The sequence below is a fragment of the Hakea prostrata genome, chromosome 4 (assembly GCF_041222555.1).
Source record: "Hakea prostrata isolate BN-2017 chromosome 4, UWA_Hpros_2, whole genome shotgun sequence".
Taxonomy (NCBI): Eukaryota; Viridiplantae; Streptophyta; class Magnoliopsida; order Proteales; family Proteaceae; genus Hakea; species Hakea prostrata.
The window spans coordinates 16,395,874-16,466,597 of NC_142603.1; the positions used below are offsets into that span (position 1 = coordinate 16,395,874).

Genomic DNA, 70,724 nt, shown 5'->3' on the forward strand with positions numbered 1-70,724 from the left:
ATTAATCTACTGGAGATTCATCCACATTTTGATATTTTTCATCTTCTATCTTCTAGTGGTGGATCTCTGTTAAATAATAATCTGCTCAAGTATTTATGGCTGAACCTAAGTGACCTGCTAGTTCTGATTCAGAAATTTGGATTGCAGGAGTAGATATAGAAGAGGTGAATGGAGAAGCAGGGCCATTTTGGGTTGTTAAAGATGCTCAATGCTTAGCAGGCAGATGAAAGCAGTCACTTTGGGTTTACATGAAGCAATTAAACAGGATTCTAGAAAACCGAGTCATGTTTGGACCAATTGCTGGATGATTGGAAAATTCTTACCAGAACCAGGTAGCCCATGGCCCTACAGTATAATCTCTGTGTTGTTGAATATTTCGAACTCCTTTCCTAGTGCTGTTTATCTTTTTTTACTGCTATTCTGAAGCTATTATGTATGTGTATTACAATGTGCTCTCTTAGCCCACAGCAGAGTTCTTCTCCCAGTTGCTACCCAAGAGACTGTGATGTGGAATTTATTTTCTGATCATGAATTTTCACTTTCATCAGGGAAAGAAGAAGGGGGGAAAAAACACTATAGCTGACTCCCTTATCACAATCACAACTCTTTAATTTGTTAAAATAGATTCCAATCAAAACATGATGAAAAAAATAGGGTTTCTTTTTCAATTTTGTTTCGTGGGCATAGGAAACACAGATGTAGAAAGATAAAGCCCTATGAACAAATCATTCCACGATTGGAACTTATGTAGTGCCTGAAAATCCAAAGTAACACATAAACCCTATATCAACCCAATTTTTCCGAGGCATCAAATTGCACACAAGACTGTAGTGTACTAGATGTAGCCTAAATAGTGTAATTTACTTGATAGCGCTTTTGTGGGCGAATCTCTTGAGTTTCTGAGAATAGGTCTAAGTTGCCCACATCTGTAACAATGGCCTTCTTTGGTTATAGATACAGGTTTGCATTAAGCAAAGAAAGAATTTCTCAGAGGTTGGAATCAACATTATACACTTCAAAAGGCTACTGACACAGGGAAGCAAAGAATGAAAGCATAAAATGAAACAAATCTTAACATATAAAGTACAAAAATGTTTGTGATATGGAAACAAAATGGATGAACAGCTGTGATGCTGGGTAGGGGGGAAAAAGTAATGTATTAACTACAAAGTACCACAAAGAACACAAAAATATATGAACAAGAAGAAAGGGGGGCAAAAAGGTGGAGCCAAAGGAAAAAGGAGGAAAAAAGATGAAAATCTCCTGCTGCTATGTAAAGAGGGTTACAACATCTCTACGGTATCCCCTGACCATCAACAGCCGGGGCACATTCTGTACCAACAGATCCATATATTCCATGTAAAAGTAAGCTGGGTGGTTCAATGGTGGTGGGGGAAGGCTCACAAGAACCACTGCTGCCATCCTTGAGTATCTTAGTATAGTTGAATTCAATTTCAAAGTAGTGTAAAGGAATTTCTCTACCTGCTGCTCATTAACATCTACAGGCTTACCATCAGCCATCAAGGGAGTCTGATCACTCTCAGCATTTCTATGCATCTCCCCTAAGTAGTTTGTTATTCGTTTCTGGGCAGCACTGAATGCCTCCATGGAGTCATCTTGCTGTGTACCATCCTCCATATGGGCCTCCCATGATTTCATTGTAATGACTATCACCTCAGCCAGCATCCGGAGATCATATAGGAACTTCTTCACATCAGCCTTGAGCTCCTCTGCATCCGCATCCTCCTCGGCAATGCAGAAGACCTGAATCTTGCAACTCTCAAAGCTTTCCTTCGTAAGAAGAAGTTGAGAGAGAAGCAACATGAGACCACCATCTCTCACAATCCAATACAAGTCAATCGTACCATACTGTCTCTGGTACACATTGGGCCACTCATCAAGCCCCTTGACAATAACAACTGCCTTATTAGCAACAATGCAGTCATTGATAATACTGACAAAACTAGCTGGGATCTCGGTTAAATTCTCCCGACGCCATATCTCTGGATATCTCATCACCACAATGTTAGGCTTGAGATTGCCTAGGCCCATGGTCTGTACAATCCCACGGAAACCATCAGACATGCTGCGGGCAACCACAATCTCAGCCACACCCTCACAGCGCTTGTACTCAATATAGGTTTGGAGCTGCCGGCAAGCAACCTTTGCATCCTCAGCACACTCATGGTAATCTCCATCAAGAATAGAGACAAAGATGGACATGCCTCGCCCCTTCTTCTTCATGAAGTTAGCAAAGTCAGCAAGTTTCGGATGGCAGGGGACATTCTCAGGAAGCTTACCCCATGGCCTACAGAATATAAGGGGGATTGGGTACCAGTTCTTAGGGTGAACTTGGTCCGCTGCAAAGTATTATCTGTGAGGTTAGCTACCAGAGTTCAACAAATCAACAAATAAGCAATGCATGATAAAATGTTGCAAGAAGTAACTAGAAAAATCTTACATATTAAATATAATACATGCATATAGGCCTCTTCACAGGCCCAGGTCAACTGATAATTTGTTACCCAGTTGGATCATTATATTGAAAAAAACTAGAAAAGGAAAGAGGCCAAAGATTTAGAGCTAGGTTTCAATATCACTGGGTAGCAATTATTACCACTAGAGCAAAATTACTGCTTTCTAACTAACAGTTGTTGATCAATTCACCCGATAATATGTAAAATGGGTTTAACAGTTAGGCTTCATCAGTAATTGAACATTTGAACTGTTGACTTCCCAGATTATTAAATTATCCAACACAGGATGCCCATATCCCAAGGAAGGACAGCAAAGTATGATTCACCTACAACCTACACAGGATGATGATACAAGGTAGAATCACAGGCTCTTCATCTGCAGGACCAGAAATTCAATGGATACCTCCTCAAGGCATAAGAACCTTTTCAGTGGACATCAATTAACTTTTTTTTACTGAACTACCTCAAGCTAATCTTTCTTACAGTCCAGCACCCAATTGCAAATCCAACACATTAACTGCCTTGAGAAGGAAACACCACTAGAACAATCTCAAGTCAAAAAACTGTGAAATATTTTACTTAGATTTGAAAGGGGGAAAAGGAATTCCTTCCCTGAGTCACAATCCAAGCTATGCTACTATAACTTCCAATTTAGTTGGAAAAGGCAAAGTGAATTTGAGTAGGTTATTGTACAATACCTCCCAATGACCGAAGACTGCGAAGAGCCAGTTGGAAATATGCACTCTTGAAACCATCACCCCAGTCCCCTGCCTTGCCTTTTAAGCACACATAATAATATATGAGGGTGGCAAGGGCAAAAGAGACCACTGTGAATGCCCATGAGATCAAGAACATAATCACTGCACCAACCACAAAAGCAAGAGTTACAATTGACTTAAATAAACAATTCATACACAAAAATTTACAGTGCAGAATGATTACCACTCTAATGAGCTCTTTCACTGCTTATTTGGGATTAAAGAAAATGACCAAATAATTAAACCACCATGATGTTGACACCAAAAATTAGACGGGGAAGAACAAATTGGAACAAGAAGTGCTATTATTACTATTACCCAAACAGTCCATGTACCTTCAAGATAACTGTCTTGCATGACAAGACATGTATGTGTGCAATATAGCACCCAACATGTACCAAAAGTCTGCCCTTCGACACAGCAGTAGAGAGTTACCTCACCCTAATGTAGTCTTAGATAGGAAGGGGTCCAACTAGAAGCCAGTAACCAGAATCTGCTGTGAACTGTTAAAATCAATAAAGTCAAAATTGGGTTTTTCATCAACACTAGGGTTAGGGTTTGATGGTAGAGTTATTATCAAAAGAAAATTTGAGGCTTAATGATTGACTGATCAGTTAGATTAGTCAAGCCTTTTATTTGTAAAGAAGACTACAGTCGTCCCCTCCCTACTCGACTCTACTAACTAGAGTCATTGGGAGGGCAAAGTACCCACTATACCCCCCCCCCCACATGGGCATATCATACAATTTAACACTCCCTCTCAAGTCGGAGCATATATGTCATACATCTCAAGTTGGATTAACAAGGATAGAAAAGCTTTCTTCCCAATCCTTGGGGTGAATATAACAGCCAACTGATCACCACACTTCGTAGATGTTACAACACAGTTTTCAAGGTGGCGCCTACACAGCACCTTAGCCAACCTAGGCGCCTTGATTGCCTAGGCATGTCCTTTGGACAGCTTGCTCGCCTAATTGGTTTCACCTTGTATTTTATCCCTCTCCAACGTTTTTGGTTTGCCTACGCAGTAGGACAACTATGGTATACAAACAAATTCACTTTCAAGCTTTTCTTTGGTAATGTGTCAATTGATTTCCACATGCTGGGTATAATCATGCTGCATTGAATTATGCACAATCCTGGTAGTGGCTTTATCACTGCAGTATAACGTCTCTGTAGAGTAGTAGGTCCTCCAATATACTGGAGTAAACTGTACTCCAATATCTTGCAGTAAACAGTACTCCAGTATCTTTGAGTAAACTTCTGAGCCATCATAATTCATAGATTTCTTGGACCATCACAGAATTCTGACTCAGCACTTGACCTAGCCACCATGTTTTGCTCTTTCTTATGCCATGTGATGGGATTTCTACCTACAAAAGTGAAGTATCATGTAATAAACCTACGATCCACCACTGGTAAGAACTTCAACTGAAAAATTATCTTAAGAAGTAAGGGGTATTCGCTCTTCAGGTGCTGACTTTAACTCATGACAACTAAGAAGGACAGTACCATCATTGGGTGGATTAGGGATCATGAATAAATTGACTGACCAAGTTCACAACAAAGCAAATGTTGGGTTTACTTCTAAGCTCAAAGGGTGTCTCAGGGAGATGACAGCCTTACATTCCTGTATCGTAAAGAAGATAAAGGATGTATTTCCTCTGGGAAAGAATTATACCTTCTGATGGCATGCAACTTCTATTCTGGGAAGATGCCTTCATTTTCCTAGATTCTTTACTTCACAAACTCTTCCCAAAAAACTCATAAGGAATGAGAATAAAATGCAAGTAATAGTGTAATACCACTGATTACCATGTGGTCAACATATAAAATGAGAATGGTACCTATCATCAATTCTTTTTGAAATAAGACGTAATCAGTATTACATTGTTTAAATCTGAAGAGGTTGCCTTGTGAAACCTACCAAATCAGGCTCAAGGAGACTGTTCAAGTCCATGTATCCCATGCTTCATCTTGCACATCAGATGCAAAAGCCAGGAGGAACTTCCATGTATACCTCCTCCTCAAGCTCCCCATGAAGGAAAACTTCCTCACATTAAGTAGTTGTAAATCTCATCCTAAATTACAGCAGAAGATGACAAGATTCACCCGGCATTTAGCTTTGCTACTAGGGCAAAGATCTCTTGGAAATCAACCCATTTGCGTTCAACTGATTTCTTTACTGAGAAAGAATTAGAAGATCCATGCATAGTTTTTTCTCAAAGCCTTCATTTCTTCTACCACTTTGCGTATGCAATAGCCTCCGGTCAATCTTCAGGAATGCAGAGGAAAGAGAAGAACCAAAGGAACGATAGGAAGCAGACAACAGATAATAAGAAACATCATAATATAGGATGTTTTATACAAGTCCTAGTACCTTTACAAATAGCAACGAGTAAAAGACTAAGGAGAAGAAAATTTACTTGACGAATTTGACCCAGGCGCTTGGGACTCCAAATGAATGGGTATAGGAGCTATAGTGGTGGTGGTCTTAATTTGATTGGTTTCAGCACAGCTAGTGGAATAAAGGGCTGGGATCAGCAATTTGCTTCTAAATCATGGTTTTAAAAGATCACCCAATCAGGACTAGCAGTTTCCTTCTTCACCATCAGTACTACCCTTTCAGCGGGCAAAATCTCTAGATAGCAGCACTATACGACCCTTTTGCAGGTAAAATGGGAGTCAAGAAAACATCAAGTACCAGCTATTTTTCATTAATGCAATTCCCCGGAAGAGGTGGCGATGAATAATAGGCAAGTCTCATGAAAAACATCCAAACTCAAAATCATCCATGATAGTGGATGATAGTACCTTTAGTCTTTCTGGGTAGGAGAATAGCCTAAAACATGTATGTCCATGACCATCCAAATGGCAAGTGGAAATACAATTAATAAGATAAGTAGCAGCACAGATAGTATCACTAACACTGTAAAGGAACATTGTGCGCGAACACGAGGGCACAAGAAACCTCCAATGGGTGGCTTCCTTTCAGTCACCCCATCTGAGCAAAGGTATCAATAACTTGTTCGGCCAAAAACACATGCCTCAAGTACAAGTTTGACCCCTCTACAATAATTGAGTTGGGGGGGGGGGGGGGGGGGTTGTGTTGAGATGGGGAGTCATCTTAAAAGCAAAGCTCTTCACCCGTTTTCCCATTTTTTCACTTTTCCTGGTACCTTTCCTAACCAATCGTGTCAGACTCAAGTAAAGCTAAACCAACCAAAGTAGCCTAATTGAGCCCCTTTTTTTAAGCAGTCATACTAAATGATGCATCTGACACCTATGAGTATGGACCACATTTTCCATTGCAGATAAGGTGACCATTTATTTGGTCTGAAATCCCAATGGGGGACATTAGATTTTCCTATACTGAAACCTGAACGGACAAAATGCTACCACATGTCTACGTCAACTTGGATTATTTGAATGTCTAAACAGTTATGGGTTGGGATATCACATTGGCAAATTGTAAAGTTTGACATAAATGGTAAAAAACAGAAGAAAAAAAATGAACTTTCATATAAAAATTAATCAAGAATGTTTTCAGTGGGAGGCGGTCACTTCAAAAGCAAATCAGTTCACCCATTTTCCAATTTTAATATTTAATCCCCCCCTCCCTGTGGCCCCAAAAAAACAAATCCTTCACATAAAAGCGAAAAAAGTAGTACAAAAAACTTAATGGATAAAATGATGAACAAGTAAAGGTAACATACCTATACAAAGTGATGCTCCAAGAAGAGAGAGGCTCCAATGATGAAATTTCCACCGAGGACGCCAACTTGGAGCATCTAGAAGATCAAGAAGGAAGCACGATATGTTGACACCACTATAACAAAGAAGGAAAAACATTGTTACAGTAGGTGTGATAAGATCCAGATTCCCAATCACAACACACCCGCAACAGAGGAATGTTGTAAAGAGGGTAGCAGCATGTGGCTCAACCCCCTCTGCCACCTTGAAGTAGTTAAGAACTGGGAGAATGTCATCGTTGGCAATCGCTGCAAGTAATCGTGGAGCCCCAGTCAAGCTCTGAAGGGCTGCACCTAGAGTGGAGAGGATAATTCCAACGTAAATGAATGCAGGAAAAGGCCAAGCCACTGTAGCTGTAAGTAGCCTGCAAATGTTCAGTAACACAAAAACTCAAATGCTGAACTTCTGTCTTCCATTTAATTTCAGCAAATTGACATAGAGAAATGCCAAAAACTATCCAAATACACCAAACTAATGCACCATAACAATTTTCACATATTTGTTTTCTCACTACATTCTTTATAGGATCCCACAAAGGAAAAAATGAAAAGAGATCTAATAGAGCCCAAAACTTGAGGATCAATTTCAGAACCAAAACCCATGGATGGGGGAAAAATCACAAAATCTACACAATCAATAGGACTAGCTTTTATCACATTGTTTTATGTTTTTATTAGTGGAACAAGGCAATGTATTCATTTTGTTGACATGAAAAGTGCCATGCAATTTTAGGATTTGAAAACATAAAACAGACATGCAGAAGTTTAAACTTCACAAACTATAATGTTAAACATAGTCATATCATCCCTTGCTTGTACTATGCAAGTGGTAAGATGTCGATAGTAACCATGTCATAAGTAATCACATGTCTTTGTTATGTCCATTGCAACTAAGTAGTGAGTCTTATATGGGAGTGTGTTAAAGAATTTACGGAAAATAGCAATCAAGGTCCTCTCCCAAACATGTTCAGCATCAAGTTGTGATGCAGGACAGTCCTAGGAACTAGGGTATTCCAGAAGGAAACAGGACCACAGATAACAAGACACTAGGAGGGGTTAGTGAGGGGGTTGCACAGCTCTTACACTCTACTAGCAAAGATGCCTATGACATGATATTAACCTCCAATAACAAATATAAGAAAGTGCAAATATCACAAAGACTGAAGGAACAAATCAGATTTCATGTACGATTAATCCACGCAGCTGGGCAAAGAGATTAGAGGCATTAAATTCAAGGTAACAAAAATTACAGAAGGTCATAATGAGCAATTTTTAATTCAATAGAGAATAAAAATATTAATCCAATGTAAACACCTAATTCCTAACCCAAGCCAATCACCATGGGGCATCCAATAACTATTTTGATGCAAGAACAAGAAGGCAGTAATCTCACACAACAATAGAAAATGCGCAGCAAGGGATGCTACCAAGGAAAAAAAAGCAGATAGATAATTGAAGGAAATCAAGGTAGAAAAAGCAGCAAGTGCTAATGACAGAAACTGCAGCAATATGATACCCAGAAAATAAAGAGAAAGAAGAGGCGGCAAGGCCTACCGTAGGGTACTAAGATAGTTGTCCCTGCAGAAAGACGTGGTTAGAAACTGAGAACAGTAGGAGAAGCACTGGCAGAATGGGGCTGCCGCAAGGTTTGTAGAGAAAGGGAAGATAAGAAAGAGAGAAAACAAGAAGAGACAGCACGGTTTCTTTTTCTTTTTTTCTGGGGGGCGGGGACCACCATGAGGAGGGCATGGCTGTCAATAAGTATAAGAAAAAGAAAAAGAAAATAAAGGAACTAATGGAAGCAGGACTGCCATGAGGAGGGCAAGACAGGGGAAGAAGACAGCAGGACCAAAGGAGAAGACGAAGGGGGAAAAATGTAGGAATGAGGAGAAGGGGTGGGGACCAGAAATGACCAAGAGAGGAGAGAAATAGGACTTACTGGAGGAAGAAGATGACCCCACGAGAGAGAGAGAGGAATGAAGGCTGTCGCTGGCTTCTTGAGAAGTTTGCAGCTGCTTTAAGTTCCTTCCCCCCCCCCTCAATTGTTCTCTGATTAACGATGCCTTCATGTGGCTTAAATAATAAATAAAACCCGAGTAAACTACCCTTAGTTAAAAAATATAAAAAAATAAAAAAAGATATTCCAAGAGTACCCTTGCAATGAAATAAATCCAAAATATGACACTCTACTAGTAGATCTCCTCGTACGCCTCGCCAAACCAAGTCGAAAGGTTCCAAGGTGGTCGACTATGTCTTTATTAGTAACAAATGATGGGTGGACGTGTGATGTTCCCATCAAATTGTGAATGGAAATGGAGTACTTCATCTCATCCACTCTAAGCAGTGAAACAGATTAATCAAATGAACCCTGGGATTTTGTTTTCTAAATTTGAAAAAAATTAGGTGGGGTTTGATAAAATTAAAAAAACTTGATTTACACTTAAGCCCTCATTTTTTTCTTTCACAACAATTGGATTTTATTGTGTACATGTGGCATAATCGTAATGGTTCGTAGCTAACAGCAGCCGTTGTAGCAAATAAAAATCTGTTACATCTTACATGGTACCATTTTCAAATATCCAAGACCCAAATTATAAGTCGATCAAATACATTGGAGAAACATAGTATACACAAGCCACACAAGAGAAACCAAAAGAGCATACTCATCCACCAAGAGTGGGAACTCAAGAGGGCCCCTTGGCCAATTACATTTAGCAGACAAAGTTTATGGACATTGATATATTACTCTTTACTGGTGGGTTGAGCATTGGTGAGACAGAAAACAAATTGAGTGGGAGTTAGGAAGCCCCACCCTTCATGGAGTCAGCAATCCATCTCCAACACCCTCAGAGCACAGTGCATCATATTACCATCCAAGGTCAATTCACTGTAGTGGGGGAGCATATGTATTCATCCAATCCTAGTTTGGAGTAAATCCACTAGCAAATATAGGGAGGTAACAAGATAATCCTTGGTAGACAACATCCTCTCCTACACAACCCACCAGCCATACATGATCATGCCAGCATCGTATAATGCATATGATAACTGAGTAGTACATAACAGTTTGGTGACCTATACCCTAAGATAATTGACCTTCAAGTATCTTATGATGTAACATCCATTCAGCTGTGGTGAAATATCCTTGTTTCTTCTCACAGATTGTGACTATGTCTTACAATTAGAACACAATACACATCAACTTTGACAAACTTATAGTGAGATTGAACCAGGCCACCTGTTGCAGGACCAGCAGCCCACGCCACTGCCTAAACACCAAAGCATATTTTTGGCTCTAGAGGTATTCTGGTAATTTTGTGGTAGACCTACTCAAGCCAGGAAGACCTAATTATAATCAGTAATTTTATAGGAGTCCAGATCTACATTTCTTTTCTTATTTGAGTCAATCAACGTTAGGTTAAGCATCAGTCCTATTTTAAATAGAAGTTCTATTTAAAATAAAAGCCCTTTTTGGATTTTGTTTTGAAGTTAAGTCCTAGTATGTAAAGGCTACAAATACATAGCCTAATGCTTGTAAGAAATGAGTTTTGATGAATACAATTATTGAAGGAGAGTTGCAGCAAAGATTGAGGATTGAATTGGGGTTCTAGCCTTCTAGGGTTCTCAAGTGCAGGAATTTCCTGTGGCAGCCAAGTCATTGGCATTCTTGAATTCAATCTTCTTCCCCAAGCCCTCAAACTGGTAAGCCAACATTCCTCAACCTTCTCTTCTTGCCCTCCAATGCACCTAGCCAAATGCCCCTCCAATACCATTCAGGCCCTCTTCTTCCTCCACAAATCCCTAGATCCCATAACTCCCAATCCCCACCATAGGATCCCCTCACCCTTTGGAATCAGCACCACCTCACTTCCCTAGCACTTGACCCCAAGTTACAATCTTAATTACCCTCTAAAACCTCAAGAATCTGGACTTTTATTTGGAAACCCTAAAACCCTTGAGATTTGGATCTGAAATTGAAAATAACAAAATTCAGATATATGTCTCAACAACCCTAGGCCTATAAACCGTAACTGAACCTAGACACTTCCCTACAAACCCTAAAAAGCTAAAACCCCTAAATAGCCCCTAAATCCCTAGCTGCAGGGTTTGACAAACCCTAATTTGGACCGTTTTTTCCCTATTTGATCTTGGTTTTGGCCCCCACCCAGTGAGGCTAGATCACTGCAATGGTGGCTTCTATTCACATGTCTGTTATAGTGATTTTGTATTACCTAACGAAGTCATGTAATGATGTAATGAAGTATTCATGTGATGATTTAGTGACAAATGAGTAATGATAAGGTCCTATTCCCACACCAATGTTGTATTTGAGATTTAAAACATTGAAGTTTTGTACTTTTAGCTATGTGCTCTGCATCTTTTAATCCAAGGTTCAATGATTTACTACATTAATACTTTAAATTGCTTATCATGTACATGCATTTAAAAGTACATTCAGATTTGATCGTGTAGTAGAAAGCGTTGGTGTGAATCCAAAATACCATGGGTCATTTTCACAAATCCACCATGTAAATGTGTTTATATGCCTTAAACTAGGGTGCCATGAAATAGCACACATAAAAATGCTTAAAAGTCAAAGAAATCTTGGAGTGTTCTGTACTAAATCTCGGACAGCTTTTGGTATTTCAGTCATCTCTAAGTGACTGAGATATCAAAACGAAACAAAATTTAAAACCTTGGTTATCAACAGAACCTTAACTCCACAAATATTCTTCCAGCATATATTAAATTATAATGGGAGCTTCGGCACTGGGTTACGCCCTTTAATAGCGAACAAAAAGCACCTAGAGTTTCTTCTCTTTTTCCCTTAACTTTCTTTTTCCTTTTGTTTTTCCTTTGGCTGACCAGACAAAGAAGCAATTGCATTGTAAAGAAAGAGTTAAATAGGAAAATGACCAGCCAGATCAAGGAGGAGCCTACTGAGAATTGGAACTCAAGTAACCTCACACTATAACCTGGAAGCCATAAGAAAATGGTTGACTTTGTGATGTTGTACACAAAAAAAATCATCAAAATTTCCAACTGTTTCTTTCCATAAAGTCAGCTTGTTATGCATTATTTGCCTTGAGCAGTATGTTGTCCAGATTCATGCAGGGGTGCTGATTACTAGACAGTAGAGCAGAATGGATAATTCACTAAAATCAAGTAGGGGGGAGAAGAAAAGAGGGGGAAGGAGGAAAAAACCAACTGCCAATGGAGTCCAGTAAAACAGTGATTCAGACAGCAGGAAACAAACACAATGGTCTTATCAGTTGATAAGTAGGAAAGAAAAAAGAAAAAAAAAAGGGCTGAGAAAAATGACTTCTCTTGCAATGGTACCAACTTTAATGCAAAATACTCTACCTGTCTGTCAACAGCTTCTTTCTGGTTGCAACAGCTCCAAAAAGTAACACAGATACTAGATACAGAGAAGCAGTTGTAAGGGTTGCAGCCAATGTTCCAATAGGTATTGAACGCTGTGTATCCCTGAGTGAGGCAGAACGATTCGAACCTGCCATAATTCCCGTTACAGCAGGAAAAAAGAGACCGACTAAAGCACTGAAAACAGTAAACATCTGATTGTTAGAAGATGAAAATTTAAGCAGTACTCAAAACTCATGAATGCGTAAAGCGTGGCCAACTTTTCAAAGTGACATTCATGTCACTATCTTCACAGAGCAGGGTGAAATGAACAAAAACACTATATTAACAGTTTCCTCCAATTCATTTAAAGATATTCAAAATAAAGAATAACAAATTGAAAATGATGACTAACAAGGGGGTGGGAAAACTAATGACATACAACATCCTAAGATTTTTGGCTTCAGCCACCTATTGTATTCTTCTTTTTTTTATTCCCCTCCCCTTGTCCACACCCCCCCCCCCCCCCCCCCAAAAAAAAAAAAAAAAAAAAGAAAGGAGGTAACTCTGCCACGCCAAAGAGACAGAAAAAGGAAGAAAAAGATGATCTCCACACCCCCCCCCCTCCCTTTCCACAAAAGGAAAAAGAAAGGAAAAAGGTCAGCAGTATCAAGATCAAACATATTGAGTTCATTTTGTCTTCAAGGTTAAGGCTTTGCCCTTAGTCTATGCAAATGGGGTTGCCTATAGTAATCTTTGTTCTCTAATCAGCTCATTTTTTTCTTGGGGGGGGGGAATCTAATCTGCTCAATTCAAACTATAAAAACGTCTTTCCTCACAGTTGTTTCAAGCTAACCTGGACTTTTTAACTTTTCAAAAGTATCCAAATAAATTCTTACTCAGTAAAATACAGAGTCTTAATATGCTACTACTTACTTGAAGTTCCAGTAAATTTTTCCTTTAGGATCAGGTACCCCAGCAGTGTCAGTCAGTTGATAATCAGAGCTCCAATTATCTTTGAATGTTGTCAGGCTCAAACCAGTGATTCCAGCTGTTTCAAGGATTGACACAAGTAAATATATCAACTCTACAGCTTAGCTGAGAAGAATAATGTGAATACCGAGAAAATAAAAATGAAAACCACTAGATCATTATACAGACTGCCCAAAAGGTATGACAGAAAGAAGATGTCAAGACAAGATTGCTGCTAAGCATTTAATTTGACCAAATCATGCAAAAGACGGTCAAACCAGTTGTATGAATATTTGTGATTAATGAAAATACCTTATACAAAAGAAGAGGTACCACAATACACTAATCTGAACCTATAGCTGTTTGGAACTAAATTCCCATCATCTCTCTCTCTCTCTCTCTCTTCTTCATTCCCACATCTTCAAGCATCAACCAGTTGACTGCTTATTGGCTGTTATTTGTCTCATGATGCCGGTGCATCAATAACCAGTCTCCACTTCAATTCTGATTTTGACAGTCTGTGAGGTTTGTTTGTATAGTTGTAGGCTTACAGCAACCTATGCTGCCTAATATCTAAGGCCCTCGTTGATGGTAAGGCAATTATAAACTCAGGTCTGTACCATAGTTGACAAGGCAACAAGGCAAGCAGGTGGGAATCACCTAGGAAACACCTTGACAACAGGGGTCTGTACAACCTATATATTGCTTCCAATGGACTGATCAATCTATCGGAAGCAACTTTTTTGCACAAACAAGTATTTGGTTGTTGAATGGAAGAACAGATATTTATTCGAGATTGCTAGGTATCCCATGATTCATAAGCATGTTTCCGATAATTTTAAATGTGATGATGTACGTGCGTTATTTGTCTAACCAAATGCCTTTTCTTTTTAAGTTAGCCATTCAACATTTTTTTGTTCAGTTTCCAAAATCACCGTTGTTTAATTGTTTTCTTTTTTTGGGGGGGGCCTCGAGCTTTTGGATGTCTGTGTTGATAATAATTTGCATTTTGCAGCCCTACCTATCTCCTGGAGCTGTCAAATGAGCTTCCCTTGGCTATTCACGAACTCAAAAGGGGTAAAAATGGTTATGATCCTCTTACTCTTCAGCAGTTTGTTAGCATTGGTGTGACATGTTTTTGAAATACTCCATGGTTGATTTCTCCTATAACTAGTTCTTTCTTTAATACAAATGTTGCTTGCACAAACCTCATTGGTTTCCGTCCAAGCCTTCCGGTCATTTGTTCATCTAGACTGTCGGATGGGCGACACATACATGGAGAGAATGTAGACTGTTAGATGGAACCCATGAGTTTTATTGCGAACACAGGTTAATTATTAAAATAAATATCACCGCAGGGTTGCTTGGTTGTAAGACCAACACCTCTTAGTGAAAAGGTATGGGTTCGATTTGCCTAATGCTATATAATGTAATACCCCCATCAAATCACCTGTTCCCGGGGGGGAGTATTAACTTAATTATTATACCATGTCTGGACCGGCTTATCGTTGAACAATGATGCTCATGAACCGCAAACCACTCTTTGGTACACAAATCCTAGTTGAAATCAAAATAGAATCCAGAACAAATCTACGTAGGATTACTAAAACAATTAAAAGACTAAAATTAAAACTGAAATAAAATACTTATTTGAATCCAAGTCTTGTTGGACCAATGGACCAGTTCTTCTGGGTTGGACCTGAACCGATTAAACCAGTCTGATACAGCAACAACAGTCTACTTCAGTTCCATCAGCTTCAAAGCCAACACATCTGTAGGTAACTGAAGCTCTGCCTTTGTCCCCAACTTTACCAACTGCTCTTTCTTAAGGAGGTCATTTTTACAACCGAACTTGTATGGCTACTTATCCTATTGAACATTTTTATTTCTATGTGTCATCTTCAATCTCCATTACATAACTTTGTCTTCTCCTTATCTACCAGATCTATTTCTAAAGGCAGAAGTGACTGTGGGAACAGCAATGTATGCCTAATTTCTCAAAAGACATGGACCCTAGTGGGTTTTCCTCCAAGTAAGTACTTTGCACAACGGTGCTGGGTGTACACAATTATGTACAACCTTGACAACTGATTTGAATGGCTTAATGGCATTTGGTTGTGAAGGGTTGTAATCAGAACAACAGTATGCATTATTTTGATCACTTGTAGTTACTGCTCATCTAATTATGTTCATCTGACTATTTCCTTTGCTGTGAATTTAGTTTGCCCCCATACCAGCTGGATATCAAGAGCATGTACTTATATGGCAACTACATGAAGCGCATATGGAGAAATCCCTTGGAAATGTTGCTTATGGAAAGATAAGCAATTTTGATTTGGGTAATCCTAGCAAGGCAGCAATAAAGCAGGATCCTCTTAAAACCAAGGTGTTAAGGCGTCGCCTAGGAGTCCTGGCCCTTCTTTGGATCAAGGCGTGCTGGTGTCGCCTGGTCACCTTGCTTGGTGCCACCGTGGTTTTCATTGCCCTCTATCGTCTCCCCTATCCATCACCTTGTCCGCTTTGCTTAAAACTGAACCACATCTGATTTTTGAGCAGCACTGTATGCCTTATTTGGAGGGATTAGGAGCCTCTATCTCAAATATGGTTTTACAATTAGGATTGACATGGATAGGACTGATTGAATTTCTGCCTCAATAGAAGACTCCTAAAACTAGGGAATCGTTGGGCTCGTTGAAGGAGGTGGTGGTAAAGGGAAGAGCGAGAATGTTGTCCAAGTTGTAAGGAACAACGGAAGCAACGTCAAGCAGGTCCATGAGAAGTTGAAGCTGAAGAACATTTCAGGCATTAAATTTATGTCACGACACAACCCCACTATACTTACAATTAGTGATGGATGGTACACCATATAAGCAAACTTTTAGAAAACAAGCATTAAATAATCAAAACAGCAGCTGAACTTGAACAGAGAAAAGAGAGAAAAAGAAGAAGAAGAGAAGAGAGATGAAGAACTAGCAGAACAGGCCTGTGATTCTTGCTTAAGAGTATAGAATCACAAAGCCCTTTTATTTATAGCTTCTAATGAATATAATACAACTTGATAGACAAGTAATTGTCCTCTAGAAAAAGGAAACAAAAAATTACAGCTTTAGTAACTTCCTAGCTTCTAAAATAAAAAGTTCTGAAAATAGAAACTACCACCAAAATAGAAACTATACTTTCTAAAAACTCACAAAACTTATGTAGCAAGACTCCTACATTAAAAATAGAAAGTAGAATAACATCAATATCATAATATTGTTCACGTGAACGGTAACACAATTTTTACTGTTCACGTGAACAGTAACGCGGCTTTTACCGTTCACGTGAACAGTAAAATAGTCCAAACTTGCATATACTTCAACACTCCCCCTCAAGCTAGAGTGTACACAAAGAAAACTTCAGCTTGCACAAAAAGAATAAACTTGAAAGGTAGCACCAATCTTGAATCATGTAGCAACATCAGACATCAATAAACATTGAGAAAACTTGACCCAGGAGATAATCAACACCAACTTAAAAAAAAACTTTAATTCTTCATGTCAAAAGAACCATCCAATAATGAGAACAGTCAACGATGTTGAAGACGAACAAAGTCCATAAGTATAGCAAGATCAAAGACACTATCCACATAATGCCGGTAGTAGGGAGAAATATCCACACTAAATCTTCAAAATTGTAACTCCAAAGTCCATATAAATGCTTCGCAAGAAGGCAAGTAGTTGGTAGGCAAAAGACACTATCCATGTAACGCCGGTAGTAGGGAACTATATCCACGCTAAATCTTCAAAATTGCAACTCCAATGTCCATATAAATGCTTCACAAGAAGGCAAGTAATAGGCAAAGTATGGGTAGGTAAAAGGCAATATTGATTACTGTGGACCAAGTAGGTAGGTAAAAGACATTATAGGTTACTGTGGACCAAGTAGGTAAGGTAGTATGGGTTACTACGGACCAAAAAGGTAGATAAAAGGCAGTATGAGTTACTGTGGACCAAGTAGGAAAGCTAAAAGACAGTATGGGTTCACATGAACAATAAAATTGTCCAAACTTGCATATACTTCAACACAAACCCTTAGGGCAACATAAATAAAACCCTACAGACAATTGTACCCTCCTAATGCTACTGGGCAGTAGCCTCTAGGGTTCTATGCGGGCTTCCTTTCTAAGGACCTACCTGAAGATGCTGCACATACACATGGGGTAGGAAGGTAACAAGGGCATTATCGATATTGCCAACATTTTCCAGGTGGACTCAAAACAAAGAAGTCCTATTGTGGATTAGATGAGGGGTAGATGTAAGTGGTGTTTAGATAAAGATGGAGTTCATGCTTGAAGCAAGGTTAAATCTCAGTTTCAGCACTGGTTTTGAGCAGCCAGAAATTGAGATTCTCAGTTTCAATGATACCTCAATCAAAACCTTAGATTTTCTCTAAGCTAACTCAAACATTGGCTCGAGGCTGATATGTTCTTTCTCTTTGTGGGAGGGGGGGTGGGGGGCTGGGTTTGGGTTTGGGGATGATGTGAACCCTAAGGCCCCACCCAGGTGGCACACCTAGGGCTGGCCGAACCCTAAAAGGGGCAATTTGGTCGTTTTCAGCCCTAAATTAGCTGCTAAATTTATTTTCAGAATTTTGGTTTTTAATTTTCTGAGTCCAATTATGTCTTGAAGTCTTAGATTGAGTTAGTAGTTGAGTTCTTGTGTCATAGGGAGTCTTCCTTTTAAGTAGGACTCTTTATGCATAATTAGGCTTTTTTTCATTTTAAAACAAGCTCTTTTATTTTGCGTGGTTGTTATTTATTTGTAAAGGGTATCCTAACTTATGAAGGAAACCCTAGTTGAGTTAGTTTCTAAGTCCTAGTTGAGTCTAAGTTAGTTTTCCAGTTAGATTCTTTCTTTCTTAATGTAAGGCTATAAGCCTATAAATAAGCCGTTCTTTTCATTGTAAGGACAGTCTAAGTTGAATAAAGAATTGAAAGCTCTTGTTGGGAATCAGGTTGTGGTCTTCTTGGGAGGGCCACGGTGGATATTTAAAGTTTTTTGCATTCAATTGCAGCAATCAAATTCAAGAACCAGCAGACTACATCTTCAACAGCAATTCACCAAGTATGTCAAAACAACCCCAGCCAGCCCTCCCCCCCCCTTTTCTCTCTTGCACTACCTAGGACTAGGAAAGCCCACCCCGCTCTATTGCAGCCCCCTAATTCCCTCTACCCAACCCTGCCAGCCCCTTAGATCTCCTTTCCTACCCCCTGCGACCCTAGACCCATCACCCAACCCTTCCACACCCTGCAGCAACCCCCCCCCCCCCCCCCCCCAAAAAACCCCTCTCTCCCCTTTCTAACTTGCAGCAAAACAGAAAACAAAAGAAGAAAGAAAAGAAAAGAAAGGAAGAGTTCCAAGAAAGAATTGTCCAAGATCCATTCCCAAAACCCTAATTTTATCCTTCCCAATTAATCCCAACCCATTTAGACTTCGTAAATTGAGCTTTCCCCTTATTAATTAAGGGCATCTCAAATCATCCCATGCAGCTTTCAAAACCCTAACCTTTAAAATCGATCCCATTAATTTTAGGATAAGTTTTAGTTTTCCCTATTCAACCTACCTGAATTTAGTAAAACCCTAACATCTTTCCAATCTTCCCATAACCCTTCCATTAGGTTTCCAAGTTACCTTAAAATCACCTATTAGCTTTTTGAGACTTATCTGCTGGTTTGGCTGAAAGATTCTGGGCTAACCGAAGATTTAGGGAATTCTTCCAAAAAAAACCTAACCTTAAAATTGGGTTTACATCAGGGAGGGTTGTTCTTGACTCATAGAAGAAAATTCGACCAAAATTGTCGAAATTTCGGTCAAAATGTCTGCATTTTTCAAAAATGAAACGAAATTCCAATTATTTTGGAAAAGTGTCAAATTTTGACCAAAATTTCGGAGATTTCGACCATTTCAACATTCCAACGACTCTTTTGCCTTCAAACACCTCTTTTGCTCATTTTTTGCCTCCAAACACCTCCTAAACCACAACACCTACAAAGGAAACTCCGGCAACAATAGAATGTGAAGCATGAGCCATACCCAACAGTTCCAAACTTCCCTTTTTTATTTTTGTTTGTTTATGCCTTAAATGATCTTGTATTGTCTTGAAATTAATATATGTTTAGCCTAGGACTATGATCTATGATTGTGTTTTGTTAAACTTATCTTTTTATTATTTGCTATCATTTTTTCATTTTCTGATTTTAATAATTATTTTCTAAAATTATGTATATATGATATATACACTTTAACTTAATATATGTGAGACACCATCACTTTATCTAGTCGGTTATTTTATTTTGTTGACTTGTTGTATATGTAACCATTCTATGAAACAATTCATGTATGCTAATGATTCTATGCCAGTATACAATAAAGTTTGCACTTGTCAAAACCAATCATTTGTTAGTATACTTGAATGATAAATTTTCAATGGGTTTTTTTTTTTTTTTTTTTTTTTGCAAAATACTAGTTCCATTGTATTTATTATGCTTGAAATATGTAGTATGCAAGAATCCAAATCATTTTGAGTCCATATGAGGCCCGAAATTGAAGTTCCAATTTCCAGAAAAAAGTGTCCAGCTTCGACCGAAATTTCGGCCTTTTGCAAGGTTGATATTCCTGTTTCGGTCGAATTTTCTTCCTTGGTTCTTGTTGTGCTCCCTGATTTAGACATTTTGAAACAAGTACACGAATTAATTTTACACTGAGAACACTCGAAATAATACTGGTAGTTTCCACCTAAGTTTGATACTATGTTGTTTATGGATTTGCTATCAACTAAGATGTAACTGGAACTCAACTACATAATATAAACCAGATTAAGGAAATCTTGAATTTTTTTGGGAGCTTCTGGTTTATATTGAAGGGTTTATGAGCGGCTAAAAATAGTTTGGTGTGCGTGAACAACTTTAAAGGAAAATATCTTTGATATCAGAAAGAGTGAATATTTTACTGCAGTTTTAGTAGTTTAGCAATGATTTACCATATTAAGATTTATGGTATTTTTAGTTGATACAAACCCTGGCATTAGAAAGTTGAAAACTGCACCTATCATAAAAAATCTGGGTTTTTTTTCCCCCCTTGAATTGGGGAGTCGGATTTTGAGAGGCCCCTCCCTAGTATTGCGGGTGCACGCTTGCAAGTATAAGAGGGGAAGCAGGGGATTGCACATGAGCATTCTAGGCAATAACCTAAGAAAACAGGTGGCATTTGATGATAGAGAGCAGCCACAGCCATGCAAAGGAGAGCAGATAAGAGTTGAGGCACAGAATGTTGGGACCGTTGGACCACTAGGATCGCAGAGAAGAGAGAGTTTGTTAGGAAAAGGAACTGTTATATTGGGGAGATAAGGAAGCAAAGGAAGAGAAGGAGGCTGAATATTGTAAGGATTTATACTAGGTAAATTTGCAGGGGAGAGCTGATGCTCTCGGGTAGGTTGTAAGAGTCCGGTATTCCCTGTAAAAGCTCCAGTAAGGTTATAACAGCAAGGATATCATTGGAACAAATAGAGACTTCAATGTTACTTACTCTCAGATCGATTGTTGCTTGCTGTGTTCATATAGCTATTGTAATGAGGGACGGAATAGAGGAGGAAGGATAAATAAGACAGGGGAAAGAAAAGAAAATCTAAGAAGAATTAGGCTTGAAGAAAGGAAGAAGGAGAAGAACACTCATAAGAAGAAGAAGAGAAGAGGAAGGGGGTGGGGAGGGCACAAACACCCAATGCTAAAGCTTCAAGTCATCTTTTCTATTCTCCAAAAGTCTTCCTCTTCTTATTGCAATGCAAGGGCCTATTTTTTGCTTAGCTAAAGTTTTACAGGAAATAGAAACTAAGATCCTATTACTAGTGACAATAGAATCTTTAGGAAATAGAAAATAATTAAAATTAGAAACTACTAGTCTTCATATTTAAGCCACATGCATAAATAATTAAAATAAAAACTAGACTAAGGTCCTAAATCTCCCAAAAATAAAATCTTCACGCAATCTGATTTTATGCCCCCACAAATCCTCTATAAAATATTCTCAATATGCCAAATATTGGGTTATGATACTGTTCACATGAACAGTAGTTTGGCCTCCATTTTTCATGTTTTGAGGTGGCCCCTAATGCTAGTTCGAATTGGTTCCTGGCTGGTTGTCCTGCTTCATATTATGTTGCTGTTCTTGTTGGTCCAGTGCAGGCTGTAAGTGTGCAAGTATTGGTTCAGCTAGGCGAGCTGCTGTTCTGGTTGTTAAACTGATTGGGTGCTGAACAGATTTTTTTTTCTTTTTCCCTTCTAAAAGTTTTATATTTTAACTATTTTATCAGAAATATTTTACGCAAATGAAACACAAACAAAAAACCATTTACTTAAAATGTTAGGCATAGCCACAAAAGTGTCTATTCTAGCCAGGTTAACACAAGTTTAAATGAAAGTCAGTGAAATTTATAAGGGTTTTTTGGGTTGAAACCTGCTAAGTATGGTCAAAAACATCAAAACTACGTCAAAATATTGGATTTTTGAAAGTGCATGCATATCATCTTTAGTCCAAACCACTAGTATTGAACAAGATGCACTTTAAAGGGTTAAAAGAGTTGGTAAGCGCATGGGAAACGTCATACATATGATTCCAGGCTCTGGCGCACAAGTGGCAATGCTGATGAGGAGAAAGATGATTGGTCCATTTCCTCAGGTGGCAGGAGAAACTTAGACAAAACTTGTCGATCTCCACAAACTACTCATACTGGTGGTGGTTGTGGAAGTGCATAACTAGAGATGATAGAATTTGAGAGCAGTAAGTGATAGATGAGCAAGAGGTCAAATCACTGAAGACTTGACCATCCCACACAAGATATAGGCCACGATGCATGTGCCCCTATAGACCTCGTAGCTAGTCCCCTCCAGGTGGACAAGCTGATTTTATGGACATTGATACCTAGTCCAGCTCAGTTAGTGGATTAAGTACAGGGAACAACAGATAAAATGGGCCTTGGGAGTAACATCTTACTCCATCTCAAGCACTATCAGGGTTCTATGCATCTCATTCACATCCATACGGTGGGGGAGAATATATGTACTTCATCCAATCCCAATTTTTGAGTATGAATCCCACTCAATTGTATGTACTGGATCTTTATTTGTAGATAACATCTTCTCCCACCCTACCCACCAGCCATACATGGTACCAATGGCATTACATCACAAGGATCAATGGGTAGTTCTTCACATTTGACTGTCTCATATCCCAGGATATGTTACATTCAGTATGGTGATATTGCAATTTACATGGCAACTGCAGAAAGATTATACTAGTTTCTTCTCCAAGACTATGAAGATACATTCAGTTTTCTTGAGGTCAGAGGATAATGCACGTCCGCTCCATCGGACCATGAGTGGATCAATCCTGGACAATGCAGTAGCTATTATCAGTGGATAGTTGATGTGAATCCCAAATTAGGGTTAGGCTTTTCTTAAGAATTTCCCTAAAATTAAGGGTTGCCCAGAATCTTCCAGCAAATAAGTCAAAAAATATGGAATGTTAGGATGGTTCTAGGGTTCACAAGGGTCAGATAAAGGCCTAGAAGAATTCGACCAGGCTTAGGGCTAAGGGGCTGAGGGTTTTAAACTTGAAACCTTGCTCTAATGATAGTTCCAATCTGGATTTAAAAGTTAGGGGGAAAAAGTAGATAGGGTTTCGGTTAGGTCAGGAATGGGGCTGTTGTTGTTATTTTGTAATTTCAAATAATCTTAATGGGCTTAGGTTTAGTTTGACGATCCCTACTTGGAGTGGGATTTTTAGGGAAGTCAACTAGGGATAGGACTTGGAAGGAGAAGTAAAGTAGGTGTGGGAGATGCTAAGCCTAAATGATTTTGGTGTGTGGTTGAGGGTTTATGTTGAACTAGGATTTAGCTCTAGATGTTGAAGATGAATTGCAGAATTTTAATGAAGAAGATGAAGGGTACAAATCTTAGAAGTATTAGGGTTTTGGATTCTAGATGGAATTAAGGGTAGGGATGGGATGAGGGGTGATATGCGATCCAACTAGGAGGGAAGGAGAGGCAAGGGGGTGGGGAATAGGGGCCTAATGAGGGAGGGTGCTGCTGCGACCGCACGGAAGAAGAGAGAGAGAGAGGCCAAGAGGGTTGGACGGGGGGTGTCGTAGGATAGCGGAGGGTCTAAGGAAGATTGTAGGGATCAGGAAGAGGTTGGGGTGTCATGGGTCTTGGGGAATGATGCTACCAGAGTAAAACAGCAAGGGGAAGGAGGAATTACGGTTGCACAAGTAGGGGAGGGGCTAGGGGAGGGGTGCGATGGGTGCAAGTTCAGCCCTGGTGGCCCTAACCTGCTTGTCTCGCCTTAAGTCAAAACAAGGCCTGGGCTAGAGATTTTGGCTCTGAGGGCAGGCCAGGGCCCAAATATTCAAGCCTAGGGCAGGCCTGAGATTACTATTTGTCTCGCCCAACCCAACCTGACCTGTCTTGTCCCTGGTTTTTTGCCCTAATTTAGGCCCTGATTTCATCCCTGATTTTGGCCCTCATTGTGTTCCTGACCCTAACCGTGAATTAGGCCCTGATCCCAACCTTGACTTTAACTATGGATTTAATTATTATATTGACCCTCATATTAACCTTGATTCAAGTCTTCATTTTGACCAACGAGCACTTCGTTTTAGATTATATTTTATTTCTTTTGTTGTTGTCATTTGATAAAAATAAATGATTTTTTTTTCATTTTTAATATGTTACCATAAAAACAACTAAGTCAGTTGTCGACTGTTAAATCCTACATTTTTATTAAAAATAATTACGTAAATAAAGTTGAAATAATTAGAATCAAAATTATAATCCAAGTTAATTAGGGTGTTTTAGAAACAAAATTCTAATTAAATTGGGTTACATTTTAAAGGCCATAAGTGATGTAAACCCAAAATTAGGGCTAGGAGTAATCTAGGAATTTCCCTATATTTTAGGTTGCCCAGGAATTCCACCAAAAGGGATAGGTGTTTTAGGGGTCTTAGGATTTTCTAGAGCTTCAAATAACACCCTGCTATAACTGTAAATCAGTTCTGAACTTCACTGTGATTTGAACTCCATATCTGAAATTTGAACTAAAAGTCAAAATTAGGTTAGGGTAGGTCCAGCCAGGGTGGGTTTGGATCTGTCTTTGCTGGTTCCGCAAATTCAGACTGGGTTTCAAGGATTTAGAAGGTTTAAGAAGGCCTGGTATGTCTCATTAGGGTTTTTAGAAGTTTTGAAATTCTGTAGAATTCCTCCAAGGTTTCAGGTGAGAAGTGCAGAAATTTTCTGGGTTAAGGAAATTGGGCTGATTGGGGAAACTAACTGTAGGGGATCAGTCTAGGGTTTGGTGTGATCCTAGGGGAAGTGAAAAGGTACCTAGAGGGGATGGGGAAGATGCTTTTTACCACGGGGTGGGCGCTGCTGCCATCGCAGGGAACAAGGGAAAAAAGAAGGGGGGGTGAGGGCAACGGTTGCTGGGAAGGGGTAGCATTTGCTGAACCAGGAGGGGGGGGGTAAGTGCAATGGGGTTGAGGTGGTTTTCAGATCTAAGCAAGAGAGGGAGGGACTGTACTTACTTGGGGAGGCTAGAAGTAGGTTGCTGCTGAGGCCTGAAGAAGAAGAACTTTCAAAGTTGCAGAAAACACTGGCACAATCCAGCCACAGGCCTCCACCTTTGGAAACCCACAACTTCTCTCAAGTCTTTTTTCAACTCAAATCTATTCATCAAAAACTGAAAATTACATTGGACTAATGAGCTATTATAGCCTTCAAAAACACTCTGACTGCTTGGGATTCCCTAATAGATAAGGATCCCAACTCTTGACCAAAACACTCAAAATGGAATCTAATTGTTTAAAGACCTCAACCCTAGATTTGGAATCTACTAAGCACACATGCTTAATTGAACGTAAAGTTAACTTAAAAAGCACATGCTAGAACAAACAACTCCCAATCAAACTAAAACTCTTAGATAAATCACAAACTAGGACTCTAACCAAAGAAAAGTAGAGGACTCCATAAAATTAGCTGGACTTATTCCAGCAAAATAGGACTCAAACCAGGGGGTGGATGATGACCAAAATACCCGTCTTGGTTCAGCCTCCCTGGGCTTGCCATAAACTGCTGGGGGCCTAGGCCCTCTTCCAGCCCCTCTTGGGCTGTCCTTGGCGGGTTAATCAATAAATATAAGTCACAAATAGTCACTTCTAAGCTAGGGCATTCTAAGGTCAAAATTCCAATTAACTATATTAGGTGCTTTTTCATAATCAAAGCATAAAACAAGTTCAACTTAGAACATATTAGCAGTGTAAAAATGTATATTAGCATCATACCATAAACAATAGTTGAAAACCAATTCAAGTCATTCTTGCATCTCTAAGTGTAATTTTTATAGATCAGCACTCCTAATTTGGAACACATAACTAAATTTCAAAAATAGAAGGTTTTAAATAGAAATTTAAATGGCATGATCTATAAATTAAAGGTTCTTTAATGTCATATACATTTATTATACATATATTAAAATCAGATTAATCAAAAGTATAAAATTCTAATCATTAACATTAAAATTGTATTTATTAGTCACTTAACTACACAATACGTTTATCATAGACCAATATTTTTATATATTAGATGGATTAAATTGAACAACATGCTAGATTCAAAATTAACAGGAGGTTAGCTTATGCATTTTATAGATTATATATATGATTACATATGATTCAAATTTGATCAGGGACACGGTCATGTCCAGTCAAGGACAAGGACAGGGTCAAGGCCAATCAAGGACAAGGACAGGGTTCAGGCCAATCAGGGACAAGGACAGGGTCCAAGCCAATCAGGGACAGGGGTAAGGTCCGAGCCAATCAGGGACAGGGGTAAGGTCCGAGCCAATCAGGGACAGGGACAGGGTCCAAGCCAATCAGGGACAATTAAGGCAAGAATGGGATTGGCTTGGCATGCATGGGCTCAGGGTCAAGGAAAATAATTTTAGTCCTTGAATTAGGGTCAGGGCGGGAATGGGCTTAGCTAAAAACATATAGGGTTGGGATTGGGATTGGAAAAGCCAAGCCCAACCCGGCTCTGTTACAACCCTAGTATAGGAGATGAGGGAAGGGGATGGGGGTATGCTGCACTTACTTCTAGGCTGCTGTCGTTTCTTAAAGATGTTGAGACTGGAAGAAGAGTGCTAGACAGAAGATGGTTGTTGATCTTTGAATAAGAAGCCTGCTGGAAATCCATTGTGGCTCTCTTAAACAGGAACCATAATCCCTCAACTCAATAACTCTTATTAAAATAATCAGATTTAACTTTAACAAAGAAACAACAGACTATTTACAGCCTAGTAAAGACTACCAAAGTGGGACTCCTTTATAGATTAGGATCCTACCAAGAACTATTCCTTCCTTCAGAAATCAAGCCCATAGTTACCCAAAACCTTCCCAAGATCAATCCCCTCTAGTCTCATCAACCCTTGGGTGATTCTGGATATCTCAAACCCATACCATAGGGATTTGATAAAACCTTAATATTCTCCTTTTTCCCAATTGATCTCAACACATTTAGATTTTGTTAAGAAAATGATGTGAACACAGATTGACCCCCACCCCCCCTAGCTGATCCCTGAAGTGGGCTCAATGCCCACCCAAGCAATCTGGCCGAACTCTATTACTGGGGTATTTTGAGTATCTTAACCCTATTTTACTGCTGGAATCTAAATTACAGAATTATAGAAGAATCTCAGTCCATTTTAAATTCTTATATGAGTTGTATTTTGAGTTGGTTTCGATTAGTTGTGTGGATAAGACCCTTTTACAAGAAGGGTTCCTACCTTTTAGGAATTAGCTTTTAATAAGAATTTGTCTTTATTAGTAGTTAGCAGTTGAGTGTCCTAAGGAGTTCTTTTTCAAGTGAGCTTCCTTAAATAGAGTTTTAAGTTATCCAGTCTTTTATTTTCAACATTTGTATTACCTAATCTATAAAGGAATCCCACTTAAGAGAATAATTCTAGCCTACTCTTTCTTTGTAAACCTTCCAAGTCTGATTATTGAATGAAAATTGATTGAGTTTGTGGACCAGGGTTCCTGTTGGGGGGTGGGGGGCCTCAGCAGACTTTGGTAAAGATTTTCTTCACTACTCAGCACCATTCATATTTCCAGCAAGGTTCTTCAAGCATTTAACTTCTGCCTTGCAATTCCAGCAAGCTTCCACAACCCACGGCCATCAAACAACAACTCCAGATCATCCGCAGGTAAGTCCCCACCTCCCAACCCCATTGCAACTTCCCTAACCCCCTTTCCCCTCTTGTACAACCCTAGGAGCCCACCCCACCTTCGTCACAGCCCCTACCTGCCCCCGACAGCAGCCTATTCCCCATCTCCTACTCCCAGCGACATCTCCAACCCCTCCCCACTTCTCCCCTACCACCCACAACTTCACCACCCCTTTTTCTTGCATAAGATAGCCGGAAACCCCACCCCTCAGTAATTCTCTACTCCCCAGCCCCTTAACCTCCATTTTCCTTCCACTATGATCGTACCGAACCCGAGGTATCAGTCCTACTGTTAGTTACCTATATAACCCTATTTCCCTAAGTTCGAAAATTCCCTGCACTTCCTCTTCTTTATCAAAATTTTCTCCAACTCATCTTCTACTTCTAAAACCTAAACCTTATTCAATCTCCTACATTCAAAAACCATTAGAACCATGGTGGGAGATCTCGCGAGATATCTCGCTATCATGAGATAACGAGACGAGAGGGTCAACGAGGGTGGAGAGATGGGAGATCTCGCTAACGGGACAATTTTGAGTGCTTTAGGGGCTTTAAAAAGCCCTTGTCTCGCTCGAGAGAGGCCTCCTCTCTCGAGCCCTTCTCTCACTGGAGCTTCAATTTTGGCCGGAAAACTCTATTTTTTGCCGGAATTTGTTGGGGAATCAACATAGCAACATCATCAACTCATCTACAACAACAGATTCAAGCATATTTCAAGTGATTCAAGCATATTTCAAGTGATTCAAGCCCATTTCAAGTGATCTTCAAGAAATGTAAGATTTTCCCCCAAATTTTAATTTTTTCAAATACAAGGTTCTGCAATGGTTGTATGAGTGTGGTATAAATATATGTTGATGATCAAGCTTTGATCTACACATTCATGGAAAAAAAATTTAATTTTCTGTTTTTTTTTTGAATTTTCGTATTTAAAAAATATATTATCTAAACAATTAAAATTATAAATTATAAATAAATACTTATGATATGAATGTGATTATTATTTATGTTAAACTACATTTAGAGGGCTACAATCTCATGTATTAATATTTTGATTATCATGCTTGCTGTATTTTTTTATTTTTTTATTTAAATAATTAAATGAAAAATAATATTTTATTAAAAAATTATCTTTTTTTTAAATGATGCTTATATTATGTAGTTTATTTTAAAAATACAAACATGTCTGTTTGAGCATTGTATATATGTTACCTTATAACAAAGTGTGTGTTTTGCTGTTTTATAAATTATTTTTACATAAAATAATTATAAAAAATAATATGTTATTAAAAATTTATCTGTTTTTTTTTAAATGATGCTCATATTATGTAGTTTATTTTAAAAATACAAACATGTTTGTTTGAGCATTGTATATATGTTATCTTAGAACAAAGTGTGTGTTTTGTTGTTTTATAAATTGTTTTTACATGTTTTTATGTATCTAAAAATTATTCTAATGATTATTTGGGAACATTCATGTATGTATTTCACACTTTCAGTGCTGTACATTTGAATATTAAATGGCAACTAATGGGAGTGGCGGCACTGGTAGTGGGACTCAGGACATTGCTTGGCAACATGGGGATCCACTGACTGCTGACAAGAAGAATTCCCGATGCAAGTATTGCCTCAAGACTTTGAATTCTGGTGGTTCAACCAAATTAAAGCAACATTTGGCTGGTGTTGCAAAGATGTTTCCAAGTGTCCCAAGATTCCTTATGAAGTGCAAAAAGCAATTGCAGCAACTTTAAGGGGAGGGAAACAAAAAAAGGATGAGATGGCACAAAAGCAAAGGGAATTTGAGGACACAGTGCTATCTAGACCTATTCTTGATGTTGATGAGGAGTCAAGCGACGATGAAGAGAGGGGAGGGTTATGAGTGTTGAGTCACGGGCCGAGTGGAGACAGATGAAGGCTGCAATGGAAGCTAGCAGACAATCCTTACCTGTTGAGAATGTGAGGCAATATGAACAAACAAAGGGAGCAGGTGGTTCGGGGTCAGGGGCATCCATGCCACCTAGACATAGTTTTCAGGGAACTGAGAGGACCGAAAGGAGGAGGAGGAAGCCTAGACATTATGATTCCACATTTGACCAAGACCCCTCCCTCTTCAACCAACAAGACATCTATCAAAGAAGCATTCCATGTATGTTTGCTGGAGGTAGAGAAGGCAGTAGGGAGGAGGAAGCTAGGTTGGCAATCAACAAATTCATGCTCTACAACAACATTGCAGCCAATGTAGCCAAAACACCATACTATCAGGGATGATCAATGCAGTTGTTAGGGCAGGTGTAGGGGTTAAAGGCCCAACAGCTTGGGAAGTAATGAATAAATATTTACCAAAGGTAAAGGAGGAGGTGGATGAATACATTGGTTCATTAAAGGAAAAATGGAGTACATATGGTGTTACTGTGATAGCTGATGGATGGATGGACTGGTCCTACTAGACAGTCCATCATTAATTTTATGGCAAGCTGCAATGGAAAGACATCCTTCCTTAAGTCACTGGATGCCTCAGATAAAATCAAAGATGCTGACTACCTTTACAAGCTTCTTAGGGAGGTGGTCCTCGAGGTAGGGCCAAAGAATGTTGTCCAAATTGTCACAGATAATGGTGCTAACTTCAAAAAAGCTAGTGAAATGTTGATGAGGAAGAAGAGCAGCAGGATCCACCTCTTTTGGACACCATGTGCAGCACATTCGATTGATCTTATGTTGAAGGACTTAGGGAAAAGAAAGTCAATCAATACTGTGGTTGAGAGGGCTAGGAGGGTAAGTAATTTTATTTATAACCATGGTTATGTGATGAAGATGATGAGGAACCACTGTAAGGGTGAACTAGTCAGACCTGGATTGACTAGATTCGCCACCAACTATGTAGCTCTGAAAAGCTTCCAGAAGAAAGTGGTGGGTCTACGGCACATGTTTGCAAATGAGGAGTGGTTTGGTTGGCGTGGATCTAGCCATCCTGATGCAGTACTAGCCCAACAAACCATTGCTGATGATTCCTTTTGGAGGCAGCTGAATAGGACACTGGGCATTATAGAGCCTATTGTGTTTGTTTTAAAGATGGTGGATTCGGAGAAGAAGCCCACAATGCCCCACATATATGATGCCCTCAAGCAAATGAAAGAGTTGGTTAGAGCTGCTGCCCCTAGCTCCTTCAAATCCTACGAGAGGATCATCGATAATAGATGGGAGATGCACTTGATGCATCCTTTGCACTTGGCTGGTGAGTCACTTTTAAGTCTTTAAGTTTTTGTTGTATACTTTAATTTACATTCTTAATTTGTTATAAGTTATAAGTTATAACTTATAATTTATAAACAAATAAACAACCAAATCACTAAGTCACTAACCAAATTTTTTATTTCCACAATGCAAGCTTACTACCTCAACCCAAAGTACCATTACAAGAAGGATCTGGGGCTTGATGTAAAGTTGATGAATGCGGTGCAAGACGTGGTGGAGAAGCTTGTGTCAAATCCTGTCATGCAAGGGACAATTAATGGAGAGGTGAGAACTTATTCAATTGTTTCTTCAACTTCTTGCATTAGTGCATTAAGCATATACATAATACAATAATTGAAGAATTGGTGTACAGATCAGGGAGTTCAGGGATGCCTCTAGGAGTTTTGGAAAGCCTTTTGCAGTTGCAACTAGGCAAAAAAATTATCCTAGTAAATAGTCCATTACTCTATAAGTCATTAAGTCTAAAGTCTATAACTCTATAAATGATAACTGATAAGTTATATAAATATAAAGATTTACTTGCCTAATGCATTCTTATTTTTGGTTATGCAGTTGACGGGTGGGTGCTATATGGAACTAGTGCGCCAAATCTCAGGGACAGCAATTAAAGTACTCTCACAGAATTGCTCACCTTCTCGCTCATCCATAGTAAGGTACGGAACAAATTGGGGAGTAAGAGGCTCGAAGACTTAGTGTATGTGCATTACAAGATGAGATTGAGAGTAGGGCACATACAAGAGGATATAGATGACGACAATCGTGAACCGATTGAGTTGACTGATATATTCCACGAGCCCCCTGCAAAAGATGAGGAAGATGATGTCATATATCAGTGGGTTAAGGATCCAAGTGGCCCAGTGCTGGATGGGCCAGGAAGGCAGCCGGATCCTACCATTGCTGCTACTATGGGCCCAGATGCTGTGGCTGAGCACGTATCTTCTGATGAGGGTCAGGCTGTTGTAGCAACATCACAAGGACCAACTGTACCATTTGTGGAGCCACCTGGTCGACTTGAAACAACTGAGGTGACAACTAGTAGTGGGGATTCAGATGATGCCGATGATACCAGAGGGCCAAGCGGCCCAAGTCAGCCATCGAGTTCAAGTCATGGAGGCAGTCAGGCTGGTCGTGTTTCTGGTGGAAGTCAGCGTCAACAAAGGGAGTCACCTCCACCAGGTCCGAGTCATCCGACACATGCGAGCCACAGTTCCCCTATCTCTCGAACTTATGCTAGGAGTAGGAAAAGCAGATCAAACCAGGGGCAGGGGCAAGGGCAAACGAATGATGATGCGAGCATGCATGATCTTGAATTCAGCATGGGAAGCATGAGCCTAGATCATGGCCAGAGTGATTCACAACAGCAGAGTTTGGACACTTGCCTGTCATCAAGGTACCAATACGGGGATCACAGCACCGGGTCAGATTACAGTGGGTATTCTTCTTATGGAGGTCATACTATTCCTCAAGACCTTGCACCTAGAGAGTACACATATGGGAGTGAAGGTGGGTTGTTAACTAAGTGGCTTAGAAACCCCTACCCACATACTCAACAACAATGGCTCTTTCACCCACCCACGATTGACAGTTATCCCAGAGTGCTATTCCACCAGTATTCTGACATGGAGACATATCAGTTCCATATAAACCGATATGTGACATACTATAGTGATGGGTTGACTTGGGAGTCATATGTGGCCACCGTTCAGAATCAATTGATGCAGAATGCTGAGTAATACTCTTAGTCTTAGTCTTGTAAGTTGTAAGTACTAATCTTCTAATCTTGTTACTCTTGTCTCTTGTACTCTTGTGATCTTGTCAGTCTTGTGAACTTATGGATTATGATTTATGACTTACTAAAAGTCTAAAAGTCTAAAACTTCTTAATTCTTATGGTTGTAAAATTTTGAAGACATTTAACAATTTATTACTTTGAATCTTTGATAGTTTGAACTTTGATCACTTGTTGACTTGAATACTTGATGTGTAATGTTATTGTATTTGATACTTGATAGTTGATAACTCATTAACTTGAATTACTTGATATCTTTACATTACATGTTGTCTCTAACCTTGCATTTCACAGAATTTCGGTTTTACACAAAGGGTCGACTTAGGAGACATAGTTAGGGTTATTTTCTTACAAATCTAAGGCCACCAATGTGTTCAAAAGGCCTTAAATAGGCTAAATACCAAGTTTCAACCCAACCAGAGCCTTAAAACCCACCGAGATGGGCCACCGAGACTACGCCCTTTTTTTGGTAGATCTCGACCGAGATCTCGCCTTTTCTTAGTGGCGAGATCTCGCTCGAGAGCAAGATCTCCCACCTTGATTAGAACAAGGTCTGAAAATACAAGACAGCAAAGTATAGTCCCTTCTCCCACCTAGACAAAACACCCAAACCCTAGTTAGGCTTTTTGTCAAAAATTCCGATCTGGAATTAGTATTGCAGCAGGGTTTCTAGTGTTTAACCCACCCTATACATCCTTAAAATCATTTTCTTCGCTGAAGATTCTAGGCAGCCCTTAGTTTTAGGGGAAATTCATCCAAACCCTAACCCCAAAACTGGATTTGCCTCACAGAACTTTTCCATAATAATTTTGCATTGATCCTTTCCAGCCCATACCGATTTTGGGTATCTCAAGATTATTCAATAAGGATATGCTAAAAACCCTAACCCTTCCTATACCATCCCATTTAGTTTTGTTGAATCAAATCTTACCCCACACCCTACCCATGACAAATTTAACCATACTATCCGTTCCATCTTAATTTGGCCATCAGTTGCTGGAAGATTCTGGGCAAACCCTAAATTTTAGGACCCTAACCCTAAAATTGGGTTTTACATCAACAAATCAAGGGTGCAAACCCATAAAACCACTTTGGGTAATGATTTTTGCAAATATGAACATCTACCATGCTTATATAGCCTAAATATGAAGTATCAGGTCTACAGTTGGCCGAATACACTAAATTATCATGCATAAAAGGACACAATTGTGGCATAATTTTACCAAATACCCTACTAAAAACAGAATTCTAAACTATGGTAAGTGTCTCTCAGTTGCAGATATACCATGTGCACAGCATGAGCTTTCCAGAATTCAGATTCTTCCTAACTTGCCAACTAGTACCATAAATTCCTTGTATGAGAAATTGCTAACTAGATACAGGTTCAACATAAAGATATGAAGAAAAAAAATTTGAGAAAGAATATTAAGAGGGAAAACTTACTTGCAGGATGATCCTTTCTTGCTGCAAAGATCCCAATAAATATGCATGATAACGAGATCAGGACAGGTATAAGAAAAGCCGGAGCAACACGATTGATAATTTTGACGCCCCCAAATACAATAAATGATAGGACTATGGTCACAATAATCCCATAAATTTGCAGGTCATGTATGCTAGGACTTAAACCTCCCGCAGCATTAGCCACTGAAATGAAGAGTAATAAGGGAGAAACCAGAAATAAATGCAACAATTAGAAGCTGAGGACATCCATAAACATCAATTACAGTGTAAGGACAGAAATACTCCAACTATTCCACAATATAAAATTCCATCTAACTATGGGATATAGGTGCAGATGATGATTGTGTAAGGTGTAGCCTGACACCAACTATTTAATGCACTGCCAACCAGGTATGACCCGATTGAATAGTCAATGTCATATTGCAACCAAAGTTATCAACCAGGAAAAACTATGCACGCACATTGCTACGATCAGTCCATCACATTAGCATGGAGCATACGGCAAACTACATTGTGGCATCTACAGCACATCTGATGATATGAACTACATGTACGGATGATAACTATCATGCTAATAGAAACAGATTGCATGTCTTACAAAATTTGGCCTGGAATATTTTACACCAGTGTCTGAAAAAATAAACAACGGTCCTCTAAAAGACACAAGTAATGGAAATTAATAAAATCTACTTTTCTATTTAAAAAATTATTCGATATCTGAATTGGGGGGAACCCAAAAATTAGCAAAACCAGGACAGCACAAAATAGGGGCAAAGAGGTCAACCACAGAAACAAAGTCTTTGAAAAATCGACAAGTACAGAAAGATTACCTCTGAAAATTCCAGCACCTGGCACTGCATCTAGGAAAGTTTCTACAGCTCCCAAAACATATCTGAAAACAGAAGCAAACAAGAAAGCATGAAATACAAAAAAATTTACTGAAAAACTAAAGCATAAGATACAGCATCAAAACAAAATGTGAACTATGCTAAACCGTTAGGCTCACATGGACACCCACAATAGAAAGGCTAATCTGGAAGGGGAGGCAAGGATGATTCACACTTACAGAGCTCCAGCAACTGCATTCCCAAGAAAGAAGCATAACCCAATGCTAACTCCGACCTCTGGACCGAGGGCTCGACCAATGAGGTAATATGGTCCGCCACCCTAGAGCAAGTAAAATGGATAAAAACATTAGCACCAAATGTTACAATTAAACGTATATATGAGCATAGACAAGTTACAATTAAAGTGTTCATTCTTTTCCGATCTCTAAACAGTATATTTTACCTGACAAACTTTACAATATTAAATATGCATTGGTTATTTGTATTCATTAACAATGGATACATAGGGTTTTCTATGTATCACAACAACAAAATCTGACCATTGTTGCCTTGGGAAAGTTTCTAGCTGAAACATAACATTCTACAATAATTCCTGCCAAATCAACACGTATGATAAAATAAATAAATATTCCATAGTCATAGCTTCTATGAAATTTATTGTTCTCCTTCAGTGTACTGTTTCATAAATCCTCTTTGCTAGGATTTGCATGATCCAACTCTTTTTGCTGATGACAGAAATATAACTCAGAGAAATAGCACATTTTGTACCTTCATTGCACCATTAGTTGCTATGGCACTCAATGATATTCCAGTAAGGAAAGTGCACAAGTTACAGAAGGTGACCAACAACAATGACTCCCCTATACCTGCCATACCAACAATCCTGCAGAAGTATATTCATCCACAAACCACTTTTCAGACATTCACAGTTAATAATTCTATAAAAGAATAAAACTCGTAGAGGTTAGCAACACAGTTCACCAAAGGATCCTAATAAAACAGGAAAGCCAAGAGGCAGAATTTTCAATTTTAAAACTAAAGGAACTGCAAGCAACTCCGGATCATCATTTAAAATGAGAGACATAGCTATCATGGCTTCAAGGTGAGGCAAGAAGGTGGCTTAACGCCCCTAGGCAAAAGGCACACTACGCATCCATCTAAGATATAGGAGGACCTAAGGAAGTAACTTAATTCAATGATTCTACTATAATGATTATTATTGGGATATATAGTTTAGGTTGTGTACGCTCCTCATATATCATGTCTTCTACGTCAAATGAATATGCATCCTGTTTTTTTCCCCTTCACCAATCCATGAACATAAAATCCCAAACCTCTGCCCACCAAATTGAATAGCGCTCTTCACCATCACCTTTACAGGTAGGTTAAGCTCATCAAAGGTCTGACAAGCAAGGGACGGATATGCCTCTCTCTGTTCAGTTATCCTCTTTTCACCCGAACTATCCCTTTCCATGCAATCAAACTTAGCTAGTAAAATAGCCTAGATGGCTGATGCTGTTCCTCTGCACATAGCCTGTCAATTGTGCTCTGCAAACTTCTGGTGACAATGGTATAGCACCAATGGCAATTGCAGTTGCCAACTCTTAATTATTTTTTCTTCTCCACAAGCAGTAGGCACATTGTGTTCTCTAGATTTCATCAGTCTTTTCTTCTTCAAAATCTGCCAGAATTTTATTTTTCATCTTCCTCCCTATGTTTTTCCCTCTGAAATTCAAGTTTGTACGCCTAGACAAGTCAGCAACTGGTTACGTCAGACATTGAGACTGTTATTCATGGTAATCCATATGATAAATTCATACCTTATTTTGTCTCATAGTGGGCCTGATATAGCGTCTGTTTTAAAGTGTTGTCAGCCAATACAGGCATGATTCCCATTCTGCTCATCTGGAGATTGCATATAGGATTTCAAGATACTTGAAATCCTCCTATGGGAAAGGCATACACCTCCATCCTTGGAACTATTTATTGGTGAAGCATACCCCCTGATGCTGAATTGCTGATCGGGTAGTATCAATGATAGGAAACAAACTTCAGTTATTGAACATTTAAGAACTAGGCTTTTATTTATTCATTTTTTTTTTTCTTTTTTTTTTTTTTTTTTTTTTGGGGGTGGGGTGTTGAATAAACAATCTCATTACCAAAGGAAAGTGAAGGGGAAATAGTAGGGAGGGAAACGAGTACAAAGGCACAGCCAAAAGCAAAGACAAGCTCAACAAAGGGAAGGGGCAGGCCATGGAAGACCGAAACCACCAAACCCTAAGAACCAGGACAAAAGGAGGATGGGCGCCAACCAGAGCCAAACAATAGGCTCAAACTAAGATCATAAAACCATAAATAAGCACCCCCACAAGGACCCAGTATTCCACGACAAAGAGCATGATCCCTGATATCTGAAAAAGGTTGGCTCTTTGAGCAGTTGGATGGAGAGTAGGCCAAACAGGAACAGTGTTTTGGAGGGAGGCTAGAGTCGTGTCTCCAGAAAATGTGAAGGGGGTTTGATAGGGCGGCAGCAGAGAGCAGGTTGGTAAGGTAGGTAGGATGGGCAGAGAGGGAGGGGTCAAACGAGAAGAAGGGTTGAGAAGTGCCCGGGTGGGGAGAGGAAGGAAGATGGTTGGGCTGGGCCAGGGCAAGGAATGGGGGAAATGCTGGCTGGAGACTATGATGGGCTTGAGTTATGATGGATGGGCCAGGTTGATTGGATGGTTAATGGGGTCAAGATGGGAAGAATAGGATGGAGCATAGATTGGGCCGGTTGGCTGGAGTGACCTGGGTAGGGAGATAAACAGGTTGTTATTGCCAGGTCAAATGCTGAAGCTAAATTTCCAGCAACGGCACATGCAATTTTTTTAACCTTTTTGTCTAACCTTTGTGTCTCAAGGGACCCTGTGGGTGTTCAGCTGCAAATGAGACTTTATCGGCAACTAATCTGCAATATGTATTGCACATAACCTAATTCAGCATGATCAAACCAGACACATGGATTGACCGTCAGGAAAAGTTAGAAAAAGGATCCACTTGTGTTTCTTTTATTTATCAATGATCGGGCAGATTAGTCAGCACATATTCTTACTAATGGAACTTTTAGTAAAAGCTTATTTCACATCAATGCACCAACATGAGGGGAGTGATTTAATATGGGTTTAAAGGTATCTTGTCATAAGAATGCTTCTGTCCTTGAACGAACTCTAGAAAGTTCTTTAGTCCCATAAAAATAAAAAGGGTAAGTCACAAGCCATTATTCTCAAATACCCATGAAGAAAGAGTGGGATCTCATCATTCAATCATTAAATTTTATATGTTTTAGTACTTTAACATATACCTCTGACACAAGAGGAAGTAACATCACCTAATCTAAACCTAAAACTAGTCAAAGAACATCTTGCAATAGAACTGTTTGAGAGAAGAGTTTGAGGTGGAAAGTCGAATTTTCTCCATAAAAGAGTTATTTACTGGATCTATGCACTCCAAAGCTACTTCTAATGTTCCTCTTGTAATTCATGATGGTAACAAGCACCAAACTTAAAGTCTATCATTAGCAGAAGAAACAGCATACAGCTTTTCTTAGTTTCCCCCAAGATTTTAACCAAGCATAAGTCAACTTTTGCTAGGTGGTCATCAATTTATTTCACTAACAGCACATGAGTTTAAATTATAATGGAAAAACTTTCATAATCTAACAATAGTACATTCTACAATTTGAATTATGCATAACCCGCAAGATGCAGTAAATTTAGCCAACAAAATGTATATAAATTTCTTCAAGTAGATATGTAACAACTATAGTAAAACTTATTGACCAACAGTACACATAAAAGCAACACCACAATAAATTAACCAAAACATAAAGGCAGAGAGAGTATTTTTGTACCAAGAAAACCGAATATAATAAATAATTCCCAAGATGCTCTGCAAACATGGTAGAAAGACTCCCATCATTGTCCCCAGCTTTACACCAGATGGCTGCAGGATGAACCAAAACTTCCAATCATCAAAGGCATGAACCAAGTCATCTGTAATATAACATAAACCATGCTATCTGCTGTAGAAAAGCACTAATGGAGCTATAAACAGTAGGGATACTCAAGGTAAAAAGGCCCTGATCTGATACACAATGTAAACAACTACCAGGCTAATCCCAACTTAAACACGTAATAAAACATCAAACACACTCAGAAGCGTTAACTGACATCTAGATATGGGCGTGGCGGAGCCGGGGGGGGGGGGGCCCCCCCCGGTTTTTTGAATTGTAATCGTTTTTCCTATTTCTTATCTTTTGTGTCCGGGGGATATCTCTCAAATCTTAGACATTAAATCCTAGTTTTAGGATAAAAGTATTCTATTAAAAACTAACTCTTTCTTTATATTCTCCCTATTTTCATTTCTTTTTTCTCTCTGTCTCCTTTTTTTCCTCTTTTCTCTTTTTTTTCTCATCGTCAAATATTGAGTTGCCTTTGACATCTTCTCCCATTCCCTCTCTCTTTCTCAATTTTCTTTCTCTCTCTCCTCCGGGCAATGCTTAATGCAATGGTAAATGAATTGGGCCATCAAGGCAAATGTCGCGGTTCAATTCTTTAGGACGGACACATTGCACCACAAATACCAAAGGTTGAGACAGATCCCAAGCTAAGCATTCTCAATGACCCTGCATGGGCAGGACAAGCACCGAGAAAAGGACCTTTATGAATAACATCCAGTTGGATGTCAGGAATCCTGATACGTTATCTTCAAGGTAAAGAGTACTAAAGTCCATAACAATCAATCAGAAGAACATAAGTGAGAAAAGTCAGAACAGCCATGGATACAGAACAATTCGCATAAAAAAATATAACAGCCAAAATATTTGTAGTAAATCATCTTCTTAAATGCAAATCCTTGGTGGTTATTGCTAACATGCATACCTTCGGCTGTCCAACAGTAATAGAAATATCCTCCCTATCTCTAGGACTGGAAGGTGCTGGAATTTGTTCTCCTGTCATACTACAGCAACATCAAATACAATCAAGCTAAAACAGTCACTTGTCAAAATTAAAAGATAAAATCAATCTCTAAAAACTTAGTTAGAAAATATAAATTAAGTAATTTTCTTTAGCAAGCAATTGAGGAGGCGTTAACATTTAACATCTTAAAAGAAGAAAATAACTTAGTTACCTTTTCAAACCAAGAATATTTACAAGAGAGTCAAAACCAAACAATTCCAGTTTGGAATCCCTGTGGGCATTAGAGGGAGATGATCCCTGTTTTGCATCAGACCCCATGCTTGATTGCAATCTTAGTTTAACTTTTCTGCATCACGAAATTTAAGGTATTGTCTTAGAATGGCAAGTTATTTCAACGGAAAGTAAAGAAAATGAATTTATCATATCACTTCAACCTCCATAACATGATACAAGATAAAAAGGCATAACCAATGCACAAGGCTCGACCACTGCAGGGGTTTGGTGAGGATCATAATGACGTAATCAGGGTTGGGGCCCTAAAATTGGGCCCAAAAACCGGACCCAAAAAGTCCCTTAAAGCTGGCCGAATACCCCAGGGTATTTTGATGATTTTCTCTTGCCATTTTACAGCTGAATATGGGCCTAGTTTTACTCCCCTCGATCCCAGGGCAGGGATCTAATCTTACATTTTTATTTTGGTAAGCCGATTTTGAGTTGTTTAAGAGTTTCAGTTGAGTTGGGCTTTGAGTTGATGAATAAAATTATGATTTAAGAATTGGCTTTGTGAGAAAGTTGTGGGATCCCTGAGGTGACCAGCGGCTGGGTAATTTGCTATTATTTCTGCAATCTTTGTCCTTCATCTTCAAGTATTCAAGCATCCAATATCAGCAATCAAGTCTACAGCAGTCTTCAAAGCTTTCAACCAACAGCCTTCACCCCTTCTCAGCAGCCCCAAGTAGGTACAAACCCTTCCCACCCCTTTCCCTCTTCGACGCAACCTTCCTCAACCCCTGTCCCTCCTGCCGCATCAATCCAGCAGCACCCTACACCCCCGCCAGACCTAGAAACACCCCTTTCTGTCTCAGACCTTTAAGGACCTTGCCACCCTCCCACGATTCTGTTACCCCCTTTCCCCAACATTACCATTCCTTAGAAGTCTTCTAGAACCTCTCACCCGCCCGCCTTTCCCCCCCCCCCCCCCAAAAAAAATATTCAATCCTCTGTTTTGACGGAAATTAGGAAACCAGACAAATTTCAGAATTTCCTGCACTTATTAGAAGACGCCTAGATTCTGCAACCCCGATTTCTGCTACCAATCAGACCCTATTAGTGTTGGTTCCCATCTAGAGGATCCTGGTGATCTAACCTAGACCCTAGGTTACATTACGTGATGTACAAAGCCTTACCCCAGCTTTGCAAAGAGGCTGTTTCTAGAATCAAACCAGTGACCAGTTGGTCACAATGGAGCACCATTTACATTACACAAAGGCCACCCTAATACAAGATACATCTACAAAAGAAAATGCTTATGCTCATGCAACTGCAAGCATTCTATAGAGCTCGCTAAGTAATTCATATATTAACTGCAAGACCTCCACTGATGCCTGAAGACACAGACACACCAAATCAACACATTTGCTTGAGTTTATATTAGTTAAAAGACTGTTCCCCAATTTCAGGTATGCATTTACTATATCCATAATCGAATATATATGTAACCAAGTTGCTATATCAATGCAAACAATACTCCACAGACCAATAAAGAGAAGGTCTGTAACTTCAAATACCGAAAGCGAATTAAGATTTTAAAATTCATCGCAGAAGTAGTACGTACAAACTTCAACAGCATATTCAACCAAAATCAGATATCAGAAGAAAATTCAACATAAAAGTTAGCAAAGGGCGAAATTCCAGGAGAGAACTTACCTCAAGGGGCCATCAAGATTGGACGGCTGAGAAGAAGATTCAGGCTCCAATGAAGCCATCTGAAGAACAGCTCGATCATGAGCGACGACTGGTCTGTATTTTCGTCCGCTTCGAGAAGACATTTCTTCGTCTGCGCTCTCGATTTCGCCATTCGCCTCCATTGATACTTGTTTCTTGCTGGATCTACAGAATCAACAAGAAGACGATAGACGGAGAGATTGAAATGACAACTTCCGTGAAAAATTAAGCGGACAAAGAGGAGACTCAGATCTCGAAGAGAGATGGTGGATCTCTTAACTTCCAAGGATTCAAAATGTTGAAAGTTGACAAACGAATCCTTGTTTCTGCGTATATACGGAGATGCCAGAGAGAAAATTTAGGGAGAAATGAGTCCTAATTGGTTCAAGTAACTTTAAGTGCAGGCCTTTTTACGAGATACCTTCATCTTTAATCTCTCGCTCTCCTGTTTACCCAGGAGGTCTGTTTTACTTTTGAATATTACCAGATCGTCTAATACCATGTTAGCCTTGACAAAACGATCCACCAATGACTTTGAGTTGCTAAACTAGCCAAAACGAACAGATGCGTTCGCATTCGCATTCCCATTTAAGAGTGTCGGAATCTCAAAATTTTCCAATACCTACTTATTTCGATTCGGATAATTGCTTATCAGATTAGATAATATCTATTTTATTTTTTGTCCGAGTTGAACACACCCTTAGTGCCATAAATATCCATAACCAAATGGTTAAACTATGGAAAACTATTAGATTAAACTTTTTTTTCTCTATCAATGGTTCGGATCTGAAAACTAGTAATCTGACAATTGGAAAATCAGAAATTGAAAATCAAAAATGAATAAAAAAATGACAGTCAACAATCAGTGATCAGATAGTTTAGCGGATCAGATAATTATTGAAAACGTATTTATAGTATTTTTTTATTTTTTCACCTATTGAGAAGAAGACTCAAAACATTGGTTGAAAATGGACTCCCTCAACCAAGTAGTGAAAATATGGCATCTTGTATCTGAGTTTTACCTCTACTATAAATGAATTTTTTACCTCTAAAATAATGATTAGTAAAAGTAACATTTGAACAGCTAGAAAACAATTCAGAATTATAAACTCCAAGACAAAAAATTTGAAGGAATAAAGGATAATTGTGACACATGTATAGAATCATACAAACTTTATCAAGGAGCTGTAGGCCTTTTTTATATTCAAAAAAATTTCCCAAACTTAGTAATTGAACCCAAACTTTAATCAATACTAAAACAGCAGCAAAGATGATAATGAACCAGTATACATATGAAACCATTTATACATGCAGCATACACTTTGAATTCAATCGAGTACCTTGAATGGCATGATTGAAACGGTGGTAACAGTCCTTTGTTCTATGTCCAGGACGATCACAAATCTAGCAAATAAGACGATTGCCAGTTTGTTAAGGTAGTTGATGTGTATGAGAGCAACGATAAGGAGAAAAATGACCACAACCAAATCTGCCTCTTGAAGAAAAATGCCCTCTGTAAGGCGACGTGGGAGGCCTAATACGGTGGGTTGGTTAGAGGCCATGTTTGTCACAGGAGAAGAATAGTCAACACTTGTTAGTTCATCTCTTAACCGAATTTCTTGAGTCAATAACATATCTCATAATTCATCATAGGAGATGGTAGAATTGCGAGTGGTAATGGGAGTCACAAAAGGATAGTATTCAACTCCCAAACCATTCAAGACATGGAGACAGAGTTCTTCATCATTCACAGGTTGTCCCACAATGGCCAATTGATCACAAATATTTTTTATGCAAAAAAGGTAATCATGAATGCTACTGTTACCTCTTCGAATATTTTGAATGTGAAGTTGAAGTTGCATTATGCGAGTGGAATAGCAAGTTGAGTAGATCCGCTCACGCTTGGACTAGACTTATCTAGAGATGGAGCAATTAATAACTTGCACATGAACTGGTTTAGTAAGGGAAGCAATGAACATCACATCAATAGTTATTCTTGACGATTTTGCTTTTGATAGTTAGGATTTGGTTGAAAAATCGCAATATCATCTTTATCGGGAATGGCAGCGGGTGGGCAAAGAGAAGAGCCATCCACAATCTCAAATAGTGAGGTTCATCCAGGCCTACTTACGCGCCCCACGATTACATCCTCAAAGGAGCTTTTATATAACTAATGCCTCCGAATGGGTGCGAACCCAAGACCTCCCATAGGGAGGTTGGGCCTTTAACCACTTTACAATCTCAAATAGTTCATATGTCTTCAGAAAATGAACAATTTGAGATCTCTATAACAAATAATTCGTCTCATTAAGTGTTGTATATGTAACAGGGGTATTATTGTCTTTCTACCTGTACTTAGGACAGGTTAAGTCTTATGTGTTTGTTAGAAAGGCAGGTTTGTCTTTTCAACTCATTTGAGTGTTGCTATGTAATTAGGGGTTTTGGGGTTATTGTTTCATATGAAACGAATCACTCTCTCTCTTCTCTCTCATTCTCTCCTTCTTTGGTTCTTGTTCTCTCTGCGAGTAAGGGTTTCGGTTGGTATGCTCTAGTGTTGATTTTGCTTATGCGATTGGTTCTCATGGTGGTTTGAATAGCTATTGCTATTGAGGCGTGAAGATATATGCTGCGGTATTCTTGGTTGTGTGCTAAAGAAAGGTTGAAGCTACGGTTCTTCTACAAGCACAGGTGTAGTTGTTCCTAGTCTTGTTGTTTACCTTTCTTGTCCATGTATAGAGTTCTTATCTCAAGATCATAGGGCTATAACCTTACTTTGCTATTGGATTGTTGCATAGTTTGATGAGTGCACAACTCATCCTTGGATGTAGGTCTTAAGGACTGAACCAAGTAAACATCTGGTGTACTGTTTCCTTTCTTCTCTTCCTTTCTTGATACGAATCCGTTGCGTTTAGGTTATTTGCTTAACATTAAGTTTTATTGAGAGGAAGCCATTTAGGGAGAGAAACGAATGGGTGGGAACCTGAAGCTCTGATGCCATGTTAAAGGCCATGAGTTAGGGGTTAAAGAGACACATTTTTAGGTGATGGAGAGAGAAAGAGAACGTGAGAGACGGAGAGAGACTCAATTTTACATGGTTTGGTTGATCTCTGCAACCTACGTCAACGGAAATGTGATTTGCTTCATTAAGATTGATTGTAGTATATATTGCATATTTATAGTTACAAGAGTCCTGCTCAACATTAATCTTGGACTCTTAACCCTAGAGTTTGAATTATTCAAATTATCATTTGGTGTTTGGTATGAATTATGTCTCTTGTGTGTTTTGAGTGCAACTCTGAATCTGATCCACTTGTGGTTAAGATGTAATCTGTTGGAGTCTCTTGAGTAGTTGAATTTGAGTCTGGTTCTTGAAGTTTTGCATGCATGGAGGTAGTTGAATTTGAGTGGAGTTCTTGAAGCCTTGCACTCATGGAGTAGTGGTAGCTAGGGCAACCCTAGATTCGGCTCTAGGGTTGCTTGTGATTTTCCTATTTAGCCCTCAAACTGCAAAGGGTAATTTTCATCTGGACCCCCTAAGGTTTGGTTAATGTCACTTTTAGTCTGGAAAACATTCCCCTTTGCATATGGCTCCCTTGAAGTTTATAGAAATGACTAATTAAGGACAAATCATAATTTTGATGACTAAAATACATTTATGATGCAATGGTCAAAATTGTGTCATATATGCCATTTCGATCTAACCATTTATGTTAAAAAGACAAATTATAATTGCAATTTCAATATTTTTATTTTATATTCAAGAATTTTAAGATTTCAAATTTACAAACTTATACATTTAATTGAAAATCAATGAAATCCCATTCCCATTCCCAAGATACAAGTTGCGTTCTGAGGCTATTTGGTTAGTCATACCTCTTCCTTGGTAATTTTTACCTTAAATTTATGTGCTCCGTTCTTTAATTTGTTGTTGTGTTATAATTTAGGAGGAAAAAAAGAGGGTTTGCTTTCTAAATTGTCGAAAGAAGAGAGTGCTGAGCAGAAATGGTTCTATAAACACATAAAATAGGATCCATGGAGTCTGGATTTGTTCGTTCGCCGCAGGATCTATTGATGATGGTGAAGTCAAGTTTTCCAAAATCCATGGCCATTTCACTTTTCTCTTTTTTTTCCTTCTGAAAGTAATGATAACCTGTCTTTCTTCTTGAGTTCTCCGAAATCCATAGCCATTCTTCTTGAGTTCTCCGAAATCCATAGCCATTCTACTGTTTTCTTTCTCTATAGGGAAGTAATCATAACCCGCTCTCTATGCTTAAATGGGTTTTTACTCTCTCTTAGCCCCAAAATTTTTGGAATGAGAATGGGATTTCATAAAGTTTCAATCAAGGTATAAGTTTGTAAATTTGAAATCTTAAGAACCTTGAATATAAAAAATAAAAAAATGATTAAAATTGTAATTATAATTTGTTTTTTTAACATAAATCCGATAGATTTAAATGACATACATGGTATAATCTTGACCATTGCACCATAAAAGTATTTTAGTCATCAAAATTATCATTTGTCCTTAATTAGTCATTTTAGAAACCTCGAGGAAGCCATATGCAAAGGAATTTTTTTTTCGGACTAAAAGTGACCTGGACCAAATCTTAGGGGGTCTAGATGAAAATTACCCAACTGCAAAAGACCATTATTATCCTTAACATCCTCTGACTTGTAATATCAACTGCCTTGCATTCCCTTATGAAGATTGATATGACATGTCTTTATTTGGAGATTGTTCACTTCCTTAGCAGCACTCCACAATCCTAAAACCAACAAAGCAAACAAATGAAATTCATCACTGAATCAAATAGTGCAAGTAGAAATCTCATAAACCAATGGTCCAACTTGCAATTTTACAAGCAACAATGGGGGTTGTTTTTTAGCATGAGTAACCAAGAGTTAGAGAGTGAAGGTCATAACTTCACCCAAAAATAATAATAATAAAAAATAAAAATGACGCTTAAAGAATCAAGGTGCATGCAAGCTGATCCGCATGAACCTTTGCTTCCAAAAAATAAAATAAAAAGACGTGATCATATTTTAATTTCAAAATTAGGAATAAAGTGAAGTACACTTAAGGAAGAAAAATAGACCAATGGTGATATTATTTTAAATTAAAAAATAAATTGAGAGAGGAAATTGATCAAAAGGGTAAAAGAATCAAATAAAAAAGGAAAGCGCCCAAAAGGAAATATAGGAATGAAGTGGAAAGAGAAGTTTCTATTAGTAATGGAGGGAATTAGGGAAAGATGTACTTTAAACATTGGGAGAATCTAATTAAGAGAGAGAGAACTGTAGAAGGGAAAGAATGACAGAGAAGAAACATGGAATTTTTAATTGTGTATTATAGCCATTTTAGTTAGTAATATATTTAATTGCCTTTAAAAAAATGAAAAGAAAATAAAAATCTTCTCCTAATTCTGTTCCAAGCAACTGGAATCTTCTACTAACTAAAACCATGTAGTATGGTATTTTATTACCTTATTATAAAGGACCATATTTCAAATGAATATCAAGAGATTCCTATCTTACAGCATATTCCATTATTATTCTAAAAAAGAAAAAAAGGGAAAAAAAACCCCAATAATACAATAAAAAGAAGAGAAATTACAACCATACTTTCCACCCCCTTTTGTTTAAACACATTCTTTAACTATCCTGTTAACTTACCTTGTTTTTTAATGCCTTACCTTTTTTCTCTTTGGTTTTTTACCCGTCCACCTTCACCTCCGGTAGCACCAGCAACCATGGATGAAGAACTTTGTCTTCGATCGGTTCGGTCAGCCTTCGCCGAGAGATCCACAATTCTAGCGACGATCTTCTTCGTCATCCTCACTCTTCGAGTATGCGTTGCGGAATCACATATATGGAGAGCTTGCGTTGATGCCCTTCAATCGGGGTTATGTTTTTCGGCCACGCCATCGATAGGGGCCGGTTTTTCGTATGAGCTTGTGACCGCGGCGATTCATTTACCTTTTTGTTCCCGTCGATTCGTCTCTGTACTGGCGGATCTCGGGGGTTCGAAATACATCCGCATTACGATTCCATATTTCCCTCATCGTCTCACTATCGCCGATCTTCGTTCTATGTCTCGGATGCCTTACCTTGATACTGTTCTTCTATATGCTTTCTTTATGGCTATTAACCACACCACGGATCTAAAATTTGCGGCTTCCGATAGTTGAACGTCTATCTGCTCAAAGAATTCCCAACTCAACCGAACTCTATAAAGTTATAATCTTCCTTCCCTCAACAACAATAACTAAATTGTAAACACTTAAAGCAGAGAGTTCAACTTCAACCTTACGAACCGGGTCCTTTTTCCGGAGTAAAATGAAGTCTTGCGCTACATTTCACCGGTTTTTCTATGAATTGGCCCGAATCTTGTATGATCGGAACAACAATAACTGGGCAGGCGCCTTCGCCTCATCCAAAGAGCCAAGAATCCATGGGATTCATTCATACTTCACCGGACGTCGAAAAGGTGATCATGTTGGCGGCAAGCAATACCTTCACGAATTCGGTTACATGTCTGCATCTTCCAATTCTTCTTCCAATTTCACAAACAAATTCGGCGACAGCCTCGAATCTGCAATCAAAGATTTGGTAGCAAGTTTGACAATGAAAGGGTTTTTGTTGGTTGGTTTTTGGGTGGGGGGGGGGGGGGTTGTTGGGGGGGGGGGGGGGGGGTGGGGGGGAGATTCAAGTGAGGAGAGAGAATAGATAGGGTAAGGGCAATTTTGGAATTAAAGAAAATGAACAGTGGGTTAATGGTTTTACTAACTGAATGGACTAGTGTGTTTAATGAATGGGGTGTATGTGTTTTTAAAACATAAAATGGGGTGTCAGTGTTTTAAAGCCTTCATTTGGGGGTGTCAATGCAATTTGCTCTAAAAAGAAAGGAAGTTTTGGTCAATGCTAGGAAGTTTTAGGAAGATGATTAGATTTTGAAAGAAAAAATAGAAATGAAAATTATGGAGAGAACGTTCCACTTTAGGAGAAGATTTTCTTTTTCTTTTTATTAATTTTTTAAATAGTAATAAAAATGTCAAAAGTATCTAATAAAAAATAGACAAAGAAATATTAAACAATAGAAACTTAAGGTTTTCAAAGAAAAAGAATGATAGAAAAATATTTGTCATGAAAAAAGAGTATATATATATATATATATATATCTCTTTTAAATTATTTAGTACTATAAAACCACATAGTATGGTATTTTATTAACTTATTAGGGACGGTTTGGTTGCATGAGTCTAGAAATTTCAAATATTTAGAGATTTCAAATCTATGGAGTCATAATTTATAAAATTAACTGTTTGGTTAACTAAATATGTGGAATGAAATTTGTGGATTCATCTTTGATTTTTGTGAATGCGCAAATGTTTAATAGTAAGGATGAAATATTTGGATTTCACCCCATACCCATAAATCTATATATTCACGCTTTTAGCGTAAAAATATGAATCTCTAGATTTCATGAATCTAGAGATTTTCACAACCAAACGGATATAAATCTCGCATTCATGAATCCAAATATCTGGATTCATGTAACCAAACACACTCTAAAAATCATGATAAAACTACTTTCACCAACTACTATACAAATCTTGAGTTTGGATCCTCGTTTTGGAGGAAATCTCCTGATAAGTGTTTAATGAGTTTTAAGATTCAACAACATACGAAATTCTAATTCAAATATTAGGATAAGACCAACGAGTGTCATTGGATTGAAATAGTTAAGGTTAAAGTATCGGTATTGAGTATCGGTATTGAGTATCGTATCGGTCAGGTGATTTTAAGAGACGTATTGTCCTGTATCGAGTATTGTATCACTCTGGCTAATGTATTTTAATGTAGTTCAATCGAGACACGTATCGAGATGTATCATATCGGTTGGGTCAAATATGGATACGTATCGGTTAGTATAGTATGGCATCGTGGAATACTTTAAACCTTGGAAATAGTACATATCATTGAATTGTGTTACTTATTGAATGCTCATTGAAGATTTACTCGAAAGAAAGGGGCCAACTGCACAAATCTCCTTAAAGATTTCTCAGACCTATATTCACTGAAATAGAAATAAAAAGATGAAATGTAACACATCAATTCCCAGAAGAAAAGAAGACCACCATTCAGAATGAGAGAAACAACTAAATTAAAGAAAAATAAATAAATAAATAAACAAAAAAACTTGATATGGACAGAAATTCTTCCAAGAGTATATGGTGATCGATTTTACCTCTTTCATCAAAAAGAATAAAAAAAAATGTCGGTACAGCAAATTAAACCTGTATAAAATTGATTCTCGAATGAGCTTTACCCACCACTTTTATTTCAAAATCGGCTCTAAAGTTTTCTTCTATTGTGTGGGTATCATTACATAATCATGCTTCAGTGTTGTACATTAATTACACGAATGAGTGTGAGAAAATGAGGGGACAAACAGTTTGAGTGGAGAAGATCTCCACGCATTTCATCATCTATCAACTTGTTTATTATCATTTTAAAAAAATTATTTAAAATTGGGGTCGATTCAATGATAATCATTTTTAAATGATATAACTAGCCGTGCACGCACAAATGTTCCTGAATATCATATTGTATGGTTTCTTTAAGTATCTTCGATTGGATGTATCCTCGTACGAGGAGATGATTCAGACACGTTAGGGTCTGTTTGCTTACATGAGTATGGAGATTTCAAATCTATGGAGTCATAATTCATAAATTAACTATTTGGTTAACCTAAATTTGTGAAATTTTAATTATGAGAAACTGTTTGGCAGATGTGATTTTTGTGAATGTACAAATATTTAGTGCTTTTATAATACCCCATACCTATAAATCTACAGATTCACGTTGTTATTGTAAAAAGATGAATCTCTAGATTTTATGAATCAAAGAATTTTCACAACCAAACGGGTACAAATCTCGCTTTTATAAATCAAAAGATTTGAAAATTTTGGATTCATGTAACCAAAAAGGCCCTAAAGACATCTTGGCCACTAAAATTTGGATCCTCTACCTTCAAAGATAAGAAAATCTGTGGAGGTAAAATGAATTGCAATTAGGTGGGAATTGAAGAGGTGACCTAGCTTGTCTCTCCGGAGCCAACAATTGAGTTATCTGCTGCACACATCCTAATAAATATACACAATAACTGTTGCACAGTAGAATATTACCAGTAAATAGGAAAGTTAAAGAAAGACAACAAGGCAATATACTTGAAAATTGATGTTAAAACCCTAGTAAACAAAAACCAATAATGTCATTTCTCTTTTGTTTAAAAAAAAAAAAAAAAACCCAATAGTGTGGATATAACATTATTCAATTAACAAATAATGAAGCTTCTGTTTTTTATGAATCATGCTTTATCTTGGTAAGCCAAACTGATTAAGGCTTTTCCAACCTTCAGGAGAACCATAGGAGGAGCATTAGAATTAAACCCACAAATTAGACCTCTGGTCTTTTTCCGGGTCTCCCAATGTAGACAGATATAAGTTACTTGGCACACTTCTTCATCAAGTGCTACATTAATGGATCAATCTTTGAATCATCAGTGATGGGAAACCACACAGGGCATTTCTTCCAACTTCGATCAATGGCTGATGATTCCCAGATAATCAAGCTTTTAAGTTCTGAATTTTCCTTTCGATCAACTCTCATTTTTCTGTGATTTGGTTTTCACCATCTGCAGCACCTCCTGGTATTGTCATTTTTTCTACTTGTTGGGTTGCTTTCCTAGCCTGTTTATGAGAAGAAAAAAAAGGCAAACCAAAAAATAAGGATAGAGAGTTCAGTAATTTCCTTAAGAAATTAAATTATGAAAAAATTTAGTTAATTTTGATCTTACCTCATTATCCCAATCACAACGAATGGTGATGATAGCCAATACCAATGTTTGCACTGCAGTTCCACAAATCATCCCAATCCAAATACCCTGATTTTGTCATTCTCAAACATTAGTAAACAATAACATAAAAGAATTTTTCAAGTGTGTTTCTCTTCAATAACATTTCTGTTTAACATGTTTCAGTCATATGTCAAATTTGAATTTGACATATGACTATCTCAAAAACATATATTACCTCAACTCCAAGATTGAAGAACCATCCCAATAGAACTCCGAACGGAACCCCAATGACATAATAGCAACCCAAATTTATGAAAGCCACAAAACCTTGCCATCCAGATCCAACAGCCACTCCTGCATACATTAGTAGATGAAGTTGAGAATCTTTATATATGTATGAGATGATAGAGATGAGACACCAACAGTGAAAGCAATTACCAGAGAGAACTGGTTGAACACTGTTGAGAAGGATGGTGAAGACTAGGAGGACAGAGAGCTTGTCTACAGCAGTTATAACTTCGTAGCTAGAAGTGAAGATAATTGCAAAGTTGCTGTGAAATCCCATTATAAAAGCACCAAATACAAGACCTATTATTGTTGATGTCACCACTGACACTGTTGTTGCAAACCTTGCTCCTTTCCCATTTCCTGCTCCGAGCTCATTTGCTACTCTTACTCTTCATTTCACAACACAAACAAACACACATCAATATCACAGCTTTAATTTGACAATTGCTGAAATTTGGTATATGGGTATTGGTAGGGCAATATCAATCAATATGTATCAACGACGACCACGACATCAATAATGATACATAATCTATGAACATAGTTTAAAAAATTGCTATCAGATCAGCAATCTTTATGTGATTCCATGTTGACTCACTGATTCAAACAAGAGCCTATTTCTTTAAGGATAGAAATGCATCAGATTATGTCAAGGAATAGATTATGGAAACCTATGCATAGTGCCCTTAACACTATAGTCCTATAATTATATATTATACTATGGTTTTCTCTTTTATTCTATTGTGACAATATGAATTATACTATTTCTTGCAACATCATTGGTGGAATGTGAGATTCCACCCACCCCCAACACCCCCACCCCCTTCAAACACAAATTTAAAGAAACCAAGAAATTTATATGTTTAGGGATGGACACAAGTAACCAACACTTAATGTTTTGTAATCAATAATGAAGAAACATCCATAAGAAAGTCACTAGTTAGTGGGGGCAGGGTGTTGAACAGGGTTTTAGTATAATCTAATACCAAAAGCTTCGAAGCAACTACCTAACTGGCTAACTTGTTAGGTTTCAGTCATTGTATGTATGTTCATAAAAAGCTAAAAAAGTATGCTTTTGCATGAGAAGTTCTAATGTTCATTTAGGTATAAATGAAAGCAGATTTTGTTAATGAAGTCTCTCTTTTCTGTGGATCTAGTTTTTAGTCATTCTCCTAACCCTTTGGATAAAAGTCCATTCTCTCTCTTAAATTTAGGTATTCCTAAACTCTCTCTCTCTCTCTCTTTATCCCATGAATAGAAAATTTTTAATCTGACTAGAAAGAAAAAGATAGTAAGTATAGAAATATTACCCAGTTGCCGCGAAGAAAGCCAATGGAATCATCATCTCCCAGCCATTAATGGTCATACTGCAAAAGTAATAGCAGCCACAAAATGTTAAAGAAGAATATTAAAATAGATTCAGTTGGAAAAGTTTAATTATGAAACAATCAAAACCAATCTAATCCATTTAACCACAACTCTTCTCATCAATACAATTCAGGTTCAGAAGATTAAAAACAGAACCAGTAAAGAACAAATAAATTAATGGGTTGGTTAGGTGTATCAGTATTTCATACCAAATGGATAAAGCATCTACTGCAATCTTGGCGTTCTTCAGATTTCCTGTCATCAATATAATTATTCTGTAATACCAGTTCTCCAAGCTGTAAAAACAAACAGGACACAAGAGTTTTAAGATCCCAAGAATGTCTTTTTTGTTGGAAAATTGGGAGATGGGAAAGGGCAATGCATACCAGAGCATGACTCCAGCAGCTGCAGAGAGCTTGAGGAACTCCCAAAGCCCAGAGAAAGCTTGGATGGAGAAACCATTCCAAGTGAGAGGACAACCACCACAACATGTGTAAGCCATCAATCCAAGAACCAAAACCCACCATGAGAAGTTGAGGGTAATAGCAGTTCCCACCAAGCCCATCTTGAAACCATACACAAAAAGCCAACTCACAAAGGCATGAACAATCAAACCCACTAGAGAAACCCAGGCAATCACTGCAGTCTTAAGTTGGCACTGCAAGAACCTCTGCAGAGGAAACTGGAATGCAAAGCTGAAGTGAAGAGGGATTAACCAGAGAGCAACCATACCCGCCTGCTCCGCCACATCCTCTGGTTGTCCCAGCCATTTCAGAATAGGAGTGGCGAAAATATACATGGGCAGAAGCAGAACAGAGCAGAGAAACAGAACAATCCATGATCTCTGCATGTAGATTCCCAACATATGAAATTTCTTGGCCCCAAATGCCTGCCCACATAGTGTCTCCAATGCACTAGCCATCCCTAACTAATAAATCCACAAAAACAAGAAAAACCCACATCAGAGACTATCAATGAAACGAAAACAATCTAAGTGCGTAGCAGAACAGAGAAGATTAGGTACCAAGAGACCAAAGTTGAATCCAACAATGACATTATTGGCGATTGAGAGAGAAGCAAGCTCGAGATCACCAAGGTGGCCAGCGAAGGCTTGGGTGATAACATTCATGGAGAAGGATGAGACACGGCTGAAGATGGCTGGACCAACGATGTGCCATAACAGTTTCGATTCGATCCAAACCCTCTTTCCCAAATCCTCCTCCTCCTCTTCTTGTTTCTCTTTTATTGACGGTAGTTTCTGCAACAAGGGAACCGATTCTTCCCCTGTTATGCCATTGCTGAATTGCATGGTTATCCACTGCTCTTCCACAACTCTCGGATTGAGAGAGAAAATATGATCACAACTCGCCGAATGGGAAAGGGAAGATGCTTTATAGAGATGATTCTGGCACATCTAGTCTGAATTCTAGACAAGCGTGATACATATGCAGGTGGCTCACTCGAATTTGACCCATTTCTGCCAGAGAAGACTCCAGAGAAAAAGAGATACGTTTTTTTTATTGGTTGATCAAGATAAACATGAACTTTAAGTTGGACGGTCGATCACGTTCTCTCTCTTAAAAATATAGAAATCAAATTCAATCACTCAATTAGATTCCAATTTTACATCGAAGATTACTAGTTGCCGATGACCAATCGTGTGGTAAGCAATGAGCAAATCATTGATAGTCGACATATCAAAATTACTGTGTTCTTCACTTCTTTGGGGCAAAATTCCTGTGTGCTTTGGGCATATCTAAACTTGTCGTCCTTGGCGTCTAGTTCGTAACTAATTTTAATGATGATCAAAATGGGTTTTGCTTCTTCATTCGTTGACCATTTTGTTTTAATTTATTATTTCCTTTTCCAAGAAAAAGACAACTTTGAATTGTTGTCATTTTTTTCTAAAGAAAAATACAAGTTTGATCTAGCAATTATATAAAGATATCTACACAGTGATTAGATTATTCTTAGAAGTTTCAATTTGGTTGACTCTGTTTCTAGTCTTGATCCATATAATCATGGCAATGGGAAACCAGAATAGTTCTTAAATTATTCAACTTTAGGAGTCAATAATGTTGGATTTTTGTAAATATTCAAAAAATTACTATCTTTGTAGTCTACACGTTCTTCTCCACTAAGGATACAATTCATTTTTTATCTAGCAAATTTCAAACTTTGTGTCTGTCGAATCTACTGATTTTCAGACACTTTATATATATATTTGCCCACCCACATGAGATGCATGGTTCATGACCAGAGTGAAGACAACTTTAATGGTTGGGTCAAGTCCAAGGGATCAGCCCACCCTGACGAACAGAAGTAAAACACTCTCAGGGAATACTCGCCTCGGGGGACAACACCCTCATACGGGGACACTTAAATCTTTTCTTTTGGCATATGAACCTTTAATTTTTGTGATAAGATAGTGGATATTAAATTACAAACCATAGTAGGCTTTCTTATTAACCTTATTAAATAACCAATTCATGTGGATTAAACTAAGTTTGGACTCATATATGTTTGGGAAAAAGTGGAGAGGTGGGAACATCTCAAAATCATATTATAAGGGGGGAGTTTTGCACATTTTTTTTTTTTGGGAAATTTCCACATATATGCTCAATCAAAAGATGTCATAGATGGGATTCCCACCCTGGAATCATGTGAAAGTGCTGGGCTCCTTCCTCTTTAGCTAAAGGAACGACTGGGGCTCGAAAAAGATCATTTTGGCTTTCCATTTCCACTCGTTCTTACAAAGAAAGTTAACTTTTTCTTTTCCTTTCCCCCAATCACTCGGAGGAGTACCATGTGCTTCCCAATGCTTTTTTATCATAAATTTGGATGGGGCACTTATACCATGGAGAATTAAATTAGAAACATTTAAAAATACGATCTCTAGTGAGTATCATGTGATTCCTACCCAAATATGAGGTGAAAAAAACACCAATAAAGAGGTGATCTAGACAACTCCCTCGCCTGTCTGAAGAAAAAAATAACAAAAACTTTTTGAAGGAAATTATCATTAATTTGTCAAAGTCGAACAGTTACTAGTTGGCAAACCGAAACTTCCTTCTACCTTCTCCAATGATTATATTTTATTTTCCTTATTTCACGCATGTCTAAGGATTTTTTTGAATTCATGAAGCTTTACATATCATTAATTGGATATGTATTATATTATTTTACATACTTTTAAAGGGTCATGCTCACAATCTTATTATATACACATGCATTGCATATGGAACTTTGGATCTGAAAAAAGTTAAACCACATAAAAAAATTGCCAATAGACCATGCTTTCAATACCATTCTGACTAAGCTATTTCGGGGTTTTCATCAAATATTTGTTGAAGGTTTCCAGAGAATTTCGAGCTGAATTCCATATGTAGATAAACGCAAAAAAAGGTGATGAGTGATTGTTGTATGATTTTTTTGGGGGTAAGATTGTTGTATGATTTTTGATACCTTAATAGGGATAATAATACTAATTTATTGCAGTATATATCAAGATATACCAAGCGATAAAAAAATTTCCTTTACTAGCATTTATAACCAATTAAAATTGATTTGAAAAAGACTGACTCAGCCGCGTGCATTTATATTATTTTATCTGAAAAATACTTTTTTTTTTGGGGTCTTTCCCGATAAGCATATCCACGTTTTTAATTTTCTAGTTGAATAATTTCATTCAAATTCGTTTAACAAAACGAAAAATACAACAACCACATGCAAGTATGCAACAAGGCGATCGTAGTAGAATTGGTAATTTTAGTTAGAATAATATAATTGATTTAGATGGCCAAATTAAATACTCAATTATTTTTATGTAGTTGTAACTAAGGAGTAATATCTCGCTGAGATTTCGCTGATTCATTTGAAAAATTCGTTTGATGCTAGAGTTTGCTTTTAAATTTGAACTTCATCTCTCTTCATTTAATGCTTTAGCATCTCTCTTCATTTAATGTTTTTCATTTGATCTCTACCATACCACGTGAATTATTGAATACACCCGAGATTTTTCCCAATTTCTTCCTTATTTATTTCAATCCACATTTTTTAATTTTATTTATATAAATTATATATGTAGTGCCCATCCAACACAAAGTATAATTTGATTGGAGATAAATAGATTTATTTATCCCTGTCTCATGTTCATAAGTTTAGTTTTTTATTTTACATGATTATATCATTCAAATGATGGATACGCTAGATTTACTATGAGACAACAAGTATCTTCTGAATGAAAAAAAATTTGATAAAAAGAAAGTGGTCTATAAATTTTTCTAGTTAGTTATAGCATTCATGCTTTACCATCTCTTTTCATTTAATGCTTTTCATTTGATCTATACCATACCATGTGGTCGTTAAAAGTAAGGCATTTGGCTTCGAGTCTTCAATCTTGCCTTCATTTAATGCTTTTCATTTAATCTCTACGAGTATCACGTGGTCGTCTTTGTTTTCCTTTTTATTTATTTATTTGTATATTTTAAAAGCAAAGCATTTGGCTTCGAGTTTTCAGTCTTGCCATTCTTCTGCAACTACACCAGCAGAAGTAGAAGAGTCTGTTGCTGCAACCACTTCGGCAGAGGTCGACATGCGAACAACAAAGCCTTCCTTCTTCTTCAGTTCTTCTGTTCTTCTAGTGATCTTGTAAACGCGAAGCCTGCAGCGAAATCGGTAAACTTTAGAGGATTTCTTGAAGTTCTCGACAAGTTTTGGAAGCTCCGCTCCTTGGTGACGCTTTGAAGGAGCGTGTTGAGAGAAGTCGAAAAAGATGGGCTAGTGGTGGTAGTTGAAGTCTAAAGAATATTTGTATATACAGTAAATATTTCGCTAGTTCGCCGGATATTGTCGGAAGATCGTCGATTTAAGATATATCGATTTTCAGGCGATTTTTGGGATATATTGCTTTCGCCTGGCATTTCGGGTGAGAAGTTGTTCCGTAGTTGTTACCAAGGTGCGATATATTGCTCGGTTTGCCAGGTTTGATACCCAGCGAATCGGTCGATATGGCAAAATCTCGGCAATATTTCGCTCCCAATTTTGGGGGTATTTTTGGATGTTTTGAGCTCAAATTTGATGTTAATATGTGATAAATTTGAATTATTTCTTAAAATTTTTTCCATTTAAATTCTACTAAGTAGCCACATTTAACATGTTTCCTTCTAAGGCCTAAATTATTTGGATATAATTGGAATGAATACCCATACACTATGAAAATTCTATTACAAAATCCATTCATAATTTAAATTGTTTCTATAAATTATTTCATGTATATACTCTTCTCTAACCACATTTGGCATGGTTTGAAGCCTAAATCCCTAGAATATAATTGGTAAGATTGCTCATTAATCTTGAAGATTTTGCTATAAAATGTTTTCTTAATTTGAATTATTTTCAGAAATTATTTTATGTAGATTCTCCTCCTAATTACATTTAGCACATTACCTTTTGAGTCTTGAATTATTGAGATAGAATTGGTAAGATTATCCATGGATCCTAAAGATTTTGCTGTAGAATCGCAATAGAAATAGCAAAAAAATGGCAAAAAAAGAAGTGGAAATATCGATTTTTTCGACATATCGCGAGAAATGGCGATATCTCGCCAGTTCGAGTTTCGCCCTTGGTTTTGGTTCACCTTGAATTGAAACCACCGAATTTCGGCGATATATATATATATATATATATATATATATCATTGAAATTCCACGATTTTCCTTCATTGGTTGTAACTTGGGGTATAAATGGATCAAATTCGGATCTATTATACGGATTCGGATAATATCCTATCTGTTTTTTAGATGGATTTAGTCGTATTCGGATGATAATTGGATAAATTTTCTGAAGCAGATTCTTCTAAATGGGACATGTATACAGATTAAATATAAGTTTTTGACTACTTGTTCACATCTTAACCATTTTAATTATTTGTGAGGCTAGGTTTGAAATTTAAGAATTTAACAACTTTGGTAGTTATTTTAGTAGAAAGTCTATAAAAATAGTAACATATCTCAAGTAAAAAATTATAAAATTAAAAAAATAAATCCAAATAAGTAATTTGATCAAATAATTTTATCGGACGGATAATAATCAGTAAGAAATGGATACACCATTTCCGCATCCTATTAGTAATCGGTCGAATACTGCTAAACAGATGCAAATTCAAATTCAGGAGTGGAATCCGGTTATCCATTTTACCCTTAGTTGTAACCACAAAACCATATTCCACCAAAAACCCACAAAAAAAAAAGGACTTGTAATATAATTATTATTTTACATTTATTAAAAATATTCTAAAATATGATAAAGTCTCGTCGAAACAGGAAGGTAAAACATTTAATCTTTAACACAAGATAACAATGGAATTTCAGCCCATAGAGAAGATACTCCGTCTATATACCTTTCTCCAACAACTCTTCATGATTTCGTTCTTATCCCAAGCTCTTTCTTTCCTTTGTTGTCATAAGTGTATTATGTAATCTCATATTATTTAAAGTAGGGGTGTCAGTCGTGTAGTTTCGAGCGGTTTTGAGTTCGGCTTAATGGTTTGGGATTGAGAAACCCCCGGCCCAAACACAACCCATTCAAAAGATAATGGTTTCGGTGCGGTTTGAGTTCGAGTTGACTATCGGTTTGGACTAACAATTTGGATTCAGTTTGGACTAACGGTTTAGACTAAATTAGAAATCAATATTGAAATTTATTTTTATTTTTCTTCAATTCCAAGTCCTAGTTTATCACACACAAAACTACAAAAGAGAGAGGAAGAAGACTCGAAGTAGATCTAGTGATGGCATTAGTTTGATCCAAACCACCCCACCCCCAAAAAATAAAGAATTTGGATTCTTCTGTCATGTGTAGATACCAACCTCACAATCTTCACCCAATGAAATTGAATTTGTATGAAAGCTGAACTTAAAATTACTCGTGGTAAGGAATAGATTTGTTAGCAACAATGCATGATTATACCATCATGGCATACAATTACAAAAAGATGATTCTAAATAGGGATAATTACTATTGGCCCCCTGTACTTTGATTTTATTACTAATGTATACCCTGTACTTTTTAAAATTACTAATCCAACCTTTGACTTTGTCTACAATTACTATTGCCCCCTACCGTTAAGTTCTGTTAGTTTACTGATGATGTGGCAACTTTATATTTTCTCAAAAACCCCAAAATACCCTTATACTTATCTCTTTACTTATTTACCCTTTTGTCAAGTTACAGTAGTACCCTTAATTAATTGTGGAGAAAAAAAAAATTATAATCCGTTTTATTCTTAAAAATATAAAAATTAAAAAAAAAAAAAAAAAAAATGATTGAATAAAAGTCAAATAGAAACCGAAGAGGAAGGAAAATCAAATTCAACTCAAATTGGAAACTGAATATCACTTAAAATATTTTCAAAATAAATGAAGTTTATTGGATTTGAATTTTGCCAATTTCATTAATTCAAAATAAATGAAGTTTAGGATAAAATTGACATTTAATACGGCTTTTATAAATGAGGTAGTATCATCTTTTGATTTCTTAATTTTCATGAAGGGCAAATTAGACATTACATATTCAAACTTAACGACAACTTAACACCGTTATAAGGAAGGGGGGCAACAGTAATTCCATAAAGAACAGGGTTTTATTAGTAATAAAATCAAACTACAGGGGGCAACAGTAATTATCCCTTCTAAATATCATAGGAATAAAAACACCATTACAAAAAAATTCTATTTTGAAATAGTGAAAGTAAAACAAATGGTTAAAAGTTAACACTTAAAATAATAAAATTAAATGAAATTTGAAAGTTGAAAGTTGAAAGTTAAAACCGTGTGAAATACTCAAACACTGATTAAAGTGACTGAACTGTAAGGTAAGGGTTATTACTTATTACTTGTTGCATTATTGGGGTCCAAATTCAATGGTTCATTAACATCATTTAATATTTTAAGTTAATTTATACTAAAAGGTTAACAGATTGTGCTCTGGGCCTATTGGTTCTCTCTAGCAGGCTGCACACGGGCTGGCTAGGCCCAGCCCAGACACGGTCCATTAAGGTTCGGTTAGGACTATAACGGGCAGGTTCGGTCCTGTTTTAATGGTTTGGGTTGAAAATTGACACCCCTAATTTAAAGGGTTGTTTTGAGATCTTAATAAAAACAACAATGGTTTAACGACATTCAATAGCGGATTGGGTTAATGCATCCAAGGGAAGCCCAACGTTGGGGTTTGTTTTCCAATGAGAAAATGTGATGTCAATGTTTAAAGTCCTAATATCTTGAGGTGCCTTAGGAATTTGTCCTAAATTTTTAGATGTGTTCGATAATTTGAATCTCTTTGCGACTACAGGTCTAGTTCTACTTTACATTCAATTTATACATAAAAGTTACCTTAAAGATGTAGTTGAGATATGCATGTAAGCTGATTCGGATAAACCTTAAACAAAAAAAAATATAAAAATTATTATAAATTATAATACACAGCCCAGGATTTCTCCATGCATGATCAGTCAGGAACCAAACTACCAAAGTAGATAGTTTTTCTTGGCTCCTGTTATTTATTTACAAGACCAGATTCCTCAAGCCTTGCACAACTTTAGAGTACCAGATCTTACCAAAGAAAAAAAAAAAAAGCTTTAGAGTACCAGACGACAAAAAAGCATTCTCGAATCTTGATAAATCCCATTAAAAGGCTAAGGTTCGATCCTCTTTGATCCAATTCGAACCCGGTCCAAGCAAGTTTTCTCATTAAGTACATTTGCTTGCTGCAGCTCCAAGAACTCCCTATATTTCATTCCTGAGTAAGCTGGTGGATTGCTTTCACTGTTTAACAATTCAGGAGCTGGACTCACAACCGTGTCCAGAGACGGTCCATGGTTCATGGCTATGGATATCCTCGCAGTGTTGCCTTTCACCATTGCTCTGTGTAAGACACTCTTGTACTTCCCATTGCTTAGTATCTATTGTCAATGAAAAAAAGTCAGTAATACATGAAAATCTACTAGAATTTGGACATGCTCTCTTCTATTGGGTAGAAGTTTGTATTTTTTTATATTTCTTCATCGCACATTAGGAGAGAGCTCCACTGAAAGGCCGGCTTTTGATTTTCTTTGTTAGAATTTAAAATGAATCCACTCCTAATGTGTAACAGAGAAGTGTGAAGAAAACACAGAATCGATAGACAATCCGAATTCAAAGTAATACACACCTCGAGTTGATCAGCAGTGTTGACAAGGATAGAGTTGGGCAAGGAATTCACTGGGACCCATTTGCCCTTGTGTTGGAGTTGAAGTCCAGCAGTACAACTCTCTATGAGGAGGGTCAAGATGCCATGGTCAGAATGAGGTGGAAGTCCCATTACAAGTTCTGGTTCTGGGCATGGTGGATACATATTCCCAACCAGAACCTGCAAACCCTTCTCCAGCTTCATTGCCTTGTGGATGTAGTTATCTTCTAGACCCAAGCTTTGGGATACCCCTTTCAGTAATTCCGTCGCCACTTCTCTCATTTGATTGGAATATTTTGAGCAAATCTCGCTGTGCAAAACCATCGGATTAGAATCTAACCTAGCCTAATTCACAGAATATATACCCCTAGATGGCATGGATTTGTTAACGAGTAATTGTTTACCTGAAACCAGAGGGCTTGTCTGGGGAATGAAATTCAGGATGGACGAACAGCTTCAGAAAATCCCTCCAAAAGAAGACCTTCTCCACCGAAGCATTGAAGCTGGTGCCACACCTGATCGGATCCAGTACGTGCTTCCCTGCGTACTCACTCTTCTCCTCCTCCGTCAGATCGAAGAATCTTTGATAGGCCTTCAACATCTCTTCCATCAGGCTCTTGGGTACACCGTGATTGATAACCTGCGACACACCAAATCCAACAATAAATCAAAGTTCGTCTCTGCACGCTTGTGCAGGAGTATTGTTTTTTTCTGAGCTTGAAAAAGATTACCATGAAGAAGCCCCAATCTTGACAGGCTTTACCCAAGTCATGAACTATCTTGGAGCGTTGATCAGGAGTTCCAGAGGTGAGAAGGGAGAAGTCTATGACGGGAATCTCTTCTGTAACGACCTGCTCGTCGGAGCGATTGGAGGAGGAAAAGATGTAGTGGGAGGGGATGGAGGTGAGGGTGTTTGATTTCACTAACTCTTTTACGCAACCCACAGATGATGGCGATGAAGGAGTTTGAACAAGAATCTGAGATTTCGCTGCAGCCATGGTGACGGAGATCGAAGAAACGTAGCAGCAAGCGTGTGCGGCTTCCCAACATGCATGGTGCTACGGCTGGGTTTGATGCTATAACGGTGGAGTAAGACCATCAGGACATCATCGCCTACTTCTGTCACTGGACTGATGCAATTCAGCAGGAAGCAAGATTCATCCTTCATGATGTTCTTCATTTGGCTGCTTGCTTCAAATCCTCATGAGTGTTCTTTCTCATGTTCCAATGTTCAACTGTGTTGCTGACTCGTAGGGGAGCTCCACTTCAGTGTTGCGCAATAATTGTGATGCAAAGGATCGTTTCTTAAAATTTGATTATACACTTACGAAAATGGATGGTTGAGACCGAAATCTCACATTGGTTGTAGAATTTGTGCATTAATTGTGCAGCACCAAACAATTTTACAAAACAAGAAAATTTGTCATCCAAACATGAATCTTCAGTCACTAAAATACAAAGTCTAAAAGAGGTAATGAGGACATCCAGGTGAGATTCCATGTTACATGCCTTTGTATGGGACAAAAGACCTAATAAAAAAAAAAAATTAAAGTTATGAATATTATATTTTTCTTTGGATTGTCAAAAGAAAAGAAGATCAATTTTGGAAAGAGAATATTTTAAGGCAAATATTTTTTTTATGGTAAAATAGTTTTATTAATGGCAAAAATTGATGGACGAGTCTAGATTAGACTTTATATCCACGGATCAAAATTTGGTCAAATGGTCAGACACTATATCGACAAGACCATCCTAGTCATGGAGTCAATAATTCAATATAGGTGCCAACTTCTTGGTAGGTCTTCAAACCTCTGTACATGAAAATTTTTATTTACTTGAGGCCTTACCAATTACCCTAACCCGGATTGTGGGGGAGGATGCCAATAGTAAGATTCACTACATAATGTAATTTTTCTTCCAAACTTTTTTTTTTTTTACTAATTTTTCCAACTTTTTTTTTATAGTCTTTCCCACCTTTTTTTGCGGATTCAAATGGTCTGCGGCGCCCAGGCCATCCCTGCTGCTCCGATGGGCGTGTGGCAATACTTGTGATTGAAAATCTGCAGTCTTCTTTTTGAAATGATCCTTTTCCAATCTTTAAATGTGGCAATAAGTTTGTGATTGAAATCTTGTCTTCAGGCAGCCTTCGCAAACATCTTCAAGCTTGAGAGTTTCTGCAAGTTAGACACGAGGTTGAAACTGGTCTCGAGTTCAGATCTGTGAAGAAGCCATCATCGTTTCAATGCCACTATTATTAGAAAGTTTTGCAGTAATTGATGATCACTAAACAATAGACGGCCGTGCCAATCGTGTCAAGGAAGAACTAGAGAAGAGAAGAAATCACGGCGTTCTATACTTGAGCAATTGTCACTTATTGCAGGACATGTAGCGCCCATAGATAGCGGCAGCTGGATGGCCGCTACATTGGACGCCGCAGACTATTTGAACCCCACATTCTTCTCCCTCTTCAGTTTCTACTCTTTTTTTCTGGTTCTTTTGGAAGCTTGCAAGAATTACACCGTTGGTGATTCTCCGGGTTGTTGTGACAAACTTGAAGAGGCCCAACGTGGATTACCAGAAATGAGCTGCAGGCAAGAACTTCAGCTTGGGAGATTTCCTCAGTAAGCCCACTTTAAGCTAAACTGTACAATTCCTTTTTAGGTAGAACTGTAGATCCCTTCCTACATGCAGCTACAATCCTCCATGTGTCTTCTATCTTAATTTTTTCATGCTGAAGTTCTTTCTTGCGAAATTATAACTCAGAGACAATGAAAGATGTGAAGATTTGCGCAGATGGAGATTACGATTTCTCCATCAGTTTGACGTAATCTTCCATTCAGTAAACTCTTCAATTCAGTGTTTACTTTTATACAGATGAGAGAAAGAAAAACCCAATTCAAATTTGTATAGTTTTTGTTGACTTTTCCGTTTGGGGCAAATGGTTTCACAGTTGCAGCTATTTGTTTTGAAGGGTTCTGATTTTTTTTGGAATTTGGGACCTTTCAGTTTTTTTTTTTTCATCTATCTAAGATAGTGTCAGGATTGATAAAGTGGCATAGACTCATACTTCTTAGTGAAAAAATCGTAGGTTCAACCATTGTGAACGACATATGTAATACCGTATATTCTCTATACATATATGAATTGATTCGATGAATTACATTTTTTTTTTTTTTTTTTTTTTGATTTTTTTTTTGTGGGGGTTTTTTTTTGTTACTTAAAACTTAATTCATGCTAGAATATTGGGACTGCCATAATATGCCTGAAAAAACAGGCAGCATTTCCAACTATGTTATGGGGTAGCAAAGGTCCAATTGCAAAAAATGATATAGATGTTGCATGATCCATGGTGTTTTTTTTCTCCCCCCAGGGGGGGGGTTTGTGTGTTTTTTTTTGTTTTTTGGTTTTTTTTTTTTTTTTTTTTTTTTGATTTTTTTTTTTTTTTTTTTTTTGGTTTTTTTTTTTTCCTTTTTCATGTTGACAAAAAGTTTGAGTTGTTTGCCGTTTCATTCATAGAATCTCATACATACTCCCAAACCATAAAAGAGAAGCCTTTGGAAACATATCCAAGAACGACAGTCTAACATCCACTAATTCTTTGGAAGGGGAGGATTTTGGTTTTTTTTTTTTTTTTGGGAAATGGGTTTTTTTTGTGTCAGTACTGCAAAAATATAAAAAAAAAAAGGGAATACTGCAAAAAGAGAACTATATATTTACAGAGCAGTGTACCTCTATTGATCCTAAGAAAAAGGAACATATGCTGTTAAGAGTTTAGGAGCCACCATTTTTACTGATTTTTGCTTGGGTGCTGTAAATCACGTAACATATAGTCGAGATTAAAATCTCAACCGAAAAAGTGAATTTTCAAAACGAGTTCAAGATTTCGACATTGACCGTGCGCTACAAGTGTTAAGCATTAATTACGCAGCACCCAAGCATAACCTCATTTCCACATAGTGAAATGCATTCCAATGTTGCCTAAGATGGCACCCAGGAAATTTGACTTGCATTAGGTTGGGATCCAATAGGTTTTTACCCCATAATGTACCCATAGTTAAGCCTGTATGTGGTGCCATTAACCATTCAAGTTTAGTAATCATCAAACATAAATAATTCAAGAGAAACCTTAACAAAACCAGATTTCTACCATACAACAACAAACCATCCTTGAACCTTAAGCACAGATGAAACCAAATCATCATTAGTTGTAATAAATGGTTCAAGGTTGAACCCTCATTGTTTAACTCGAATCTGGTCCAAGGTGGTTTTCTCATTAAGCACGGTTCCAAGCTTGAGCGCCATGTAATCACTGAATTTCATTCCGGTGTATGCTGGTGGGTTGCTTTCATTATTTGTCAATTCGGGAGATGGGCTAACAAACGTGTCCATCGACGGCCCATGGGTCATCACTAGTGAAATTCTCGTTGTTCTGCCGTTCACGGTTGCTCTGTGCACCACACTCTTATACTTTCCGTTGCTCAGAATCTATTCCATTCGCAAAACATTCAAATCAATAAATCATATTACAATTCGACAAGAAAGCACTGAAGAAAATGAAAAAACAAACCTCAAGGTGATCCCCAGTATTGACAAGGAAAGAGTTGGGGAGGGGATCCACATGTACCCATTTGCCCCTGTGCTGGAGTTGATAGCCACTAATGCCATTGTCAATGAGGAGGGTCAAGAGGCCATGATCAGAATGAGGTGGCAGACCCATTGCTTGTTCTGGTTCTGGGCATGGTGGATAAAGATTCCCAACCAGATACTGGACACCCTTCTCTAGATTCATTCTGTTCTCAATGTAGTGTTCTTCCAGTCCCAAGCTTTCAGATATCCCTTTCAGTAATTCCAACACCACTTCTCTTGTTCTCTTGCAATATTTTGAGGAAATCTCACTGTGCAATCAAATCCAAACTTCAGACTAGAATCTAACTTAAAATTTTAGCTACATGTATGGTTATCACCTGAAATCGAGGGGCTTGTTTATGGAGTAAAACTCAGGATGGACGAACATCCTGAGATAATCCCTCCAGAAGAAGACCTTGTCCACTGAAGCATTGAAGCTGGTGCCACAGCTGATCGGGTCCGTTGGTTTCTTCCCTGCATACTCCCTCTTCTCCTCTTCCTTCAGATCAAAGAATCTTTGTAGGGCATCTAGCATCTCTTCTCTCAAACTCTCTGGCGCACCGTGATTTATAACCTGTGATACATCAAATCCAACATTAGCAACTCAATCATCTTGCCCTGATTAGTGTTCTTCTTGAAGTTAAATTAATTACCATGAAGAAGCCCCAGTCTTGACAGGCTTTGCCCAGGTCATGGATGATCTTGGAGCGTTGATCAGGAGTTCCGGAAGTAAGGAGAGAGAAGTCAATGATGGGGAGCTCTTCTTTAACAACTTGGTCGTCGGAGAGATTGGTGGTGGAGAAGACGTAGTGGGAAGGGATGGATTTGAGGGTGTTTGATTGTACTAGTTCTTTGACGCTGCTCATACTCTTGTTGGTGGAAGATAAAGATGATGGGGAAGAAGGGGTTTGAACAAGAATCTGTGAATTTGCAGCCATGGAATCCGAGAAGAATTGCAGGTAATTAGGACCGGAACTAAAGAATAATAGATTGGAAGCGGTGGAGAAATAGGAGTGATAGTGACACTGATATTATCTGTAGATGGCCATGGATGGTGGCCCCGTGGTTTGTCTTGGACCTAAAGGCCAAGGGTTTCAAAACATAACTCGAACTGTTCGGATCAATCGAATTCAATGGAGGGGTAAAAAAAATCCAGACAGTTCGATTGTAGTTGGATCGGTTCATTTTGAAACCAGATCAAAATGAACATAAGAAAATATCATTAATTACGAGAAGAGTTGATCACATTAGATGAAACAAACTAGTTGAATTCACGAGATTTCTATCTTCATAAGTAGGAAGTAGGTGTGTAAGCGGATCGGATTCAAATAATATCCTATTAGTTTTAAGACTAATTCAGTCAGATTTGGATGATAATCGAATAGTTATTTTCTTAAGTAGATTATATTAAATTGGTATCAATCACGGTCCAATATGTCGACTGAAGTCGCCGTATCGGATGTTGGCAACACCACCGACATGGCGACAATCTCCGAAATGTCAGGCGACCATGGGGTGATTTGAGAGTGAATCAATGACTATCGCCACCAGCACCGAAGCCAAAATCGGATTCGTCAGCAAGCAGATCCAGCACCAGCACGGCAGCATTGAAGCTGCCACTACCACCTGCGCCACCAACACCGCCTCCTGCACCAACTCCACCACCCAATCCACCTCCCCCACCACCATGGCACCACCAAACCCTCCACCTCCTCTAGCTCCTGCTCCTCCATCAGCACTGACACTGCCGCCCAGACCTCCTCCTGCACGGCTGCACCTCCACTAGCACCAACACAAGCTCCTCCTCCTAGTCCCCGCTTGCACCTCCTCCAAGTCCACCGCCACCCCCTCCACCGAAGCAACTTATCCACCCCTCACTGTCTCGGAATCCTCTCCGGCTCGGAGCTGCCAAACATCGGCAAAGAGCCTGAAAGTCGAGAAAGAAGAAACTAAGGAGAAAGTCGCCCAAATAATCGACCATCGGCGATATATCGCCGACTTAAGGAGAAAGTCGTATCGTTGGGGGGTTTCATGTCGCCCCCCAGCAACATGTCGAAATATTGCCGTGTGTCACAGTACCGTGGTATCAATACAAATTTAATACAAGTTTTGGACTACTTGTTGACATCTTTACTATTTTATTTGTGAAGACTAAGTTTGAAATTTAAGAATTTAGCAACTTTGGCAGTTATTTTAGTAGTAAATGTAAAAAAAATTCACATATTTTAAGTAAAAATTTATAAAAATAAGAAAAACAAAACCAAGTAACTTAATTGGATAATTTTATCGGTAGGAAAATGGTATACTATATTTGCATCCTAATAGTAATTGAACAGATTCTGATATCCCTAAATAAGTTTGGATACTATTTCGGTGACAATTTTCGATTATCCATTTACACCTCTATTCATAAGATACAAAACAGATCAGGCTGTTCAAGCCATAACTATAGTACCACCCCACGAGTATGCATATAAGCATATTTTGAAACCTTTATAAATTCTAAGAAACGGCTCAAGGTTGGACCAAGGACCATCTTTATTTGACTCGAAGCCGGTTCACCCAGATTTTCTCATTAAGTGCGTTTCCTTGTTGGGCCTCCAGGTAATCCCTGTACTTCATTCCTGAGTAAGCTGCTGGGTTGTTTTCAGCATGTAACAATTCTGAAGCCGGGTTAACAACTGTATCCAATGACGGTCCATGAGCCATGGCAATGGATATCCTCGCACTCTTGCCATTCACAACTGCTCTGTGCAACACACTTTTGTACTTCTCATTGCTTAGTATCTATTACAAATCAAAATCAAAGACAAACATTGAAACTTCTTATAAGTATTTGAACATCCTCTACTGTAAGCAAGGTTTAAAGTATTAGTGTTGATCAACATTGTATCGGTCAGGTGATTTTAAAGAACATATCGAGCATTGTATCATACTGGTAAGTTTTGAGAAGAAAGAAGTAACATATATACCTCAAGGTGATCTGCAGTGTTGACGAGGATAGAGTTGGGAAGGGAATTCACTTGGACCCATTTGCCGTTATGTTGGATTTGAAGGCCACCACCAGTGTTCTCTACAAGGAGGGTCAAGAGGCCATGATCAGAGTGAGGTGGAAGTCCCATTACAAGTTCTGGTTCTGGGCATGGTGGGTACAGATTCCCAACCAGAACCTGCAAACCCTTCTCCAGCTTCATTGCCTTCTCAATGTAGTTCTGATCTTCAAGTCCCAAGCTTTCTGATATCCCTTTCAGTAATTCCATTGCCACTTTTCTTATCTGCTTAGAATATGCAGATGAAATCTCACTGTGCATGCAACCATACCAACCATCAATCATAAATTAGAATCCTAGCTAGCTCCTCTACATTGACAAAAATACCCTTAAATGGATAAGTCAAGGTATGGTGGATGAGTGATGTTCACCTGAAACTGAGGGGCTTGCCTAGGGAATGAAATTCAGGATGGACAAACACCTTG

At 38.1% G+C, this 70,724-nt stretch overlaps 5 protein-coding genes across 7 annotated transcripts in view; all 5 read right to left on the minus strand.

Annotated features, from left to right (window-relative positions):
• Positions 1–357: 357 nt before the first annotated feature.
• On the minus strand, positions 358–42,441 carry CCC1 (cation-chloride co-transporter 1). Of its 2 annotated transcripts, XM_089152511.1 has the most exons (13): positions 41,866–42,440; positions 40,151–40,285; positions 39,901–39,979; positions 38,871–38,962; positions 35,750–35,864; positions 35,200–35,300; positions 34,964–35,025; positions 34,113–34,316; positions 13,285–13,399; positions 12,352–12,546; positions 6,952–7,352; positions 3,176–3,337; positions 360–2,360 (listed from the first exon to the last, which is right to left on the minus strand). In XM_089152511.1, exons 1-13 carry the CDS (start codon positions 42,024–42,026, stop codon positions 1,270–1,272), a joined length of 2,913 nt encoding a protein of 970 aa, XP_089008637.1. In that variant the 5' UTR covers positions 42,027–42,440; the 3' UTR covers positions 360–1,269. The 2 variants fall into 2 exon arrangements, with proteins under 2 accessions (XP_089008638.1, XP_089008637.1); XM_089152512.1 differs by lacking the exons at positions 38,871–38,962; positions 39,901–39,979 and having other exon boundaries at positions 358–2,360; positions 41,866–42,441.
• Positions 42,442–50,949: 8,508 nt separating this feature from the next.
• On the minus strand, positions 50,950–54,973 carry LOC149018197 (protein DETOXIFICATION 27-like). Of its 2 annotated transcripts, XM_089152514.1 has the most exons (8): positions 54,423–54,965; positions 53,785–54,326; positions 53,608–53,694; positions 53,341–53,397; positions 52,181–52,419; positions 51,978–52,096; positions 51,743–51,829; positions 50,950–51,635 (listed from the first exon to the last, which is right to left on the minus strand). In XM_089152514.1, the coding sequence occupies exons 1-8, from the start codon at positions 54,810–54,812 to the stop codon at positions 51,552–51,554; spliced, it is 1,605 nt and encodes a 534-aa protein (XP_089008640.1). In that variant the 5' UTR covers positions 54,813–54,965; the 3' UTR covers positions 50,950–51,551. The 2 variants fall into 2 exon arrangements, with proteins under 2 accessions (XP_089008640.1, XP_089008639.1); XM_089152513.1 differs by having other exon boundaries at positions 51,978–52,419; positions 54,423–54,973.
• Positions 54,974–62,090: 7,117 nt separating this feature from the next.
• LOC149018198 (2-oxoglutarate-dependent dioxygenase 19-like) lies at positions 62,091–63,621 on the minus strand. Its single transcript, XM_089153858.1, has 4 exons — positions 63,355–63,621; positions 63,028–63,263; positions 62,606–62,933; positions 62,091–62,357 (listed from the first exon to the last, which is right to left on the minus strand). Exons 1-4 carry the CDS (start codon positions 63,619–63,621, stop codon positions 62,091–62,093), a joined length of 1,098 nt encoding a protein of 365 aa, XP_089009984.1.
• Positions 63,622–66,508: 2,887 nt separating this feature from the next.
• On the minus strand, positions 66,509–68,232 carry LOC149018199 (2-oxoglutarate-dependent dioxygenase 19-like). The gene is made up of 4 exons (XM_089154306.1): positions 67,903–68,232; positions 67,588–67,823; positions 67,191–67,518; positions 66,509–67,108 (listed from the first exon to the last, which is right to left on the minus strand). The coding sequence occupies exons 1-4, from the start codon at positions 68,185–68,187 to the stop codon at positions 66,857–66,859; spliced, it is 1,101 nt and encodes a 366-aa protein (XP_089010432.1). The 5' UTR covers positions 68,188–68,232; the 3' UTR covers positions 66,509–66,856.
• A 1,100-nt stretch (positions 68,233–69,332) lies between these two features.
• Positions 69,333–70,724, minus strand: part of LOC149018200 (2-oxoglutarate-dependent dioxygenase 19-like) — a 2,006-nt gene continuing 614 nt past the window's right edge. The window contains exons 2-4 of the mRNA XM_089152515.1: positions 70,671–70,724; positions 70,222–70,552; positions 69,333–70,036 (exon numbers count right to left, since the gene is read on the minus strand). The exon at positions 70,671–70,724 is cut by the window's right edge and continues 182 nt beyond it. Of these exons, the coding sequence (XP_089008641.1) occupies positions 69,788–70,036; positions 70,222–70,552; positions 70,671–70,724 (634 nt within the window). The 3' untranslated portion in view covers positions 69,333–69,787. The remainder of the gene's footprint in view (positions 70,037–70,221; positions 70,553–70,670) is intronic.

Excerpts from the sequence above, each read along its gene's own strand:
- CCC1 (XM_089152511.1), bottom strand. The coding sequence starts at position 42,026 with ATGGAGGCGAATGGCGAAATCGAGAGCGCAGACGAAGAAATGTCTTCT. Across the intron at positions 39,980-40,150 it reads AATATTCTTGGTTTGAAAAG|TATGACAGGAGAACAAATTC; the intron begins GTAACTAAGTTA and ends ATGTTGCTGTAG. Across the intron at positions 34,317-34,963 it reads AGGTGCTGGAATTTTCAGAG|TGGCTAATGCTGCGGGAGGT; the intron begins GTAATCTTTCTG and ends TCTTCATTTCAG.
- LOC149018197 (XM_089152513.1), bottom strand. The coding sequence starts at position 54,812 with ATGTGCCAGAATCATCTCTATAAAGCATCTTCCCTTTCCCATTCGGCG. Across the intron at positions 52,420-53,340 it reads GCTTTCTTCGCGGCAACTGG|AGTAAGAGTAGCAAATGAGC; the intron begins GTAATATTTCTA and ends TGTGAAATGAAG. Across the intron at positions 51,636-51,742 it reads GTTGTGATTGGGATAATGAG|GCTAGGAAAGCAACCCAACA; the intron begins GTAAGATCAAAA and ends TCTCATAAACAG.
- LOC149018198 (XM_089153858.1), bottom strand. The coding sequence starts at position 63,621 with ATGGCTGCAGCGAAATCTCAGATTCTTGTTCAAACTCCTTCATCGCCA. Across the intron at positions 63,264-63,354 it reads AAGATTGGGGCTTCTTCATG|GTTATCAATCACGGTGTACC; the intron begins GTAATCTTTTTC and ends GGTGTGTCGCAG. Across the intron at positions 62,358-62,605 it reads ACACTGCTGATCAACTCGAG|ATACTAAGCAATGGGAAGTA; the intron begins GTGTGTATTACT and ends CATTGACAATAG.
- LOC149018199 (XM_089154306.1), bottom strand. The coding sequence starts at position 68,187 with ATGGCTGCAAATTCACAGATTCTTGTTCAAACCCCTTCTTCCCCATCA. Across the intron at positions 67,519-67,587 it reads AACAAGCCCCTCGATTTCAG|TGAGATTTCCTCAAAATATT; the intron begins GTGATAACCATA and ends TTGATTGCACAG. Across the intron at positions 67,109-67,190 it reads ATACTGGGGATCACCTTGAG|ATTCTGAGCAACGGAAAGTA; the intron begins GTTTGTTTTTTC and ends CGAATGGAATAG.